Consider the following 56,338-nt stretch of genomic DNA (forward strand, 5'->3'; position numbering starts at 1 on the left):
CGCCCCCGCGCTGGGAACATAAAGAGCAGTGCTACACCCTTTTTTCACTTGTGCCTTTCAGGCGAACGACAGCCACTGACCGACAAGAACAAAACCGACCCGGGAAATTTGGGCAAAAGCCTAGATCCTGTGTATCAATCAGTGAATCCGTGTATCGAAGGCGTGAAGCGACTGACCTTGGGTGCGCACTTTCAAACTTTCGGAGGCGGGTGCGGATGATGCAACTCAGACCTCTCGTAAAACTGGTAGATCGTAACGCGAATTTCGAGCCAGTTTTCCTCATTTTCAAATTTATGCAAATTTTTCTTCGTTCTCACTACTTCAGGCATTAGTTCGTGCACATTTTCCTTGTTACATATGTCTTTAGCTTATCCACCTAAATGAGATAACTCTTGCAGTACCATAGAATTTTCCCCGAATCCATACAGCGATCATCATCAGAAATATCGCCGCCGTGAAGTTTGAGGCCTAGAACGTTCTGGATCTCACGAAAAATAAAGTGCAGCTTAATGCTATGCTGCCCTATCCGACCCACTCAGTGGCTACCGGTGCATCGTTTTCTCCACGCGTGCACTCAAATCTTAATCAACCCCGACTTACCTTCATCGCACCAACAATATATTTTCGACACTTCACCACAAACCGGTGCAGTCAGATGCCAACCACTGGGTCCAGCTCATCCATTCCGAATAGATCGATCTATACACAGATCTGTGCAGCTGTCACACCCGCCGACCTAAGATATCGCTTCCCCGACATCCGCAATTTCGGAGAATCCCGGGGACTTCATAGCATTTGACTGTAAAGTTTACACCAGCTCAACATGATACCCCAATCAGGACCGAAAATATGGTGCGAGATCTTCCTCCCAGAATACCCAAAACAGGTATCATTGAATACCATCTTTTACGTTTCGGGATTTCACTCAAAACTTGGTGTCCAGAAGGCTTCCTCGTTCTCCAAGAGGGGCTTTTCTGCCGTCCTCATTTTACTCGTCTCGTGTGCCTGACCTCCCCCCCCGCACCAAGTAGACATACTCTGAAGTAGCCCTTAAAGAGGTCGCTGTCCATGTGATCGTCGAGCTGCCCTCTCCAATGCCACACCAACTTCACCAGATTCCAATTTCTTTAGTTCCAATGAGTCCCCAAACTCGATACTTATTAAAAGCATCCAGTCATGCTTTTCCTAAGCTCAAAACGTGTCCACCCCAAATCTGAAAGACTGCTTCAGCCTCAAACCCTGCGTCACAGCCCCGCCCATTTCACTCCCGAGTCCACCCTCGCTAAGAGGAATCCAGTGCCCACTTCAGCCACTCCAACTGTCAACGGAAAAGCGTAACCCTTATGCTCCTGGCCTAAATAATCCCCAGGCTCACATCCTGTGGTCCATAAATTGGCCTTGTCTTCAAACCAAACGCCTGTCCATCGTTACCGAGCACGAATCCTCCCAGGGCTTCAAGCAAACATCCAGCCGCATCTACATCTGTGTCCACCTGCTCTCCTCCTACGCTCATTTGGCACACAATTGCCTGTCCCAAGGTATGCCGCCGAACCACCCATCGAGTCTGTCCTACTCGTCGTACCGTCCCAACACCCCTGACCTGTTCTATATCCGTAACCGCGAACCCACTTCCATCCCACTATCCCCAAAGCAATTGAACACCCCAGCCATCAGCTGGCGACCCTCATCAGACCCATACTCTCCAACTGATTCCGTCCTTCCAAACACCCTGTCCAGCTTCGGATGACACCAACGCTGTTGCAACCCAACTAGGTTTCACTGCGGCCAACAACCCTTAATTCTTGAACTAATGTCTACTAATGGGCGACCCATGTTCGATGAGGTCACAGTTCACAAGGTCGAGCTGACCACTCTGGTAATGGGAGACGCATCATCATCATCATCATCGATGGCATGACATCAGTGTTCAATACTGATGATTCGCTGCCGTACAGCCATGGTATACTTGAAAGCCTTATTGTGAAGAAAAGAATAAGGGTGGGCGGGAAAGGCACTCTACACCTCCAAACACTCACTCAGGCCATCTGGATAGAATCTGACAAGAACGCCACTGACAATGGTAGCCATATCTTAGAGCACTTTAGATCAAGAGGACCCCATCTTATAAGGCCAGTCGCACCCAGAGCACCCAAACATTCCTTGATTCTTTCCGTACAACTTTGTCGTGACAAAGGTTGACACGAAAAAACAGCACTGGGCAGTTAAGCATCAGTATTAAACACTGGTGTCATGCTGTTGGCGATGATGATTACTTTCTTCGGCAAACACTGGCTTTGTATACCTAGTACATGGTCTAACCAATGCTGATTCTAGTGTTGAACGCACTCTTCAATGAAAGCCCTTAATTTGCAGCCGGAAACTCGCTTTCTAAATGCCTTGTTTCGGATTCGTCGACACCAACCCACGCGAGCTGTAGTCATGAGACAACGGCTACCGAACATTTCAAGGCGCCTCAGTTCGGCTGCTCGAACAGGATGAGTCTCACAGCCATAGAACAAACTAGCCTTCACTGTTGCCTGATACACACGTCCCTTGAGATTCAGGAATATACCGCTTTAGCTCCATAGGTGTATCAGATGAGCAAACACGATCCGAGCCTTGCAGATTTGTGCGTTGACCTTATCTGTCACACTACGGTCGGAGCTAATGCAACTTCCAAGATGCGTAAAAGGCTCCACAACTTGTAAGTGACGTGTTGGATGACTGCATGTCCATGAGCATGACTTTACATTTTGTGAGTTGAAAACGCATGCCAAATACGGGATGACTGGTCAGTTTGTCCAAAAACACCTGCTCCTGCTCTTCAAAGACGAGAACGATATCGTCTGCATAATCCAGATTGGCAAAGTTTTCGTCAGCAGCTACGTGAAAGACGTGAAGACTACGTCTTGAAGACCTTCCAGCGTTCGCCTCATTTTCTCACCGAGCACAAAAATTCGAATGCTTCTCCCTGGTTTGTAAGTTACGTGTCAATTGACTGCACTTCCAGGAGCGTGACCTTTCACTTTGTATGGGGCGTGATCTGAGTCAAGCTGCGTACCACAGAAGGAACGAAAATCCTCACCTGAGGCTCTATATCGGTAATTGATAGCCAAATCGATAGTCCAAATGAATCCACGGCTGTCTTGCGCTAGATGGCCCCCAAGCAACTCAATGTGAGCGTTTGTTTTGGAAGTGCCCACTGACCAGGAATGGACGGTCTACACACAACTGAAGCAGTCGCTCTCCATCATCCGTACACTGAGCATTGACTGTGAATTCATCACCGGATTGCGCTTCTTTCGTCCAAATTTGGCATTCACGTCAGCTACAAGGATTACTGCATTCGTCTTTCATGCTGATCGAAGCAGTCGCGACAAATCTTTCTCAGTCTCAGAAATACAGTCTATTGGGGCGTATGCTGATGTGACAACTAAACCATTCACCGCATCGACCTGCATTGATCTCAAATGAGCCAGACAGCAGCACAGCTGGAATCCACTCCAGTAAGGCGCTTTCAGCCTTGGGGCTGAGTGCAACTCCCACACCATAGATACCACAAGCCATTGCGTCAGGATCACTGGATACCCAAAAAATGGAATGTGAAACATCTCGGCTCGTCCTAAGCGGCTTGAGGTGCACGACTGAAGCGGGGTCCTCTATGTGTGTTTCGGAGGCACAATATCAACAGAGAGGGGAAGCAATATTTCGGCAAGGGATGCCTGCTGCTTACTATGACATAGAGTACGGAAATCAAAGGCTGAAACGTGGATCAGATTTTTGAGATTAGTAAGTTTGGTTTGAAGTTTGAAGTTTGAAACACAGAATAGTGCCTAGGGGATTCGTAGATGGGTTGCTAAAGAGTTTGGTTGAGGTATCCTACCATAAACCTTTGACTCCAGTCTAACCCACAAGCATTTGGAGGATGTAGGGTTTGTTTGGGACACTGTTCCTAGCCTCTGACTCAAAAGTCTAAACTGCGAGACAGCGGTTGTTAGGGTTTTCTTGGGCGACCCTTCCCGGAGCCAATGGCTCAATAGTCTGGCCCACTCGGCTGTAAAGGGTTGATCTGTCCCGAAGACAAAGGAAGTGATACATTACTGTCTCACCTTGTGCAGTTGCTCACAGCATGTGCCTTGTGCGCAACACCAGACTCTGGTTTTAAAAGCATTTCGACCGTATTGAATAATGCATCGGCGGTCATGGCCAACCGTTGGGCGATCGGAGTGTGTGGTTATTAGGGCCGATCTTTTCTAACCCGTACCCCTTCGGGGGACCCGGAATCACCACTTCCATAAATATGGACATGCCGGAAGCACCTTTGTCTTCACATTCTTATCGCAGAGGACAGTGCCAAACCGCCGCGCAATACGATCACTCGCAGTATAAGGACTCGCTGTTCTTCGCCGGGCTGCTTCTAATTAACCTTCCTGGCATGGTTGAACCTTAGGAAACTACTTTGCAGTCAATACTGTCTGCAGGATCACTGCAGCACAGTATCCTGACGACCTCGACTGGGTGACGCCTTTCGGTCGGGCAGTTCGCCCGGATCCACTGAAATAATCTCCTCTGCTTTCTTGGCCTCCTACATTTCCTTAGCCTTTCGTGTCCATGAGGTCTCACCGTCAGAGTGCACGTTCACTTTCGTTTGACATCAGAAAATTCGTCGAATCAAATGATGTTCGGGACTGGTGGGGACATTTTTTCCGACACTCAAAGATTGCCGCCGTTCCGTCGGGTATGCGGTACTTAAGTGGACCTGATAGTGGACCTGCCACAGACAAAACTCCCCGCACTGTGGAAAGATGTGGTGATACTGTTCCAACACGAATTCGCATCCCATGGTGGAGCAGTTGGAAGAGATTCCAGAAGACGATTCTGATAAATTCATATGACTTCAAGATCAGTTGGTAAGCGATGTGTCCGCACCTTACGTTGCCCTGGAAAACGAGGAGTGAAGCTACTCCGGGCGACTGCGTTGTCGGAACCCACAAATGTGTTCCAGAATGGGCGGCACTCAATTATTTATCTGTGCCATCGGTAACTGGTGGCAATGTGATCAATTTGGGTCTATCGCTGGCATCCTGTTGTAGGACATCAATAGGTTATTTCGGAAATTAGTACCTCAGTCAACACACAGCCGAAGCAGTCGTTCGCCTGTTCGCCGAAGCAACCACCTAATTTGGTCTCCGAGGCACGAATTTTGCTTACTTGTACATTCAGACTTCGCGCAACTACAACGATGTCTGCGCTCACTCCACCTTTACATGGCGCTCAAGATTTCGTAATACTTGTCTTTGATAGTTAGTGCAGTAGTCATTTGTGGGGTTCTGCAAGGCCGACGTCTGGTATGCGGAGTACATGTTGTGAGCGGATCAACCCGTAAAGCCTGAGTACTTCGCCTGTTGTTGGGGAATTCTTTCCTAAAATCATCAGGCGTACAGTTCGGTGTTCTCATTAGACCAGATCAATGCTTCGGGGACACCGGTGGTCAAACACTGACAGCTTTCGTATGTCCTCTGCGCGTAGAGGCCCCGTTTTTGACCTGTAAAGCAGTATGGATCACACTGGCGCAGTGTATATTCTACCCCTGATAGGCAAACTGACGTCACGTCGGCCCCAAATGTGTCGGAGATTGGCAAAAGCTGCTCTGGCCTTCCTAACTCGAAAAGTAGTGTCATCTTCAACCGGTCCACCGGAACTCGTACAAATGCCCTGGTAAACAAATTTATCTAGTGCATCGATAGGCTCTTCTGCGATCGTTAGGTTCGGGTGCGATCCAGTTTTGTAGCAGTGCTTTACACTTTGCTGTTGTAAAGCACCTGCCAAACAGTGAGGCAGGATTATGTAAAAATGGTTTATTTTATTGGAAACGGTTTGCATGTACCAGTGATCTGAACCAAGGAGGACAATAACGTTCTTAAACTCAGTGTCGTTGAACGAACGTCCTTGAGCATTTCGACCCACAAGGTTTCGCAGGCAGGCAGAGAAAAATCAAACAGCATATCAATAACCACTGGACGTGATAAGCTCAGGCGAAAACTTGCTGTATACCCGTACCTGTCCACAGGAATTCGCATACAGTGCGGTCATATTTAATGTAAATTTGTAAGGGACACGTTTGATCGCCAGACATCGCCAAAGTTTCTGACGATCGGCAGTTTAGATCAGCTTGAAGATAAAATCGACGACTAGCGTGGGTCGTTCGAAAGAGTGACGCTGTTCGAGAACCAGAAAAAGTCGGTGGATCCTCGGCAAGGGAGGAACCTAACTTAATTCTCGCGAATCTGTTTCTTCTGATGATCGATCAACCTGTGCACAATAATGCCAGTGAGCGCCTTGGATGTGACGAATACAAGGCTGATGCCGCGATGGTATTCGCATGACGTTCTTGTGCCCATTTTGAAGACTGGGATGACGGCGGGGAAACTCCAGTCCACTGGTATCCTGCTGTCATTCCAAATCATCTGAATTGTGGTTACTAGATTGTTCACCATGATCCCTTCACTTTCTTTGAAGGGTGAGGGGTGTGGAATCTCCGGGCGAGGCGCCTTGTCATGCTGAAGGTTTGATAGCTCACACTGCACTTCCGCTGTTGACGGAGGGCTGGTGTCGATGTTCATTTCAGGCCTGCTGGATTATTCCAGCGGTTATGTTGGAGGAGGACGGCTAAGCTGTTTGCAATGTTCAGTCCATCGCTCAAGATGACAATTTTGTGAGTGAATTGCTGTTTCGTATTTTTCGCATGTCCTTCCGCTTTTCGTCAGTTGATGACGAAAGAGCTGTTGCTTGCAGCCCTCTCCTGGGCATTCAAAATCGCCAGTGTTCTCTGTCATTCTTAAAGCTCTTGAGTATCTATGGATTGAGGGATCTACGTGCGCCACCACAGTTGCTAGTTGCTGTTATGGCCTTTCTGATAGCAATAAGGTCTTTTGATCTCGACGACATCCAGTGTTCATTTAATCGAGTCGGACGGCTGGTATAAACAGTTTTGAAATCAAATCGCTTCCATCCTAACTCCGAGCAATCTTCCTCGTCCGCATGTATGTGTGTTTCCAGCCAGATCAGATTGATACTCTTCAACTACCGAATTTTGTCGAATTTGACGAATAGGGCTGCTCCGCTTTGACACGCGTAATGCTGACGAAACGCAAATTGTCAACTGGGTCCGTATAATGACATGATCCGGGTCGAGTGGTGTAGCCCAGAACAGAAGCAATCTTTGAGGGTCTCCTTAGCCACGGCCGTGTGGTTGGGAACCTCCGAGTAAGTGTTTGTGCTGGGAGGTCGCGCTGTCCATGAACAGACTATGACCAGCAAACAATTGAATCGGTCGCTGCCCATTGTCCGTGCGCTGAGCATCGACTTCGCCTGATTGTGCTTCTTTTGAACTTAGTCCTCCAACTTGGGCGTTCATATCACCCACTGGGTTTACCATACCCATCCTGCTTGCTGACTGAAGCGGTCACGAATTTTCTTGACGAAATCCGTCCTTCTGAGTCTGATACGACAAACACCGTTTACCTTATCAACTCGCATTGATCTCAGTTGAACCAGACAACCGCACAGCGCAAAGACGACTATTTACTGGGATCCAATCCAATAAGACACTTTCAGCTTTTGGGCTGTGTCAACATCACTAGATACCAGAAAAGTGACTATTCCGACAACCGTCTGCCGTACTTCATCACTATTGATCTATTGTTCCCACCACGCTCGTGCAATTTTTCGGAGGCACCTATGGTCAAATGCAGAGAGGCTTCGAATATTTCCCACACAGCGGCCATGTCTCTGATTCGTAAAGTTGGACGCATCGGACGGTGTCATTGTGCACTCTATCCTTGACAGTGAAGCTGATTTCACGTCGCGCCAAAAAATTTCGCAGATCAGTGAACGCTGCTCTGACGTTCCCAATCTGGGAAGTGAATTTGTCTTTCTGAAGACTACTTCGATCGTGCTCATTGCTGGACGAGTTGCGTCAATAATCGGCAGTGACTAGTCTGAAATGCGGTGCCCATTAGACAAGCCCATGTTGCTACGCCGTGTTGAATTTTCCCGCCATATGCATATAGCCTGTATCCCTTCCCAGGAATAGTGCACGTCTTTGGGGAATGCCGCTTTTATTTCTCCAAGTAAGCTGTTCAAGTAAGCTTGTTTAACCTGTGGATCAGCAAGTTCTTCAATGGCCTAATGTTGAATGTCGTTCCTACTTTTTCCTAGAAATTTACTGGGGTTCTGTACTAGATATCGACGTGTGGTTTTCAGGAAGAGCCTGGTCAATGTCAGTTAGTGTTTTTAATCCATGGGGCCCCGTGGCTATTCCGAAGTGGGGAGATGTCACAGCACGATGCCTGTCGCGTCTGAATCCGATGCAACTGAGAAACCACCGGTGATCAGCACGTTACCATCGTCAATAATAATTTTCATCTTCAAGCTAAAAAAAAAGGCCACCAGGTCACCCCTCGGATGAACAGTCTTTTGCTTGTGTACTGGGACCTCTGAAGGGGTAAAACAACGACTAAAATCTTGGCGCTGGACGGGAGGTTGGTTGATTTTTGATGGAATGAATCTTTCGCCGAATCAAGCAGGAACGGATACGGACGATGTAAACTCAGAGCTTGAGGCAGCCCAGTGTTTAAAGCGTGAACGTACTGATTGGAAGTTCCATAGTTCGAACCGAATCTTGGTAGCTCGATCGCTGTTGTCTGGGCTTGGGCAACCTGGCCTTACCTCATCCCTCTTGATTCCTTCGGGCGTTATGGCTGAGCAATTGTTATTATATTGATAGTATAGACCCACAGGGAAGTCGCCAAAAGAAGCTGTTTACTTGGTTCACACCAAAGAAACACATCGTCAACTCCGAGAACAAAATCGATACCAATACTGGCGCAGCCCTTCGCAGCAGCTCCAGAATCCCCTGACTTTCGTGACCTGTGATATCTACTGTGTCAGGTAGGTAAAGCCCTATGTCAAAAGCGTAGTACCGCCCGCATTCAGGCGCTACAACCAACATTTGCACTTGATGGCCAGAAGATTACGTCGCTGACTGTTCCAACATCAGGGTGATCTATGATTTGTCGAAAGTGGTGACTCACAGTCAATTTGTTCCACAATCTGCTGAATGCCGGTTATCATTGACGCGTTCAAATTTCCAGGATGTCGTTGCGTGGTTACTGGGTTTGGATGTATACCTTTGGTGGTTCTGCTGAAAACGTTACATTAGAAGAATTGGAATGAGAATTGATTTGAGGCATAACCGTTGTTTCAGTTAGCAAGTAGGAACCTATGGTGTCCATCGAGTTCAAGCAGCTTCGAGAACTATTTCAACAACAGCAAAAGCATGACTGAGGCTCACCGAGTGACTGACTCATCTCAGTGATGGAGAACCAGCTCAAGTTTATCATTTTTCGATCCGCTCCCCAGTCGCCCCAAAACTGCACAGGTCAGAATATGAATGCCTAATAGGATTGAACAAGATGCTGAGATGGCGTTACAGAAACTGTACCGGATCTCAATGCCTCGTCAACCTGAAGCATAACTTGACAATGATAGGCCAGTCACCTGGCACGTTCAGCAGTTGTGCATTTCCACCATCCCAAGGAAATCTGAGAACAAGCCCAGTCGATAACAAAACACCCCCACAAGTTGCTAGTGTTACAGTATCATTGTGTTAGGTACTGTCGGTTCCCATGTTATAAATTCACCGGCGTGAAAGGATATTTGTGTCAATCTCAAAAGCCGTAGCCGCTACCAAACCCCTGTACGGCTGAAGAAACCACGGTCCGAAAGTTGACAGTGATATTCAAAGTTGATTTCGATTACCGAAAGAAATTCGCGATAGCTCTCAACGACGCTGCCAAATGAACAACGTGGGAGAGAATTTGCCAACCTAGTGCGAACCCGACTGAATAACAGACCTACAATGCTTCTGATGGTGATTTGAAATTGGCTGGTGAGGTCGATTTCATAAGCTTCAGTGGCTCGACGACCCAAGCCGCATGCTACCTGACGTCTCATAATGGTTGGATTGGATTGGTAGGGCGATTCTATTGAAAAAGCATATTGACGCCATTGACACCATTCGCCTCATGCGTGCTGCATTCTTACAAACCTGCACTCGCTCAAGGATCTCTTGCAACGTTACACACTTATATTTTCCGATGAACTTGGGTGATACACATGAATCAAAGCTAGAATATGCCTCCTCCCCAACGGTAGACCAGTTTCCTACTGAAACGCCCAACAATCTGTGCAGCCTTGCCCGGTGTTGACCAGGAACTCTACCGACTACAAGGGTCTATGTTATTGGACCAGCCAACTAATTGACATGGGCAGCACCGATTCTGATAGTAAATTAGGCTGGCGGAACCATCCGCTTGTGTGTGGACCTTTTCAGTGGTCTCACTGTAGAACTGGGTACGCTTCAGCACCATTTAGCTCTTTCAGACGACTTATTTGTCCAACTAACTGGAGGCAAATGTTTTGCGAAGGGCGGTTTGGCTCAGTCGCACCTGCAGATCGACGTCTTCGATGAATCCTAAGGAATTTCAACCACCAATACGCACCACAGTCTTTCAGTATTCTAAACTGCCGTTCTGTTTCCAGATAGCTTTATTCATATTCCAGCAAGTCATAGAACCGATGCATAAGGATGCCTCTGGTATTACCCCTTATTTGGACGGTCTCATCGTTATGAGTCCCAACCTCCATGGATTGTCAGCACCTTGACGGTCGTAGTAAAAAATGGCTTCAGGGAAATATGCACCTCCTGCATACAGCCGATCAGGTGTTGATGAACATTTGATGAACAGTTGATGAACATGGCCGCCGGAAAATATTGATGCAATCAGATGCTTGCCAGCACTTGCAGAGTCAGCACTCCTTAAACCGTTCCTCGGTGTTGTCAGCCACTACAGTTCGTTCCTGACAGCTTTCGAGGACCACAAGTAGACATGATCAGAGGAATACCAACTCGCCTTCGCCACTTTCAAATCATCCCTGATCTCCAAATGGCTTATACCCCGCTACGATCCCTCGGTGGAACCGGTTGATTCAAAATGGGGTTGGCGCGGTAGTATCGCATGTATTCCCTGACAGCAGCCCGGCCGTTACCCCCACTTTATCCTAAATTCCCTAACCAGTTTCCGCGGAACAGCTCGATTTCGAATGCAACGCTGTCCTGAATGACCATCTGTAAGGGTTCAGGCCCCACCTTTATAGGTGATACGCTATCTTGTTTGTCCTACGTTTGGTCTTCCTTTGACTCTTTCGGTGGGATGAACTTGGCTGCTTCGGGCATCGATGACATTTTGATCGGGCCCGGCATTCGCAGCATGCATCCAGGCTTCATTAATTGGATTGGAACCTCTTACATGGCCAGATTGGTGGCGTTGTCTTCAAGGCACAACGACAACAACAACATCGACAGCATGACATCAGTGTTCAACACCGATACTTCACTGTCGTACAACCATGATTTTTGATTTGAAAGCCTTACTGTAAAGAAAATTGTAAATGTGGACAGGGGAGGGACTTGATGATAGCTTACCACAATCATTCTGAGGTGCTTACACCTCCAGACATTCACTCAGGCAATCTGGATAGAAACTGACAACAAGAACCCCACTGACATCGGTTGGCAGCCATATCTTGTAGTGTCTCCGACCAGGCACAGTGAGGATCACGCGGTCCCCATTCTGAAAGGCGAGTAGCACCGACAGCACCCAAGCGTTTCGTGATCTCATTCATACTCTGCTTGCGCCACTCTGAATTAGGCATAGAAAACAGCACTCTCTTCGGCAAGCGATGGTTCGGCATACGCAACACATGTCCCAACCAACGCAGCTTCTGGTGCTGAACACATTCTTCAAGGCACTTCTTCAAGGACACCTCGCTCTGAAGTTCTGACGTCTGCGTACTCCCCTTACACATATACTGCCTAGTCCTTAGGTGAACAGCCTGTTATGAGCGGTTACTTCTCCTATCCATGACTCTTCAGACGATACCGCGCTGCACCAGCGCTCCGCCTTATTTCGTCGAAATACCATTGTTGCCCTGAATACCAACCTTGCCGCCTCCCCAGACCTGGGGTTCGACCAGCACAGCTGCATTCAGTCATCGCATGTATATCCCCTTGTCATTGTCCTTTCATCTGTCCACTCTAGACCTATACCCATCCACAGAATTCATTGCCACTCATCTTGATTTACCCTGGTACTCAGACAAATTATTCGTACACATCAAAGGTCTCATAAGCCCCCAGGAAAGTTGGTTCCTGTTTCGGGCATGTGAGTATATTAACCCGTTTTAAATTCTCTGCTTTCCTGTGGAGGATTGCTTGTTATTGTCTCGAATGACACTCGCTGACATTCACTCAGGCAATCTGGATAGAAACTGACAACAAGAACCCCACTGACATCGGTTGGCAGCCATATCTTGTAGTGTCTCCGACCAGGCACAGTGAGGATCACGCGGTCCCCATTCTGAAAGGCGAGTAGCACCGACAGCACCCAAGCGTTTCGTGATCTCATTCATACTCTGCTTGCGCCACTCTGAATTAGGCATAGAAAACAGCACTCTCTTCGGCAAGCGATGGTTCGGCATACGCAACACATGTCCCAACCAACGCAGCTTCTGGTGCTGAACACATTCTTCAAGGCACTTCTTCAAGGACACCTCGCTCTGAAGTTCTGACGTCTGCGTACTCCCCTTACACATATACTGCCTAGTCCTTAAGTGAACAGCCTGTTATGAGCAGTTACTTCTCCTATCCATGACTCTTCAGACGATACCGCGCTGCACCAGCGCTCCGCCTTATTTCGTCGAAATACCATTGTTGCCCTGAATACCAACCTTGCCGCCTCCCCAGACCTGGGGTTCGACCAGCACAGCTGCATTCAGTCATCGCATGTATATCCCCTTGTCATTGTCCTTTCATCTGTCCACTCTAGACCTATACCCATCCACAGAATTCATTGCCACTCATCTTGATTTACCCTGGTACTCAGACAAATTATTCGTACACATCAAAGGTCTCATAAGCCCCCAGGAAAGTTGGTTCCTGTTTCGGGCATGTGAGTATACTAACCCGTTTTAAATTCTCTGCGTTCCTGTGGAGTATTGCTTGTTATGCACTCGAATGACACTCGCTGACACTGGCAGCATGCTATTGATCTCCCTACCGTTGTATTTTTTTCGCAATTGGCTTATCAAAATCGTTATAAATTCATCATAAAGACGAAAGCAATTCGGTGACCGACCTGAAAATAATTATTAGCTCGTATCACATCATGGGTCTACATAATCCATTTGCAACCAAATTTCATAGAACGGATCATAATTACGTGGTACTGTACAGCTTTGGCTGACATTTGGGAGCATAATAGTCCACTTCATCTCTGCCAGTCGAGATGTGCTCCATCTATTCAAAATGTGTATTATTTCACAGTTGAGTTCCGTGGCGTCATTAAGCGGCAGCATTTTTTTTAAATGGCTATCCAAGTATTTCCCGATGATAGACTGGTGCGCTTACCTGTCCTGAGCTAGCTTCTGGAACAACCAGTCCCTGATCCCTCGTGAACATTCACACCATTTGAATGTTCAGTTCTAAGGAGAAAGCCTTGGCTTTGGTCGTACTTCGAATGCATTTTGAAACGACCGCATTTGCACGCTCATTGATCGTTTCTTCTGCAGGCGGTACTAGCGTCAGGCTTGTTGTGTCCAACTTCTGGGTGGCCTACAGTGGCCATCTGCCATCTAGTAAACATGTGCTTTGAAGAAAACTATCAAGCATCTTCATGTTATTCTGACTACAATCATACTCTTGCATCGGTTTCCTTTTTTCGGTTTTAGTCATTTGGCCAACGTCCGTGTTGACTTTTTGGCCCGGATAAAATATCTGCACTTTGTTTTTACGGTGATGTCACTTCTCGTGTCCTAATCATCTGAGGATATAGGTCAGGACAACCGAATTAACAGCCATATGTTTAAGCTGTGATCGAACGATTGGGCTCATCAATACTTTACAGCGACCTCGAACAAAACAGCTGGAACAGCTCCACTTTAGTCCACATTTCAAGATACCTCTCATCATTCGCCGTGATATGCAAATGAGTCATGCTATGATTTCAGTCGCCAATTTCACTAATCAACACCGGAAATGCGTGCTAGATGTAGACAATTAAGTTCAACTTGGAGTTTTGACATCCTGTACTGTCGTAGCTAAACAGAAGTCAATTGCCGCTCCAAGCGGTTTTTACATTCGCAAGTTTCAGGAAAAGGCAATCTCCTAGTAATAGTAAGATCAGAGTTACCGAGTTTTTCGAGAGCTCTTGACAAGGAGGAGTATTTTGCCTATCGAATCAGGTCTAAGGTTTAAGGAACAGGCCAGAATTTCTCCTTTCTGGAAGCCTTTTTTCGAGAGGAACTAACTGGGCAACCATAAGAAGAATGGCTAGGGGTGCAGCTAAAGCGGGATGACTGTCTTTTGCTCCACCTCAGACGTGCCATCCTACTAATGATTGTCTCGGGAGTGCACACGGGCGTCGCCCTCTGAGACCCCGTCAAAGTCTTACCAAGAAACCCGAGGAAACCAAGTAATCTTGTTCAAATCGTAGGTGCCGTGACTGTCTCCATCCTTTTACAACCAAGACACCGTTACGCTTGCAGGCGATCAACGAACGTGGCTTGTTACCATCTACAGCATCTGACCTGGGCAATCGCTCTGTTTACCAGCGCTATTTAGGTAACAATGGAGTCCCTGAGTTCTCATCTCTCTTCTCCATTTCCTACCTTAGGCAACTTGACAATGTCTCGACCCTCGTGCTTCCTTCGGGTGGCATGGCAGCCAATCACCGAAAGGGTGCTACAGATAAACCGGAAAATTCCCGTAAAGACGTAAAAGTCTACAGAAAATCTCACCCTCAGGTTTGTGCCTAAATGGTGTTCAACAAGAAAGCTCTTTCCTATTCTTTCTGTTCAACTGGGCATTGACCACGATTATGGAGGGATTACCCAAGTAATATGCCGTCAACAAAATCAAACTATTTCCTTGAGAAGAAATAGGCTATGCAGACGAAGTTATACGGCTAGGCTCTTGTCCTGTCAGGTTTTGATTCACCAATCCACCGATTTCGGAATGAACCCTACTCGTTTACAATGCCAATTTCTATTTCAAGATTGGACAGGTACAGGCCCCCATTTTTAGCGAAGCTCAAACGTTTTCTACAGACCTCATCCACTCCTTACGTCTCTACTAATTCATTTTTTTTCACTAACAGCTCTAGAAAACGCCGTCGTTACCAGTCCCCACTATGACCTTTTTGACGAAGGAGCGGCGGGTGCAGTTTTCGGAAGAACTCCCACAAGAAATCCATTCTGGTCATTTCATGGTTAGCAATTTGAACGATTCCGAAAGTGAATCAGAGGATGCAACTACATTCGGACTCGATGACACAGGCAAGGATGTTGCAATACACCCCGACAATTCACTCTGCCGCGAAAAAAACCGTCTTGATTTTGAGGAGTTGGAATCTCTGTTCAAATTTTTGGATATTGCGTACACTGGAAAGCTAACAAGCCCAAAGTGGAACCAATTCCATGGCATGCGGTGCGCCGTCAAGTACAAGATACGGTTGAACAATGTCATTTGGCGGGAATACCATATGCAGTGTTAGTTTTGTACACAGCATTTCCATTCATTCTACTCTTCTTTCAGTTTTGAAGAACATCAAGCCGTTTGTGGTGCATTTCCAGCCACCTCCTCTTGATAACCATGTAAAATCAGAAGTATGTGTTGGTTGTGTTTTCCCCTTAATGCTTTCTGTAGGTCACCATTTTGGAGGGCCAATACTGGAAGCGTAGGCCGGAAACAATCTGTGCCGAATACAACCGCTGGCGTAAATTCACGAGGAACAAGATCTTAGGATTTACCAAACGCAGTATCAGTGATCATGTGGATGAACTATTTCGCCCACCTTCGCAATATTCGTTTCCAAGGAGTTTGGCAGATGACTTTCAGAGCCCCGCTCCTCCAGTTGATGCTTTGGATCCCACTTTCGGTTCCTTGATAGACGATATCATGATGGACTTCGATGAAAATTTGGACTTATTTTTCGGAAAACCGCTTGCTTTTCCTACTCCTAAAGACTTGGCGCTTCTTGGTATAGGCGATATAATGCAACCGGGTTTGTTACAATTTCAACCGGATAATGCTACCACAATGGATGATCCTATGGCGCCCGCTTCGATAAGCGGCCAATTCAGGCGGCCTTCCACGGAACAGCGACCTGTTTATTCCGATATCTTGTCGACAGGCCAGGTCAAAAGTGCTCAGTTGGGTGGGATTGTAGAAAGTTCAGTTCAGCCGCTTCCACAGTTTGTCTTTCAGTCAGTTGCAGAACCATTTGCAATTGTCCCATCTATGCAGGTACGCGAATATGGTCAGCATTCTCAGCAAATCTCAAACAGTGAATCAGAGTTTGAACGGTTGGCGTCAGTTAGTCCGTCCATTCTGCCTACTACGTTCAGTGTTACTGAGGGGACAAATAAGCCAAGTAACGATCAAACTGTCCCCCGTGTTCGTCCAGTATTAACTCAAGATAGAAGACATCGAGACCATACTAACTCAAGGCCATTTACAAAACACAGTCATCAGCAAAATGCCACAATTACTTCTCGAACCCATCCTTTCAAGCGTCATCGAGGTACTGTATCAGGGCGAATCAAAGGCCACTCGTCATCCGCGGTGCTTCAGTCTGATAAAGCTTTGAAGAGTGCATTTCGCAATACATGCTTTGAAGTTTCCACAACAGTGTCTGAACGTGGACAAACGACCTCGGGAACACCCGCTTTACTGAATGCTTTGCTCCGTGGTACTAGGTCCAATGACCCTGAACCCACGGTTCCGGCTAAATCCCAGACAGCACCCGGTGCCCAGAATTTTCCAAACCGCTCTGTACCCCTGCTTTCTTCAGTTCTGACGTCCTCAGCCTGTCGTCCTGGTCTACTGCGCACTCCTGCCGGTCAGTTCGCGGGGCAGACGCAATGTGAACCAATCGCGAAGTCACGTTACTGCTTTTCAGAACCTCATCGATTTCAAGGAACGCCATCTCTGGTTACCGACTGTGTTCAATCCGCGATCGAACCAAGTGCACGTGCGGATAGATATTCAGCTAACGGATCTAACGTGAGTCACGTGTTTTTTACTTGATCTTGAAGATTGTTGATTTTACATTTTTCACGGCTGCTTCCATTCATTGCCTTCTGCATATGGTGGTGGATGCACAAATTAGCTGATCATCAGTCAAAGCATTTGGTTTTTTACTCGGGTGCACGTACTTATTTTGGCACGCTATTGAGCTTATGATGGGTTTGCAGATGGTAATAGGCATAATCTGAGAGCTGTGGTGTGTTTCCTGAGAGAAAGGGAAACCGTTGATGAGATGAGTCCGAAGGAAACGGCAGTTTTTAACCCGACTAAGCCCACTGGTTAGTGCCCTTGTACTTTGTCGCTGGGTCGTAGACTGTCCACCCCTTGGTCTGTTCCACTCACCAAAAGGCTGGGCGAAAAGGGCTTTTCTGGGTATATGGTCTTCTGGAATGTGAAGTACGTGTTCTTACCAGCGTAACCGTGAGAGATCCTTAACCGTCTGGCGTACCTCGTCATTGCTTACCCGATGTACCCACCAGAGCCGGCAAACGCTTCGGAAACACTGTTTGCGAAATACTGACAGCTTTCACACACCCTCTGCGCGTAGAGGCCACGATCCTGATCCATAAAGCAATATGAATTGCACCGTCGCAATGTGTACTCTGCCCTTGTCAGACAAACTGACGTCACGCCAGTGCCATAGGTGTCGCGGTTTGACAAAAGTTACTCTAACCTTCCGGATTCGTTTAGTGGTCTCGTCTCCAGATGATCCACAGGAATCTATATTTCTATCCAGGTAAGTAATTTTATCTACCATATCGTTTGGCTGGCGTGCAAGCATAGGGTTTGGATTTGATCTCACCCACTCTGGTAGCAGAATTTGACACTGTTTAGATCCGAAGCGCATACGAAACCGCCAGGCGGAATAATTTAGGTTAACTAAAATGACTTGCATATCTGAAGAATCTGAACCAAAGGTAAGAACATCGCACCTGTATCCAACGTCTGTGAGCGAACGCTTCGGGAGCATTTCGATCTCCGAGGTTTCAGAGGCAGACAGAAAAGCTTCAAGCAGCATATCAGTGGCAAGGATGATGAGGAATGGTTAGAGAGGACCGCTACACTACTGGACTTCGGGAACTCAGGAGACAGTTTGTTGCATGCCCCTAGGTACTGTTCCCATACAGTGCCCTAATGGATGATGAAAATCGCCATGCACCGCTATCTACTTCACTTCACTTCTCGATCCCACAAACCGTGCAGTGGTTCCAGCCGTTACAGCTTCGTTCACGGAAGATAAGGACAATAAGGCAACGAGAGCCACACGTTGGAGGCAGTGGTCCGATCTGGATGTACGATGCATCTATTTGTCAGGTATGGCAGGGGGTGAAGGCAATAACTTTGGAGTAAGGTCGCCATTGCCTCCGTGACTGGCTGCCAGGGTCACTACTTATTGGTTTATCTAGTCCTATCCTTATCCGGTGAGATGAGAATACCCTTATCCTCACGGTCTTTATCCGAGGAGACGGTGTTTGTCAACGCGACTGAGTTGACTGGCAAGGACCTTCATGTTTTTTTGCTAAGTCGTTGACTGACGGCCACGTGATGGTCCCTATCCGATACAAGGCTGAGCGAGGAGAGTTCTACGGTGCACACGGGATAACGTATTTGGTTGTACAGCAGGTACTTCAGTTGCGAAAAACATCCAGTACGATCAACTGTTGTGGCCCGACCATGTGCTACGCATGCCGAAAAACATCTACGGGGACGATTATTGTTGGTGCAGTACGCTTTCCGAGATGAGATCCCCTGTGATTCATCCTGCGCTTGAGTGGAGACTGCAAGAAATAGGGTTTGGTTGATTTCGGTGGCGCTCATGCTGTCGGTTTCTTTCCATTTTATCTGATCGAGCACTTAGACGTGTAAGCACCTCAGAATGCTTGAGATGGGCCAGCACCAGGTCCCCTCCGTCACCCATCTTTTTCCTTTCTTTTCAGTCCAAGGCCTTAAATATAACTAGATGAACCTTGTGGTTGTACTGTAGTGAGGTATCAGAATCAACATTGATGTTGTCTTTGATGGTTATGATCATGATCATGATAAGACAAACGGTCCTCCGCAACACGAAGTACATGGCTTAATCAGCGGAATCTGTGGGAGTCTGACCAGCTAATCTATCGAGCAAGAGTGGGCTTTCCTTGATCTGGTGTTCATACCGATCTGCGCAATAGTTCTGCAGTAGCTGCTTCGGCGTGTCCGAGATTTAGCGCGTGTGCGTGTCCGTTCGTCGTCCCACCATCGATCTGACGTGTGACTTGAGTGGCTGATTGGATGCGTGTCCTGTTGGTTGGCTCGCGTGAGTGCTGTGGGTTGACTGGATATGTGACTCAGTTGTTTTGCTTACCTGCCACGAAAGCGGAGCAGATTGGCCGGGTGTACTCAATACACCCGTGTCCATACTTACGTGTTCTTCTGACTTACTGTGAACTACAATAAGTTCGCAGGCGCCAATCGTCAAATACGGAGAGTCTCCAAAGTTCTACGTGCAGCGTTCAAGTCACCGATCCATAGAGCAGGAATGATCGTACCGCCGCATTGTATACCCTACCCTTGACAGTCAAGTTGATGTCACGTCGGCGCCTCCCATGTCGGAGGTTGGCAACTGGTGTGGTTTCTGACGATCAAGTGTGAAGACATTCAGATCAAGAACGGCCATTGTTTAACGTTTGAAATTACGGCGCTCTTCAGGAACTTTTCTCAAAGTGAAGATATGTTTGATGAATCCTTGGTTAGTGCAAAACCCAGCTCAATTTTCACGAACCTGCCTCTCCCGACAGTCGATCATTCTACACATAATAATGCCGTAGGCCACCTGGGGTGCTGTGATGGCTTTCGTATCGCCTTCTTGCGCTCTATTTGAAGACCACTGCTACTCTCTTTTTGCTCCAAATCTTCTGTAGTAGTGTCGTCTTACTGCTCACTAGGACTTCGTCACCTTTTCTGAAAGTTCAAAATGCAAACTGTCTGGTCCAGGTACCTTGTCGCGTTGGAGGAATGATATCTGCTGCTGGATTTCTTCTGCTGATGACGGGCTGGTGCGAATGGGTTGCTGTTCCGTCTTTCTCGCAAATTATTTCATTGACAGTCCTCTTTTGATCGGCTAGTCGAACCAGCTGAAATAAGCCACGACTGCTGCCTACTGCGAAAGGCTTCCTCATCTCCTGGGCCTACACAGTTCACCGGCGTTTTCACTTATTCTTCGGGTTCTCGATTAGCTGGCATTTGACGGATCTGAATGCGCCTTGTCGTCGCTAGTTTCTCTTTTGGCAAGATCTTTTGCTCCCATCGATATCCGATAGCCGAGTTGGATGGCTTGGACAGACACTCCTGAAAGTCGGGAGCATATTTCCTTTCCTTCCTTTCCATTTATCCTCTAACCAGTCTACTTCATCAGCATGATTGTGCATCTCTAGTCGTTTCCCGGTCACCTGAATTTCGTTGAGCTACTGAAAGTCGTTGAAGTTAATGAACGGAATCGCTCTGATTCGACATGTGTAGTGCTGACGGGAGGCGAAGTGATTGCCGAGTGGTATGATCGAAGTGGAGTCCATGAGGGTCACCACATACCAGAAGAGTGAAAGGTGAAATATCTGAGGTCATCATAATGAACTTTATGTGCCTGATCGAATTGGGGGTTCGTTTGCTCATCCAGAGACACAACATACGTCGACCGAAAGGTAAAGCAAAGTATCGGCAAGAGGTACCTGTTTCCCGATTTGACAGATACTGCGAATATTGAAAGGCGTATCAGATCTCAGTTTAGTAAGACATTGCTTTGGTTTATTTTACGGGGTGATGGCTAAGGGCCTGGTAGATGGACTGAAAATAGTGAACTAATTAATAAGTGGGGAGGGATGTGTTTTAAAACCGATGAACGAAGAGCTGCTACGGCGAATGATACTTCTCGGTTGCTTCGGCAGAAAAGGGGGTTAAGGTATCCTAACCATGGACTTTGACTCAAAGGTCCGGCCCATAAGGCAGTAAGATGCAGGATTTTCTTGGAGGATCCTCTCCTCAGCCAAAGATTCGATAGTCTGATCGGCTAGGGGGACTGGCTTAGCACAATGTTTAGCTTGGCTGTCTCACTCCTGACGTTGCTGCTCATAGCAGGTGCGTTTGGGGCCTTATCAGAATCTTGATAGGTCGTAATTGTATTTCCCTCTTCTCCGGTAGTTCGCAATCGGTCACGGCCAACCGTTGGGCGATCGACGTTTGCGGCATTTTGGGCCGACTTTCCCCGACTCGTCCATCGTACCGCAAAAAGATGTTTTAGCCCGTCCGTGGGCATGGAATTCCCATTCACATTTTGACACGATTCAGTAAGGATCCTTCTCATACATTATGGATGTGAGGACCCGCAACGAGGGCACCTGTGCGGCTCCTGTGAATTCCCACTGAGAATCTGAGAGTAGGCACTTTTCCTGACGTCACTCAGTTTGTTTGGAACTATACTGAAAATGTCTTTTCCTACGTCACGTTTTTGATATTTAAGCTTTAAGATGAAATATCTTCGAGCGCAAACACGATGCTGGGTTGTGGCGTTCTCCAGTGTCCTGAGCACCCCTTAGATCAAGGACAAGATGACCATCCATCCCTAAACGTTTGAGCTTTGTTTGAATGACTGCTAAAAGTCATGCTGTTAATTACTGTGCTCTGGACAAGCGTCCTCGGTCTGCGGTATATTTTCTACGTATGAACCTTTTAATCCTCTTCACCCAATACCAACACATTGTCCCTGGGTCCAGTTTTGAGTCATTGGTTTCAAGTCTGTTCTGCAGTATATGGCTGTTTTATGCTTTTCTGTGAAAATTCACTTTGGATCGCTTTCCGTTTGCCTTTCTATACCAGCTCATGTCCAACGAATCCTCGCCTTTGTCGAAACGGCCGACGCTCCCCGATGCTGATAACCATTCTGGTTCTCTGCATACCCCCTCTTTTACAACCGAATGTCGTTCCGCTGCAACTCCTTCTACTATGCTCACACCTCCATCAGTCATGATCAGACCGAGCGGGCTTCTTTCTGATCAATCTTCTGTTGTGCCCGGACAGTTTGTAACTCCCGCTCAGGTGAACTGTATTTCCAATGTCTTGAATGCTGCAGGATTCTCCAACACTCCAGATATTATTCAGTCAGCTCCGATCCTTGCCAAGGATGAAAAGCTACTCAATACGGAGTACACGCCAATGGTCAGTCGTCGGTTTAGTGACTTTGACGGCGTTCCTCATTCATCGGGGCATACTTTGAGTAGTCTGACATCCAATACGTCATCAATGCCTTTTGCTCTGTCCAGTGGCCTTCCTCTAAACCCACCCTCTTCCGCAAAACCAGCTTTTCCTGTATATACTCCTTACAACAGAACAAGCAGGCAACGGACGAATTCCGGCACCCAAACTTCAAAAGCCCATCCTCTCGGTAACGTATCCATCGACGAGCTTCGGTGGCCGGACAACAATCGTATGCGTGCAGAATGCGCTCCGGAAACCGTCGGGTTGCAGCGGACTTCGACTGCTTCGTCGAGAAGGCATGATTTCTTCCTTCCATCTGGCTCTTTGGATTCCTGTGGTGATGAGGATCTCATGGCTACAGACTGTAAGTCACATCAGAGACCGGTCGCTACAGTTAGTACTACTACCACTGCCAAAAATAATATTAACAATACGGATTTTCGTCTTTCGCGTATAGTTTTACTGTCATCAGATTTGCATAAACTGGTTCGGCAAGTACAAATTCCGCGGTATTGTATAACTAGTTGTGCGGTTGAGTGTTTGGAAACAGATTACCTCGATGAACTTGCGTGAAGGAGTTTTAAATAACAATGTGGCCACACATATGTGCGTACCGTAGTATGTATTGTTTCTTGTAAGTCTACAAATTGTTGATACATTCTTATCAAGGGACCGACAAATGTCCAATTGGCTTATGCCCCGATTTCTTTCGTGTGCTCTTGCGAACTAGTTACGAAGCAGTCCACGTCGGTGCAAGCTGTCGTGAATTGAAGCGAAACGGGAGGAGCCGTTGGGGATACTGTTTTTACGAACAATGCCTCTATACGGTCGGTTGAATTGGCTAGAAATATATCGCTTGAAAAGGTCGGCCGAGTACTGGAATTTGCGATGATGGTTCAGTTAAGCTGTTTCATTCTTGATGCGGTCTACATAATGAACCTGTACACAATAGCGCTAAAGTATTGGTACTTCTTTGCCAGTATGGACCGCCTTGCTATGGTTGTGAGGAAAATCAGGCATGCGATTCCGGAATGTAAACAAATCTCCGAATCGCGCTGTGCCGTAGACTTGTTTGAAATTAGTTTAGTTTAGTTTTAGTTAATGCCGGTGCAAGACGAATGGATTCGCCCACGTGGAGTGAGTTAGTAGTGGAGTGGGGCGAAGAAAAAGTGGGCGAAAGAGGACGAAGTTGCCTTTTTCTTTTACCCGCCCTGCTGTGTGCAGAAAGTAAGGTGACCCGACTGATATGGGAGTATTGTTAGTTTTTTTATGGGCTGAGATATTGCTAGGACGCTCAGACCTGGAAATGAGGACGATCAGCGTCCTCACCCAAGGCCCCTGACTCAGAAGCATGACATCAAGGCAACGGCGTTTGACGGGAAATGCCGGTACATTGCCTTGTTTCAAAGAGTAGGTCGCTACACTTGTTCCAACCCCTAACCTGCAGACCGTGTTGGTCAACTCCATAACCATTGACCAACCTTATAAAGGTGACTGTGCGAGTATTGCACGGACACCCCAAGTGTAGCTCAGTGGGCCATGGAGTCACGCGAACCGTCACTCCATTGTTAAAGTTTATCCAGTGGTGGTGTATAGTTCGCGAATATTCTTTCAGTGTAAAAAACGGTCGATGTATTTGTCGTCCCTTGTTCAATCTTGTTATTTGGGTCATCACGTGTGGAATGAACGGAAATGTCAGTTTCTATGTGGTGTCGACGGTCAACTAGCCGCCTTGTTTCAAACGATCATGTGACCTGAAGGCAATTTACTTTCGTGGATTCTCAGGTCAAACTTCTCTTTGATTTAGGCTTTTACTAAGCTAGCCAATTATCTCCCATGTGCGTCTATGACGCCACTGATATACATCCTACGGCCACAATGAAGTCGTTCGAGGCCAAACGTTTTCTAAGCATAGGGACCTATTGTGTCAGAGGTTTAAGTTGACGCAAGCATGCCAGTTGTATGGCCGTAGCGGAGCTTAGATACTAAGGTACTTGCCAGCTCCAAAAGCTACAAGGTTTTTGGCATTTTTGGGGTTTGGGGCAACTGTGGACAAAATACAGGACAGTTAACTGTGTTGCTACTGATTGATTGGGATCACCCGGGTTGTTGACCGAGTGAAAACTCTACGCTTGTCCGGTCCGGAGTGTTGTGACAGTCCGTGGGAATCTAGGAGGTCATATGTACATTCTTCGTTGACTAAACACAATCATATACGATATCCTCCTTTAAGAAGTTTCCACGAAACCGGACAAGCTGGTTAAATTATGACAGGAAAATGCCAGTTTTCTGATCGGCATAAGCTCATATTCTTCAAAAGTTACTTTGCTTCCACTCCCATTCGCTCATTTCACATTCCCTATTTATCTAAAGCCCTGTTCACGCTGTTGCGCCGGATTTCACCAGGCGCCTGAAAGGCCTGACTTCCACGTGCCTGATTTTCCAACTCCATACGATTGTCTCAACATTCTTGACTTTTTCATTGTCAGTATGTATCCACTTAGTTTTTTTACCGCCTTTTGGCACATAGCAACTCATGCTTTTGCACAAACATGCTCCATTGGATCAATACGTCGGTGGTTTACATGACTCACTAGTACTCAGCCTCGTCACCTCGCCCACGGGTGCGACAACTGTTTCCATCCGTCAGAGACCCAGAATGAATGCGTTGTATGCCGAGGTAGTTGTGTTCGGGACTTCGACGGACATTTTACTGCCTTGTTTTCCGGACAAACCGGTTGTTTACTGCTTTTTAGCAAGAAAAGCTGTGCTTACCCTTGCCACTCTTTTTGCATACTTCGTTCCTTAAATTCGGGCTCGTCCTCGATGTTTGTTTGATGCAACCAAGTATTATTAGCGGTTTATGTTAGCTGCAACATTCATTAGTTTGTTACCATGGCAATTATCAGATGCTCGTTGTTGTTGTCTGTGTGCCGTATCTGCGTTACGCTGTTACCGGAATTTTTCTTTTTGACGCATCTTTCGCCGTGTTTTCGACGCGGTACACAAGTTCATATCCAACTCACTTACTGTGGTTTTTTGTTGTTATTTGTTGGTTCGTGCATTGTCTGTCTGTGTGATTCAGATCTAGTTTACGAGAGAGAAAACACAAAGTGGATACAGTCACCGCACTTACTACATAAACTCTGTTGATTTCCGCAAGGCCAATTTGTTGTTTTTGTTTGTTACCGCAGCCAATCAGCTCTAAGGAAGTTAGGCTGCTCTTGAGGGTTTTATCCTTTTTGAGTCACCGTCTCGATTCGCATTGTTTTCTAAAAAAGAAACTCGCCAGAGTAGTTGTCTGAAACGACCATATCATCATCACCATCATTGTCAGCTGTACTAACCGCGTACTTGTCGTACAGTGATTGTAGTTGCCACAGTTTCGTTCACCGATGATTCGGGGAGGTGGGGTAGGTAGCTGCATATTGGAGGTGGGAGCTGGTAAGCTAGTACATAAACGACCATAAGGCTTCTTCATGTGCGAAAACTGAATCTGTTTGTAAACTGCTAACCTTTTCTCGTGAATACATCGCGTGGGTTGTAAGTTGGATATGGGGTTACCGAACCGAATGGCACCGAATTTCGGTGTTCTACACGATCCTCGGGTGTCAAATATTCCGGTTGAAACGCGACTGAGATAAAGTTGGTGGATTATGGTGACTCTGTCATTGGTTTACACCTGGTTCCCACATTTTGTTTCCACAATCAGTAAAAACCCCACGACAACTGCTGGCGAGGTCGCCCGAAAACCGCTGCTCCGAAGAGAGGGGGACACTGTAAAGTGTGCTTGTCGATGAGTTAAAGTGCTTCCTAATTTAATACCAGGTTCATCCACTTTAGCCTAGGAGCGAATTCTCTCCAGCTGTGCTTATCAGAAATGTGAGTTCATCATCCATGGATAATCGAAGGAACTCGACAAGACTTACCAAAAGTAGTCGCTGTGTAGACCTGTGTCACTGGTTTCAGACATTGTATTTCACGTCTTTGAGACGGAGCAAGTGTTTGTATGCTTATCGCTCACATCGTATGGTGTTCCTCTCCTTTGATGGTATTAAACATTCATTTATGTGAGCCCCATCCCGCTTGTTTGGACGGAGCGACTGTGTTGATTTTGTTCGCTGCAACGATAAGCTATTTCACGCCAACTGTGTAAGCCAGCAAAACATGCTTCCTCGTCTGGCTATCTTTGGAGAAGGCGGCTTTGAACGTACCAGTACCAGTGGCGACGATCAAGACAGCACAATCAGCCTGGTTATTTTTTTGTATCGTGTTGGCGGAACTCTGCGTCGGTGGCCGGATGTGATGTGGGCGCTAGAAAGATTATCCCTATACTTTACCACTCACTCGACGCTCCTAAACTTCTTCAGGATCGGTTGGTGTGCTTGTAGGGTTGTCGTCGTAAAATTCGTGATTAGTACAGAGGCATCCTTCATCACATCGGAACGTAGTAAAGCCCATAAAGTTGGCTTCAGAATCAGGCGAATCACCGTTTGACCAGGTCTTTGTTCATTCCGCCACTTGTATCGAAATTTGAGATCGTGCAATTTCTGGTTCGTTAACTTTGTTCATGATGCTTTTGCTATTCGTTCATATTGTCACGACTGGTCATACCTACAACTTCTCAACGAAGAGAGATTTACCCAGAAGCTGTCCACAGGTCAGTGGCGGTTGTGATTATAATACTTATTTTTTATTATATACTACATAATAGCTGGCATCGGTCAACAGTACTCAAACCATTGGTCATCTGCAAATAGTAGGAGAGCCTTTTATTTCCAGTAGTACCGGGCAGTTGTGGAACGCACAGACTTCCAACGGACCTATTACGATGCACTTGATCTAGCTATTCTCAGAACAGTATTCACACGGGCCAAAGGTCAAATCACAACCCGCTGTTCTAGTCTGGTTGACATCTCTTGAGGCCATATCGCCTAACTGATCCTTTAGATGGTTTTGCACGTCAAAAAGTTTGAATTTTCAATTATTTTGAAAATTCCACCGGTCGAGCGCACGAAACTGTGGAGTCACTCAAATGCCGAGCAAACCACCGTCAAGAATCCGCCAATAAATGTCTTCTCAGTATTGTCCACTCTACTGTATATCTCATTTCTAACGGAATGAAGAGAAAGGACGGTCCCTGTATCGCAGCATGAAGCTTGTATTGGTTCGATTGAGAAGCCACTGTGTCTTAGGCTGTATCATGTTTTACTCTGTATCAGTCCTTTTTTCGAGGGGCATACTTCATCCGGAGATGTTCGGTTTATTGGGTTACCTAAAGGCTCTTACGTGGATTTCGAGGCTTCACATTTACTTCTGGTTCCTCTTCAGTGCCCCCACCGCTTCCTACAGAATCGCTTCCCACTGTCGAAACTTCCTTATCAGCGCGAGGACGTTCCAGCTCCGCCGGGAACCTGTTTCCCTTACAACATCCTGTGATGTCCAAGCCAGACTTAGCCAACAAAATATCTAGTTTGGGCAGCACGGAAATTCTCTCATCTACGATGTGTGGCCAACAACCACTGGTTTACACTTCCCCCTCTTGTTCTCCTCAACCACTGACATTTCCGGAACCTGGCTCGTCTCCCAAGACTTCTCACAATAACACCACCGAAGACCGTCGTCGTCATTTAATGCAAGTCAAGTTGGAGACTTTGAGGCAATACATAAAATACTACGGAGGACACCGTCTGTCTTCCCGCAGATCGGAAAACCGTGAACTCACGAGAACCCACAACTCTCCATCACAGGCCTCCAATTGTGCAATGGCGGATGCAGTGCTAATGATGCCAAAGTTGCAAGATGACTCGACTGGTGAACTTCTTCCGCTTCTTAAACGCCCATCCTGCATAGTACCACATGCTGAGGATCCAAGTCGAACGTTGTCTTCAGAGCAGAACAATCGGACTTCATATGCTGCAACGCTTTTTGAAGCGACCGCCTTGATTCGCATGTTGCGTGAGGCTAGCGACAAGCGAGATGCACAGATGAAATCTCTAATGAGTCAAATTAACTCCATACAGGCAGCTACCACGTAAGTTTGTTTTATCGGTATTCGGTGCTGTTCGTCGTTCCGCGGTCTGTTTCAACTGCGTGCTAGGTTATCTGAAACCGGCTCTCTCCATTAAGAGGGAGAATTGTGCTCCGTCACATTGCTTACGTTTGACCTGATGGTGCTCTCCTGCGACAGTAATTTTTCAGCTGCTCGATCGACTCATGTCCTGGCAAAGTCTTACGCGTGTGCCCGTTGCGCAGTAGGTGATTTATAAGAACACGGTAGTCAGCGAATAAACAAAACTACAATAAAGGCGGCATCTGTACCAAAGCTTATGGTATCACGAAAATGGGGATGACAGAAAGTAACAAAGTATCACCGTTCTCTCCGAGGAATATCGTTTCAGCCCTTATGTACGATAACCAGATGGAAAAAAGATGAGAATCATGCGGGGCCGTTGGATGTTGATGCAAGCTGCGTAGAATCTTGAAATAACGTGTACTTGATGTTAATTGTGAAGAAATGACATCTACTAATGGTCGAGGGAGCCTTCAGAGCATCGAAACAAGTGATCTTTCACTGAACACGGTCTGTAGAATCCATGGAAATTTGGAATTATTCCTACGGGCGTTGTGAGGCATTCGAAACTTGTAGTGGATGGTAATCTGGAACGAGTGTCCTCGGGAGCAGAGACGGTAGTTCACTATTGCGAAAACAAGCAGTTTTTGTCACCGGGCGAACAGTCGCTTCAAGAGAGCCTCCAGCGGAAGACAGTGATGAACGGAGGTTAGAAAATAGAGTTTGAACAGGTGATGACCTGTTACGGTGTATAATTACCGAATAAAAAGTTTGGTGAGTCAACGTTCAGAGCACACTATCCTTGAGAGTCCATAGAGGCAGCGCTGTTGGACGGGAGTTCGATTGCCTGCGGTTAGTCTTGTCAATGTGTGTATGATCGTTTCAGGTATCCCAATTAAACAATTTACGCATAACAAAAATAGCATTCTAGCTATTCCGACGTGGGGGCATAGTCGCACGGCTCTGTTCCACATGATTGTTCCGCTGCGCAGTAGGCTGATGCGTAGCCGTATTACCCTTATAGACGATCTGCTGAGGCGCAAACAGATTGGTCGATTACTCAATAACCCTGCGATCCGGCTGATGTTTCTCGTCATTTGGAGAGATCTGCGTGACTCAGTTTCCTCACAGCATGATTCCGTTTCACCAGATATCCGTGGCATGGAGCGGTCACCGGTGGGTTGTTTCCGTATTGATGACCTCTTGACAGAAATTAATATGATGAATACGAGACTGCTCTCTATCCATGGAGTATCGAAACAAATGCCGTCTCAATTGAAAAACCAGGCCAAAGCACATTCAGTCGAAAAAGGCATTGTGAACAAGAGATTCAGGTGCAGTTCAGCCGAGTCTCCTGTCAGCACCAAATGAGTGTCTATGGTACCATACGCACAATGTGGTGTCATCGTCATCAACAGCATAAAATGTGTTCAGCACTGATGCTTCGCTGCCCTACAATCATGATTTATTTGTAAACCTTATTTTGAAAAACGGAATAAAAGTGGAAGGAGAGGGAACTAAATGCTAGCCTACCACAATTATCCCGTGGTACCTACACCTCCAGACACTCATTCAGGCACTCTGGTTAGAAACTGACAACACGAACGCCACTGGCATCGATTAGCAGCCGTATCTTGCAGCGTCTCCAATCAGGCGCAGTGGGGATCTCGTGGTCCCCAATCCTGGTAGGCGATAGCACTCACAGCACGGTTGATGGCAATTCGGGCACCAAGCTTACTTGGTGAGTCTGAGGAGGGGCAAAAACATCAATGGGCTGTCCAGTATTTTAGTCGACCTAACTAACAGAATTGAAAATATACGGTGTTTTTCGGTAAGATGAGAAAAGACTCATGAAAACAACAGGACCAGTTAGGAGCTAGACCGCATATACTTTCTAGGACAAAATACGAAGAATATTATCAAGAGTGTGCTTTGAAAAGTTCCAAGGAAGAAATTTGTGTAGAAAATCATGACATAGTGGAGTGTCGTACCGAGAAATTTGGGGATTCTGGACGAAGTTCAGTTCATTCGATCAGCGATGTTCTATTCTATTATGTGTAGAGTCAGCGTTTCGGATCCTTAAAGCGACCGCACTACCTCGGTGTACAGCCTACTGTTGACAGACAGATTGACGTCACGCTGACACCTTGGGCGCCGAAGGCTGGTAAAAGTTGCACCGGCCTTCCAGGCTCACCAGTGATCACGTTTGGAGCCAATCCACTGACGAGCTAAATTAATTTAACTACCAAGCCGATTGACTGGTCCGCGGGTTGTAGACGAGGACCGTTGTCATTTAATTCATCCAGCAACAATAACAGACGCCTATCTTTTGTTAATTCTTGCTCTACTTTATTTCTGCTGAATTCGCCCAAACGGTATGCTCTTTTGCACACCTTGAAGATTTTTATCAAAATGTTCAACTGGAGCCTGCTTAGCTTTCGATTTCAGGATCAGTTTAAAATACAAGTTAGTGATTTTCCAATACCGGTTTCAGTTTCTCTTCTTTAGGTTCAGGTTTTTCGTCACTGGCAGTTGCTTGGTGCATCTTCCATGTTCTTCTGCTGTCCTCCTGTAGAGCTTGCTGGGAGAAAGTGGACCCAATGGGAGCCGTGCCAAGTCGACAACTCACAGAACCTTTTCTGACCGATCCTGCGAAAGAATTCTTTCGACGCTACACTGAGCAACGTACTAGTCATTGTTGGAAATTTTACGTGTTCAGCTTATTCCTTTGGGAACTGTTTCAATCCTATTGGTCGTCCGTTAATTCCACCTCCATGGATCAGTTTGTGAGATCACTTTATGGCTGGTTGGACCAGCACTGTTCCCGAGCGCAGTTACGACCAGGTAAGTGAATCGCGTTTTGTCCATTTTCCATCTAGATCTCTTAGTGTTTGATTTCTTTATTGTGATATCTTCACTTTAGACTACATTCAAGCTTAGTCACACATTTTCGATAGCCGGTGGCTACTTATCAACCGTCTTGACCGGATTTCTTCCTCCTAAGTGCATGGAATCCGTCACATGACCTCATACTTAGGAGTTTCAGTTTCGCCTTAATATAGAAGACCAGGGCTCTCTCAAAAATATGCTGCACCGCTCTCCCACGTACACGGAAGTACTCTTGGTCGCGTTCGTATAATCATCCGTTTCCTATATACTATGTAATGATCGTTCTTTCACTGTTTCAAGCTCGGTGGGAGTTCTCCGAAATTGTCTCGAGCAGTTCCGGTTGCGTCTCCGCTGCTTTTCATTATGAACTAGCACTTTAGAACGCGCCAGTAGATGAGGGTGTGCTGTCACTCATTTGGGTATTTAAACAGATCGATTGAGCAATGCTCATAAGCACAAACTAATCGTTGTTCACAACTGAGCCAACCCTATCTGATGGAAATTAGCCCCTCGGCGCGCACAAATCCATCTTCGACATCACCTTTGCATGTGTTGTTCATATGAGCGCCATTTTTGATCCTCCTGCTAATGCGTCGACCCATCTTTTAGAGCCACAAAGGACACCTCATTTATATGTGGTAAGAATTCGCCTTCTTGAGTGAAATACCTCCGAAAACCGCACAAAAAGCATTGCTTTGTAGAAAAGTCATGCACGGTATGTTCATGAATCACGGCAGAAAAACAACCAGGTGTATATCGGTGCGGTTTCGAAAAAAGCTACTTCGGTGCGACCCAATAAACACAGGCGAACATACCGACCACAACGGTTCGCAGATCAGATAACACACCCAGAAAGTCGTCTTTCAGTTCCTGGTTTAATCCAGATGCTACGCAATCCCTCGGGGAAAATTTACAGAAGCTTCGTCATCCTTATGTGTTTTCACCCAGTTCGTTTTGCAAAACTGAACAGTTTGGTTCAGTCAGCTGACTATCGACAGCAGCATCGATGCTGCACCGCGTGACTGAACTACACAGAGGAATTATTAGAAGTTTTTCGTTACCAACATTTACCACAAACCATTCCGACTTAACCATGTACGTGACATTCGCAGCAGAGCCATACTCACAGCCTTTAAGGCCCTCTGCTGATTGTTCAAATATGATCGAATGGAAACGAGATAGCCCACGCGTCTGGTCAATGAACTGAATACTATAGCGCATAAGTTCTTCAGTAATGAATAAGGTAGAGCTCAAAGATAAACTACGAGCTCTAGGAGGCACCTGGTATACTGGAGGTTAGTAAAAATCCCGTGGCAGGCGAATCGTACGTTTCATCGCCTGATCTGATTGACCGGTCACAGAAGGTGGGACATTCGTCAGACAGTCAACGAAAGGGGTCACTCAACAATCCGTCCTAACAAACAATTTGAAAAGATGGGCTGAACACTTGCAAGAACAAACCTTCTGCTCTGTACGACCTGAATTTTAAAAGCAATTTACTGCCTAAACGCAAACTATATGAAATCTGCCTCCTGGATCGTGGCACAATCTGCGATTGTGGACTTAATTGGAGCAGTTTTCAACGCAGTCAGCGAAACCCTGTTAGTCTGTATGGCGAAACTAGTTGAAATGAAGAAGCTTGATGGCGGCGAATCATTTCTGTAATCAAGAAGGATGCATAAACAATCTAAATGAGAATTGTCAAGGCATTATTCTGGTAGCCGCCGCCTCTAAAGTGCTTCCTGTTCCTATCCTGCTTGGGTTCACAGAAAGCGTTCAGCTGTAGCACCCTTCCGGTGCCTAGCTGCCATGCCACCCGAAGGAAGCACGAGGGCTGGGATACTGCCAGGTTGCCCAAGCCTAGACAGTGGAAGTCGAGTGGCGGAGGTCGGATTCGAACCACGGACCTTCCGGTCAGTAAATTCGCGCTCTAACCACTTGGGCCATCTCGTTCACAAAAGGTCAAAAGAAACGTATGTTTTCAATTTCTTTGACGGTGCATAGTCCACGTCTTCACCCTCCAGTAAGTTCTGAAACAGGGCGCGATTTCGGACAGCCAACAGTAGCTATATGTTATTGTTTGAAGGCTCCTTTCGATCTCCTGGTTGTCTGTTGAGCCAAGGCGTTTTGGCTAACAGGGTGAACCCTCTAGTAGCATTGAACGCCAATTCGGGGCTATCAGTATGGCGTACCATTGAACCATACATCCTATTCATCTTCATTCTATTATCACTGTGCTCATAGAACGCTTCCTTCCTGCCTCCGACACCCGCTCATTGATAATGATCCCATACTCCGAGCACACAGACCATCTGACTCACATAAGGTAAGATCTTACAGTAATGCAGAAACTATTAGAGAATCTCAGTAATTCTCGTTAGCTCCTGTCCCCAGCAGAAGAGCTCTTTTAACCTAGGATCTAACGACCTACGCTTTGGAATGGAAAAGGTCATCCCGACAAAACATGAAAGTCACGGAGGATGGAGGACAACAAAGCACCAGTTTCTGTTTGACTTTCCCAATAACTGAGAGGTAAAAAGCCGAGACAACAAACGTAGTTTTCGTGATCCCGGCGAACATGAAACGTCTAGAGGGAAAGGTGTCGGTCGCGGAACAGAACCTCGTTTTTTTCGGGATACCTAAGGCGTAGCCATTTTATCAGTGTACTTCCAAACCAACGAGATGATAACCAGTTGTTGATTGTGATTTTCGACTGTGGTCACCAGAACGAGAAAGAGAGGGATGTTGAGCGTGAACTTGTGGAGATGGCGGCGAATATGCAGAAATTCGCAAGGAATGAAAGTGGCTACGTTCGACTGGATGTAATGGAGAATCCTCATAGGGTGTTCTTGGTTTGTTGACTGTCTGCACGGGATCGTCATGAAGTGGTGGTGAAGGGCAAGATGCGCGATCAAGTCGTTCATAGCTGTGCTGTTCAACATTAAACGATTGAATAGTCCCTCAGATTTACTGCAGAAGAATCACTTATACGTCGGTTGGTCGCTCAACAGGAGAACTGTACAGCTACGGTGGTGAGGTGCGACTCAAACGAATTGTGAAGCGTAGTTCCGGAGCAAAGTGGGCGGGAGGCGGTCCGCTTAGAGAGATTTCAATACGTCAAGGGAAAAGGGGACTTGCGTTTTGATGAGGCCCACCCAATAAAGCAAAGTGGGTAGCGGCTTGGGAGTAAACAGGATGTCCATCGGGTGCTGAAATTTTTAAAAAGAAAACTTCTTAGAAGTGAATCAGAAAATTTTCTGATGATGATAAGTGTGCTGCCTGATTCTAATGTCACATTGGACCGCCTTTTATCTGTTCCGTAAAGTCACAGTCGCTTTTTCCGGACACGGTAGGCGACTACCGACCGTTTTGTCTTCATATATATCACCACGCCACACCCACTAGGTGGACTGCAGTGCGTTTAGGCGTAAACAGCTGACGTGTATGTGAAATGCTGTGCACCTCTTGTCCACATGGCTAGAATATTAGACCGCTCGGTTGTTTATTCTTTGATACGCATCCGTGAACTGGCTGTCTGACTGTGGCTGCTGGGTACCGGAAGTCCGTACATCCTCTGACATTCGCGGTCCTCCTCCATTCTGGTTTCTCTATATCTCGCTCCACTTCTCTGTGCACATTCGGTCGGCCACACCTTAACTTGATTACTGTTACGCGGAACCGTAGCTTCGATCTGCCAGCTACTGTAGGGACGTGTCTGTACTTGTATCTTACGATTTCGAACGGTTTTCGTTGCTGCTCCAGCGCATATGCTTGCTTTACACTGATTGTCAGTCGGTAGCAGTGTTCATGCACAGCTCAAACTGAATGCATACCGTACCAGACACGTGAGATTTCAGCAATGTCACATAACCACTTCAAGTGGGTGCACAGACATATCGCACAGAGAGAAGCGTGATGAATTTTTTCTCTGTGCTTAACCGCACCCTCTCGGCCTGTTCTGACCTGCTTAATCGGCTGATATGCAGTTACGGGGTTACCTGTCACCACTAACGAACCGCTGAGACGATTGTGTGCATTTGGGATGATTTGAGTGGTTAGCGCTGAACCTGAATCTGAAAACGGATCCTAAATCAGACGATCGACCAGCAGCACACTGACGTTGTCTGAAGACTATTCGTCCATCATAAACGAGAGATTCAGCTGGTTTCAGCGGAGTCTCCAGTCAAGACTGAATTCGTGTGTAAATGAGTGTTTGAGAAACATAGACAGCTTCATGGGGTTTTCAACCGGTCTAAGCACAAGAACGTCGCAGTGATCATTCGTCTTCAGTATTGCTTTTGTGTAGACTCAGGTAACCTGATAGCATCTCAGCTGCTGCGTTTCTTTCCAGTTGAACGGTATCTAGGCACCGACGGGGTGCCGTAGCTGATTGTCATTATTTTCTTTTCTGGCATCTTGAACGTTCACTTGTCCTCGTCATTAAACTGTTCCGTTCAGGTTCGCATTCCACTGTATCTCACACTATCACAAGAGCAGTTCACAGTCCTTTTAGGGATTTTTCCAATGTTTATAATTGTAAGAAAGCACTGGGCTACCGGTGCACTGAAGCTGTGACAGACATCTTATACCTTTTGCTCTAGAATGCCTGAGTTATACTGGCAGTAATTCCAGACAGAAGATTTTTGGGTCTCATGTTTGTTGTCCTTGCACAGTTTCGCTTGTGACAGAGCCCATCAATTTGTTTGAAAGAGCCTTTCGTCAAGAGCCTTCTCAAGTCATCATATCGGTGACTTTTGAGTCAGTTTCTCAATTGATTGTATATACTGTGTTCCAGCGCGCTGTTTTTCGACAAACAATCCTGTTATATTGCCCAGAGCTTTACATTTGGTTAGGCTGTTTTCCCCTTTGGTAATTTAAGTAACCTGATTAGTCATGTCTTGATTTACTCCCCAGATTTGGGGGATCTTGCGGAAACAATTTAGCTGAAATAGGTTTATTGAAGCATCTCATGCTCCAGTTGGAATGCTTCAGCAGCCATTCGTTCTGTGATATTGATATCCGCGCGCATCTGGTGGTCTTCTAAAATTAAGTAAATAGTTGCCGATCCAGTTGGTCCAACTGCATTTTCTGGAGTCCACTTTTAAGCCTTCGTGCTTTGACAGGCCGTGACTGTCAGCAGACTCGTGTGATTTTCTGTGGCACAACCTCTTGGTCCTCATTGCCAGTTCGATCGACTGTCAGCTTGATGAATGTTTGGAGGAGATTCTATTAGATGAGTAACTCATTGACTTGATGTCACAAGATTTTCCAATAAACCAAAAATCGGGAAGACCATATCCAGGTACATCCTAGCTGTTAGATTGCACAGAAAATGTCTGAAATACATCATTCCGTCTATTCTGTATTTCGAACTTCGTGAGCTTTACGATTTATAAAGACAGTTCCCAATCACTCGTGCTTTTTCTGCACTTGTATTTTCATTCTGTTTTTATTGTCATGATTGCGACATCCGGCCCCGTGCATTTTCTATCAGGCAACTGATTTTCTCTTTTTACAGCCATCGTAGAAGCTTTGTGCAAGTTAGCCATCACAACCAGCGTACTTCACAATCCCAGCGAACTACCAGACGAGTCTCTCAAAGCTGTACATCAAGTCACTACGGGGCCTGCAATTGATCGTCGTGTGCCTGGCTTCAGTCAAGGCGAAGTCGAAATGACTACCATATGTGGCACTCATAGTTAGTATATGCGTGTGTGTGTGTGTGTGACATCATCAACCCCCAACCACCCCTCACTTATTTTCATCGTTTTTCACTGTGATGTCCTGATTTTGCTTCCTCCGAATCACTCTCAACTTTGGCCAGACAAACTCTCACCTAACCGACTTTTCGTCGAGCTTAAAGGACCAACGTATCAGCTCTCTGATGCTTTCATGCAACCAGACCGTCATTTAGTGTGATGCACTCATTAGTTCTGATCATCCTGCTAATCCAAGTAGCTGATTCATTTGTCCAAGTTTGGTTTCCCCGTCTGTCCATTTGTCCCGTATTTTAGGTCAGTCATCGGGCTACTATCCATTGCCTCACAGTGTTGCCAGATCATTTTGATGGTTGTATGTATATATGGATTTCGAGTAACTTTGTGATGAAGATGAAATTTCCCCTTCCTTGTCAGATTTGCTGTGTACAAAAGGAGAAAAAACATGTCTTTCACTCAGTACCTTATCTGATCCTTTGCACTATCTGCTGTTGTTGATTTTAATCTGAATTTCAAAAGAGAGAGAGAGAGATGATTTCGTTCGAAAGAAATCCTTTTTTCGCCTTTTTTGTTGGACGCAAGTGCAGGTGATTACGGCGGTCCTTACGAATTTCAGTAGTTGTTTTAGCTTCAACAGAAGTCGCTGCATGAATTTCCATAGCCAGTCATTTTGGATAATTTGCCCCATACATGTGTTTCAAGCTCACTGGATCGCGTTTTCCTGACTCGAGTATAGCCTATGTGATCCTATGTGATGTGGTTCATGGTCCCCGGCTTTGTGGTTCCTCTGAGTGTTTGGGATACTGCGATCGATCCACGCTGGATTTTGACGTGAACGGGTGGCCAAGCGCCGATCGAGTCTCTACGAACACATGTGGTCTACCAGCCAACAATAAGTTGATTGACCATGGTCTGCTCGCAGTGGAGATGGTCAATCATGACGTCAAGTCAGTCCACTGACCGGATTGCTACCAACACAGGCAGTGAGTCGGATAAGGACGAGGTAGAATAACTATAGTTTGGATGAAATAACGAAATAATCAACCATATATATTACGTCGTCATTCAGTTCATCGCTTGGATGAAGGTCTGTCGACACAGAGCTGGGTTGGCTTGCATGGTTGCACAGACGGAATAAATAACTATCGATGAAGTTCTAACATCTCTCCGATCGATGGTTGGTCAGAACGAATGATCTACCAGTGTGGTTTTTTTTACGAAAGGTGTTCGATTCATTTGCTCCAAACCTAATTTGGGGTACAATGGTGCAGTAGGAGGTTCGTTCTTGGATGCGATTGCACATGCTAATGATGGAGGAATAGAGTTGAAGTATTCCCACACCGTTGACATTCATCAGTGTACATAGAAATGGGGATGAGTTTTCCCCTCACTTCTGTTGTATTTTTACTTTCTCACCTGTTGATGCGTGAGCACACGTGTCGACTCGCTAAGGCTTATAGGTTTTTCCGACCAGCCAGTCCAGCTGCTAGACGTCTCACAATAAGCCATGAGTGCTTGAAAATTCATCCAGATCAAACACCGTCGCCTTACCTGTTCTCATAAGCCCCTTGCTGACTCACTGGGACAGACCATGAGAGCAAGTAAGCGAATCCTCCTGTGGGCACCGATACGTTTGTCTCTTCAGGACACGCTAGGCCACAGGAGCTGACACATCAATCAATCGTCCCTATTTCTGGCCACTTTCTGGTCCCATTCAGGGATTCTATGTTAGGTTATTACCTCACACTCACGTAACACGGTCCAACAAGTAGACTGAATCGGATGAATGGCTTGTCACCCTTGAAACGAAACAAACTGCGTGTAGTGAACTGATTAAAGACGACGCACATCTCAATTCTTTTCGGAAAATGAATAGGATTTGAACTTTGGCATTCTGAGCTACAAGTGCAAATGTTCCCCCGGAGTGGGCACTTGCCACCAACATCTTAAAAACTTCCTAAAGGGATCTTTAAGCAGCATAGGTGGAAAACTTAACAAGAACAACCCATGTTCTTTGGATGGCTTAAAACGAACCTCGGTGCACTAGAGTGAGGGGGTAGTGGATAGACTGCTAGTGTCTTACAGTTGGGGGGAGATGGCTCAGTGGTTAGAGAGCGAACTTACTGACCAGAAGGTCCGTGGTTCGTATCCGACCTCTAACTCTCGACTTCCCCTGTCTAGGCTTGGGCAACCCGGTTGTATCCCGGCCCTCGTGCCTCCTTCGGGTGGCATGGCGGTTAGGCACCGAAAGAGTGCTACAGCTGGATGGTTTTGGTCTTGTAGTTAGAACCTTGACAAGAAGAGTGAAACTCAATCCAAACTCTTCGCTGTGCATGGTGTGGCTGAAAAACGTGGAAACTCAAACTTCTGTATCTAGGGTTTGCAAACGGGTTGAAACAGCTCTCACTCGACCTAGCTTCCGAGAGATCGAAAATCAACTTCGGGTGGCCGACGATGTAATTGAGAGTAATCTCAGTCGGAATTCTGGTAGGCCAGTGACTCTTAAGTTGGTTGGAAAGCTTGAAAGGCCGATAGATCGACATTGGACAGTGCCTTCTACATTCTGGTATATCCGTTAATTCCAGACACGAAGAGATAGCAAAGCAACAGTTGGAAAACTCGAAAAGCTTTGATCTCATGAGGAAATGCATAGAAATTGCTCACCGTAGTCCGTGGCTAACTAATCATCCTGAATTTGTTTGATTTAGTGGTTACCACGCTTGCTCATCTGACTAACCACTGAAATCGCATGCACTCTCCGGGTTCACCTCGAGAGTCAAACCAAACACACGGATTATCGTCTTTGTCCATTAAAAAAACTTAACCTCACCTTTTCTGAGGTCACTGACGACAAATGACAGCCTACACGCCGATTCTGGCTTTATGCTCGATGTACAGATCTGCCAGAGACAGTGACTGTCCAGCAGAGATTATCCAACCATTGTTTATGTCTCTATCGACTGTCACCATTGTTCCAATGAACTGTCTTTGCTTCAGCTACCGGACACTTGACTGTTTCACTACAGCCCTTACGATAGCGTCAATGTCGCCGTTTACCAGACCATGTGTAACTTTAATCGGCTCCGGAGAAAATATTCGTGGCGAAGACGAAGAAAACAAACAAATAAAATGTCCGGATGCCACTAGTACTCTATGTTCGAATACATCAGCAGCTTCGACTTCCAGTTTGGATGAATCGCCGAGAAATTTCTGTTCCAGGATAATAAAATGCACTCTCATTGCAGCGTTCATCCACGAGGACCAATCGGATTGACAGCCACAAATTTCACGTGCATCCGTCCGTGTTTTTACATCAGTTGAACGTAGCCGGCGGCTAAGATAGCTGCACTTGGCGGAACCGATTTACCCGGGTTAACATGCGACACATGAACAATGGTTATATGTTGTTGCACCTCAAGACCAAAATCCCGGTATGAGAACTGAATTTTTCGTGTCGTCATGGTTGGAGTCGAAAAATACGGGGGATTTCAGAAACGATGAGGTTCGAATAACCAGTTTGGTCAAGTTGATTGAAACGGCGAATGTGATCGTCTGTGCGATCAGGGTCGTGCACACAGCAGGGTTCCGTATGACTCTTGAGGTAAACCCGGAGAGCGCACGAGATTTCAGTGGCTAGTCAAATGTTCGGTAATATGGAGGAGCAGTGTTGAAAAGCATCAAACAAATTCATGGGGATTACTTGGGTTTTGAATTTACAGCAAGCAAATCTGATGCACTTCTCCATAAGCTCAATACTTTTAGAGTATACTTTGCGTCCGAAATTTACAGGTATATTATCCTAAAATGACATTGGCTAAAGCCGGTTTATCGATCTAATCTTCCGCCCCGTTGACCTATCGGTATTGGGGTTGGGATTGTGCTCGCTTGTTCTGTTAGACTACGTAGACCCGTGTACCAATTTTAATCGAAACTAGTTGACTACTCAAAAAGGACCCGCTTGAGGCTGTTTTCAAATATCCTATGTTTGCGTATTTCCAGATGAAGGGATTCATCTTGTGGTGGTGGTAAGCATACCGTGTCACCAGATACTGTATTTCGGTGAAAGCGAGCACCTACCGGATTCGAAGTCGGCACTGGCTTGACCGATACAATTGAATATGAAGTTGACGATGCTGCGGAACGTAAGTAGCTCGGCTACTCAGCGTGGTTGTTGGCCAGTTCGCCGGGCTTGGCATTTGGATGAGAAAAGTCTCACCAGCCAGAGTGATAATCACCCAGTCAATCCCGCGCTGACCCTGTCACACCCAGATTGGTGAGAAAATCTTTCCAGTCCAGTTGCGAAGCCCGGTGAACAAACCAACAGCTGAGTATGATGTTAACTAAAAGCGACCGTCAGGAGCTGACCTTAGACTGGATTGTCCAAAGATATGTTCCCTCAGACAAGCGAGACTCGGCATGAGTTCCATTTGAGTCTAGTTAGTGCCAGTCAATGCCTCTCACAACGAATTCTCGCAAATTATTCCCATCCATGAATTTTGCCCAGTTCCATAGCTTGCATCTTTCTGCGCGCGGTTAGACCCGTTTCATAAGCCTACATAGGATACCTTTAAAATCACTTGCCCTATGCTCGAAAGTTGCTATTGTTCAAGTGTTCACGCAGCTGCACCCCACGTGGGTGCCCTGGGCATGCCACAGCAACGCTGCGATGCCGCTAACCGAGCGGCATCAAACAAGCAGCATGATGAAGCATTTCATGTAATCCGTTTAAAAAAAAATAAAAATATGTACAATAGGGATAAATGTATGGTCATACAGTCCGTCTCAGACAGGAAAACCGTTATTCGAGTAGAAAATGAGCAGCAGAATTACACACTGAGAAGTGGATGCAGTAGATCCCAGTAGATACCTCAAAACGAATGGAACAGCCTTCAGTGGCCTCCTTTTCTGGCAAGCCCAGCAGGAATTCCGTGTTACTGTACCGACGGAGCTGACGAAGTCCTTTAGAATCAAGGCTTTTATTCTAACTTGATGCAGTCAAGTTAAAGGCTTCGTCCCCATTTGGGCTATCCTTGTTCCCCGATCAAAGTTGGTGAGTTTCAGCGGATCGAGTAGTCACAAAACTCTGAAAAAATGCAACTGGCATGTGGGTGAGACAAAATACACAGTCAGATCGATGAGCGCGGCGTCCTGGGGTTGAACAGGAAACCCAAATTATTACCAAATTCAGAGCGAACTAAGGATAATTCAACCCGAAGAACATCCAGCACTACCGTAATTCCTGGCTGTTGATCAGATGACACTCAATCTGTTTGCCGAACTAGTCAACTGGCTTGCAAAAGCCCCGTCCATATACGACCGGACAATGTCGATACGTGGATGGTGATATATCTTTATATGGTGACGAAATTTACAAACCAACCACTAAACTGGGCAAACAAATCAACTGATCAGCAGCTAATATTTAAACACATGACCAATAATCTCACCTCTTGGTAACATGAAGAGCGCCCTGTCCGCACCAAAACTGTTTTGAAGACAAGCTAATTCTACTGCAACCGGTAGCGATAGTGTGGTCCGATGAACTTCACTTGAAAGAAGAGCTTCTGTTTGCATCTGAGTCCCACCAATATTCATGGACATTGGATTGTGTTCTCGTATTCTCACTGACAAACACCTCAATTTACGATCAACATACGATGCCCAGCGAGAGCCCAGGAATGAGCACACAATGATGATAAAACTTGACAGATTGTCTTTCAACTGGAACCGCACAGTCAGGCTGAGACTGAAGCTCAGGTACAGATTACAGATCATATACGTCCTATGGATGGAATGTGCTGGTCTTCTCGTAACTAGCCCAACAACTATATCTCAAGTAAATGGCAGGTAAATGTAGGCACGCTTTTTCTCGACCAGGCGTTGTTCCGTCCTTAGATTCGTGGAAGAGTATATATAGATCGTCCTCGACATCTATTCTTCGTAACTTCAGACAAACCTGATCTGATGCATAAACGTGAAATTCAGCTGGTGTCAAGTGAGTCTCCTATCAAAACCAGCCTCTTGTACAAATGAAATTATTTGTCGAAAACTCTCTAATTTACGTTCAAGTACAACATGAGGTTGACGGACATTGGGGGAATACTTCTGCCTAATGAGCCTCAGTAAGATCGAAACATATGGTGAGCTGTGGAGAGGCTTTCAGCAAACTTATGAATAGTGCGTTATGTCTGGATAAAAGAATCCCAGCTTCTGAACAGGAATGGCCACTTAAATAGCAGGAAAGCATATTACGCCACTGCTACACATTATTCGCTGGTGAACCGTTGCCGCGCAAAACAAGCCGAATTCGACCCACACAGAACACGCATGAGAGTATGGTAGATAGCGCAGCCAAAACCCAAGACATGGTGCTATCATCACACCGGTCGACCTGCACTGCCCCAAAGCCGCTTCGGTCATGATCGGAAACGATTACCAGGCAATTATCCTATGCAGAATAACACAGAAAAGCGCGCGATTACAGTCAGGTGATGACCCGTACATTGTGGAGGCAAAGGTAGATCATTTAACTGCCGGGTCGATATCCTGCTGATGTGTACCTACAAAAGCAGTGAATACATGTCGATATCGGTGGAAAGCGTGGTATGTATTCCGGCTGGACAAAGCGGAAAGCNTGTATTCCTGCTGGACAAAGCGGAAAGACAGTGTGAAGAGTGAACCTCAGTCGGATTGTTCGAATAGTGTGATGAACGCGGCAGAGATGATTGTTCGAGCACTCAGCTCAGTTATCCTAAAGATAGTCCCCTGACGATAAAATAGCCGCACTACCGAAACAGCTTACAGAATGATACCTGGAACAGTGAGACCGGTTTTTTGGTCAAGTATACGCAGATCATCTTGATACACAGAAATAAACTGTCATGGAATTCTGGATACATCTAAAGAGACTTGTTTGTGATTGTTATGATCATAAATGAATGTAGGAAGGACGCACTCGCATCCACATTATTACTGCCTTTCTGTCGTATAAGTGAATGCGAATGACGTCAGTGTGCCTGCTCTTGTGTCGTAGTTGACCTTTGATTTTGAGGTTATTAAGTGGAATCACGACCGAGTAGAAAAATCGTCGTGAAGAGCCGACTAGCGTTAGAAAAACAAGATGTTTTTGTGGGAAGTTACCGTTTTGATCGCCCTTGTCAACCACAGTTCAGGCCACATATGTAGCGACCAGACGAATGTGTGACGATCATATGTTACAAAAAAGGTGAAATTGTTGGCCATAGTTAATAAAATGTTCGGCAACAGACGCATCCAAGCCGAACTTTGAGTGGCAGCTATTGGATTGGATAAGGCAGTTTAAGGTGTACCAAGAAACTCCTCAAGTCACATTCCAGTTCATCTTATATAGACGTCGTTACTTGTACGGAGCTGCTACCCAGTCAGTCTGAGGGATAAAGCTTTTTTTTTCTGGCTAGGTGTAGCCCCGCAGACATGCTATATAGCACAACATGATTACAAAAACAGCAGTTACTGTGGTCGTTGGCTTGTTCGCTGAGCTGGGCAATTTGATTGCAAACGTTTCATCACCAGTCGAGGTGACATCATCAGTGCGTTTTTGTGGAGCGTAGTAGTGCGTAGCGGTGGGTTGGTGGTGGGCACAACCACCTCGATTGGTGATGAAACGTTTGCAATCAAATTGCCCAGCTCAGCGAACAAGCCAACGACCACCATCTACGCTACCTGAGCTACCAACATTTTTCTCTATAGAAAAGCAGTTACTGTGGCGGAATGCAGGCGATTGGAAGCCGTGAATAATGCAGAAGACAGCGGCCTGGGTTGACTAGCCGCATGGACACCGCTCAACACCCTTCCCCTTAAAGAATTCCCTCAGAACGTTCTAGATATTCAGTGTATGATTTTAACGAGGAGTGATAATATGCCTCTTAATCAGTGGCCTGGATCTCAAGGAATTTCGCATCTGCGTGTGACAGGTGGCTTGAGCGTGGAGAAGGAACTGCTGAATTGCAGGTCTTGGTATTTGACGAACAGTATTCGCACTAAAAACACACATAGATGGCTTTATCGGATGCGTGTTGGATTGGCATGGTGTACTAAGTTGGATTTTTGGAATACACAATAGATCTGCTATGCGTCGTACAGATACTCCGGGTATTTATCCAACCAAAATTACACTCCCCAATAACGCACTGATGATGTCACCTCGATTGGTGATGAAACGTTTGCAATCAAACTACCCAGCTGGGCGAACAAGCCAACGACCATCTACCCTACCTGAACTACCAACATTTTCCTCCACAGACAACACAGCATTCAACTTGACTCTTGGATGGTGGGATAGGCTACGTAAATTTTGGCTCCTTGACAAACGAAACAGCTGAGCAAACTCTTTATCTATAAACTAGGCTCCATTATTTGCCAACAAAAGCTCTGCAAACTATGGAGAGTCCTGTAAAGATGAATATCGTTCCTGTGACCGAAGCCCAACTTATCATAAAGGCCCACGGCTGCTTTGGGAAAGTACCAACAGCAATCGGAATTTCGTATCCTCTCAATAAAACAGCAAAGTCCAATGGTGTTTCAAGTTGCGCCAAGGAAGCCAATTGGGAATCTGTAATGGACAAGATTAACAGCGCACATCATTCCTAGTTGCGGACACGTCCTTCATTGTTAGCCCAAATGGAAGGCCACCATGCAAAAATTCGTGAGACTGCTTTAGTACTTGATACCGAAATTGTATGACATAACAGCGCTCTCGCCAAGTATCAGGCCATCAGTATTTTTACGAATTGATGTTATGTTCTACTTCTGCAGCCCACCGATTTTGGGAATATTGGATAACTATCCGCACTGGAAGGTCATGCACAATTTTAGCAACTTCTTGAGCAGAGGTAGGAAGATGCCAAACGGAATTAGAAAGGCCTGTTGGATTTGGCTTCGACTGAAGCGGGTGTGGCCACTGTATTCTTCCTCTGGTAAGTGTGTTCTTAATGTGCGATAGTTCATCTGGATGTCGTTGGTTTGTAAGTTATGCTGTAAGGTTAACCCGTCAGCACAGTAGACCAGGACTGAAGGCGAGTGGTACCACGGGACGGAATGGCTTTTGGAGATCGGAGATTCCAAATAGTGGTTTGTGTGGAAGTTGTACTCTCGGCCGTCCAGATTTCTATAAAATTTCTCCACGGAAACAATAGGAACTAAGGCCTCGTCTTTCAATTTGGCCATAATTTTCCCCGTTAACGAGGGTGGACTAGACAAATGACCCTATTTTGGACCTTCAAAAACCGATGGAAAAGAACCACGAAGATTCCGTAACCTGAAGCATTGGCTGCAAAGATGATCAGAGTTGGTTGACAACAAATCAGACATGAGTATGAGAAAAGCTTGCTAAATACGTGCGTGACGTGCTCCACTCAGACAAAAGGGAGTCCATTTAGAACAGCGAGTAGGAGAGCCTAGGTCCCGGTGGACGGTTAAATGAGCGTCGTTACCTACCACTATTGGAATTTTTCATAAGATTCCAGTTCATGTGAGGATTTGCGATAATGAAAGAGGTTAATCCCGTTGGGAACGCATGGGATCTGTTGCAGCTAATCCACAAAACAAGACCTAAAATCCGCACCGTAAATGAGTTATTCAATCCTATATTGGAAATCGAATGTGCAATAAATTCGAGCGTTGTGATCACCAGAGAAAATAGTCTTAACAACAGTTTAGTTGGCCTTCTGCCCCTGTGCCCATGTTTTTTTTTTCTATTCGAATCACTCATCTTGGAACGTGGACAATGAATTTACATTCTTCCTTAGTTGATGAAATACAAAATATACCCTTTTGGACCAGGTGACCTTCTCTCAAATTTGTTTAAATATGGATGCAGTTAGGCCGTTAGTACGTGAGTGTGTGTTCTGGAGAATTGGAACGAATCCTTGGTCGAACCGGTTTCCGACAGAGAGGTACCTGAACCACCAACCATCAGAGTATGAGTTCCACAGTTGTCGTAACACGGCTACTGGCTGCCCTTATATTGCGATGCCTACCTTGGCCACGTTAGAAACAAGCGTGGAAACACCGAAGAGAATTTCGAACTGGTAGGGGATACATTAATCATGGTTAATGTTACGTCATGTACTTTGGCTAAGCCACGGTTTTCCTCAGTGAATTTTCTTCGCTCTGTTGAGAACTTGGTCTCCTTAAGTATCCTCGACCTGGAACTATTTAACTCCATGTGATACTCAGTAAACATTACGCATATTCTTGCGTCCCTTTGTGTATATACGTTCACCCTATGGCCCTTGTAAAGTTACTCGCTTTTTAGACCATTAAACCTTGAATTAACCTTGAATTAAGATGTCCTTGCTTTTTGTACACATTCCTTCTGTCCCCTATTCTCGTACTTCCGATCGATCCAGAAGATTGATAATAGCCAGCGGATTGTGTCAGAGACGCACTTCTTTTCCTTTTTTGTTCAGTCTCGTCATTTATGTTACCACGTGGCAGTTAAGCCAACGGATAATTGATCTAGGTACCGAAATCAAGTCTGGAGATAGATTAGTGGATTCGAATTATGAGGATGAAATTCTTTTTTAATTTTTTGTCCAGGCAAATGGATTCAAACGGAAAATCAAAGGTTGATTCATACTTCAATGTGTTTTTTAACCTCCAAAGTACAGCGTTCTATTTTTGGATGTCCCATGTTCTTGCGCTTCTCTAAAACTTTAGGAAGAACTCGGGTTTGTTGGTCGATTCACGTATCTTGCCAGCCACAACAGCCGTGACTGTACTGTGACAGACGAAATTATTGAGCAAACCATCAAGTTATCGACAGCGTTCACCGAATACCGTCATTTGTGGCCTCAGAACGGAATTTCGTTGAAGCAAAAGGACCGTGTGTACAAAGCAAACGTAAGATGCATCTTACTATTTGGTTGCGAGTATTGACCCCCCGGATCTGTGGATCTCTTTGACCACCGGTGTTTCCAGAGAAAGAGATGGCTGTCAGCAGCGAGTATGTAATGAAGTGATGCGTGAGATGGTATTGGCTAACAGATCCGCATCGCTACTGAAGCAGATTTAAATTACCAGGTTGATGTGGTTAGAGCATGTAATGCGTATGCTCAAACACCGTCTACTCAAGACAGTGTTGTTTTCCTTTCTAGAGGATCGTGGGCGACAGCCTCACGGGAGACACGATGACATAGCCGCATGAAATGAAGATGGCTGCAGTAAAAGTGAATGCTGCAGGATCCTCGCGCCATCCTGGTTGGGGTCTGCGTTATCTAGCTCAAAGCCCGTTGGAAACCCCGCAGAAAGTTGGACACAACCGACCTCAGTGACGGGCATGCATTCATTTCCTAGTTGGGCTGCCTAGTGAAATTTCGCCAATCGTTGTGCAGTAGGCTTATTTTGTGAGGTTCTCAAACAACGTCAGGCAAGTCCCACTGATGGCACATGTCTTCGACAATTTTGTCAGAAGCGTTTATTTTAATGCCGTTCAAAATTATGGACAACTAACTTTTGACAGTGTTTCTTGAGACTCAAGGTTGCTTCGCAAAAATACCCCTCCCCTTTTCTTTCCACTGTTTACTAGGGCTTCGTGATAGTGATGATGAAAAACTGAGCATCATGATCACCGTTACGAACTGTAATTCACGACTGTTAATCGTGCGAACCTTGACAATTGGCGTATCTAAAAAACTACCACTAATGTGAGGAGATTTGGCAATCACCAACTGATTTTTCATCCTCCAAGTTGAACTAGTTTATGCTGGAAAACCGAGAAGCGTTGCACAGCTGTTTCATCCCTAAAGGGAAGCATCAGCAGTGCGCATCCAACGAAATAGCAGGGAGTTTCGGATCCATGGCCAAACAACCTGTTCCGGTTGTTCTCGAAGTCATGGTGATCGTGAGACTACTTTATTTCCACACCAAGGATTAGCGGAACTGCAGTAATAGTAACAATGTTGACTATCCATTTAATGTGTCCTCTAGAGCGCCATGTCTGTAGCTTACATTCATGGAAGCTTATGCACATTAGTTTGTTTGATTGCGTTCCCACGATTACCCTCTGAGACGCACTCTTGCGCTCGAGCAACCTCAGGACGGCCTCCGAATTGGCACAACATGAGACAGCTTTTAGAGATCTACTGCATTCCTCAAGGTAACAGAACACAAGCTAGCAAAAAGGTTCACCCCTTTTACACAATGCTTCCCTAACCACGCTACTTCGACAATCTGACCACTCTTCATAATCTCAGTGTTCTCGTTTTGTCTAGCAGGAATACATGCCACGATTTCCATCGACAGACATGCATTCATTACTGTTGTGAGCACACATCAGCAGGATATCGACCCGGCAGTTAAACTATCTATCTTTGCTTCCGCAGTGTACGGGTCATCACCTGACTGTGAGCATATGATTTCTTGTCTTTTTCCGCCTAGGATAGTTGTCTGGTAATTGGTTCCGACCCATGACCGAAGCTTGAATACCATTTAGCGGCATTGGGATAATACAGATTGACGGGTGTAATCGTACGCAGTGTCTTGGCTATCTTCCCCGCTGTCACGCTAAGTTCGTCTTGAGTAAAGTCTACCAGTGAATCGTATACAACAGTGACGCGATTGGTCGTCCTGCTCATGAAGTTATTATTCCTTGAACTTTTAATGATCTTCGAAAAGACGGAAATGGCGAAGGTGTTCTGCTTATCTCTTATTCACTACTTCATCTAATGAAAACCAATCAACATACTAACTTGTAACATATGGGTTAACACTCAAAGGCAACTATTTTGTAAGTTTTGATAGATACCTAGTTTGGAAACGGACGCAACCCTCAGGAATGTCAAATTTGGCAACTTTGATCGTGGTTAAACCCATCCCTATTGTCCAAGTTAGCATAACATACACATAAATAGTCCATTTGTAAACAACTGTGGAAAGTCTACTTCGATATGGATCTGATTCATTTGGAACAAAACCCATCAACCAACACTACGGTTCCGGTGGCATCTGTAGATGGTGAATATTTCGGCGTTTCGGTAAGTATTGTCTCACTTTACCGTAGTCTTCAGCAACAGGCTCAACAGATCAATTCTCATTTACTGAATGCATTTCTGTAACCTACGAAATAAACTTCCAAGCCACCGCTTGGACATTGTGACAATTTCTCTGCAATCACGCCAGTCCAACAGCACCGTTCAGGAGCGTCTGTCACGCGATAAAAATTGAAAGCTCTTTGTCGCGTTCAAGTAGTTTTGGTCCCCGTAAACTTACTTTATTGAGATGGTATCTATTCTTATTGATCGCCAGAATCCACCAATCTTGATTTAAACTGACACGTAACATACTGAGATTTCGGCACGTTGGATCCGTCGGTCTACGTCTTTAAACCGAAACCTGACGTTTATTGGATGTGCATTACAACCCACCAGATGAACCCTTTTGGCGTCCTCGCGAGCCTCTTCTTGAAGAAGTTAGCCATATACTGACCTAGGTTTGTGGCGAATTGGGATGAAGCTTCTTTGGTGAACAGGAACAATGAAATAGAATTAAGATTCACATCTGGAAACAATTTCAGGAGCTTGGATTTCAAGACTCAAACTCTGGCACAGCCAAGTAGATTATGTATTGACTATGTTATTAACCAGATGACTGCGGAGCGGCTTCAGCACACCAAAAGCGGCTTAGTTACTAGACATGCCAGGCAATACGTGAACAAGTGATTTGGTTTTCCCTTTACTGGAGGATGAGTGGCACTGTCGTGCCTAATTTAGAGCTAATCATACTGCTGATCAGACACTGGAAGCCAGAGGCTCAAGTGTTCAACCACCGGCCAGAAGTTTGTGGGTTCGAAACTCTGAATATCGTGTAAGGTGCAATGCTGGTGACTTCCGAGGATGCACCAGCTTTATGTAGTGGTTCTCAACTTTTAAACATGGATTGGCTCCACCGACAGGATGAAAACCTCTATTAAAAAAGAACATTCTGTTTGTTTTAGTCATGCAATTCGAATAATTTGCTTTGTTATTGCATAAATCTTCCAATTCGTTACGTTCACCATGACCACCTTAATCCTATTTCTAATCGTTTCTCAGTCGCATACCTTTGATTTCTATGCACACTTGAGTGGAACGACGTACTAAACCTCTGCGTGTCCATCCTATCATCGCTGGTGCAACCACTGAGCCACAAGCTGCTGCGCGGGACATCCTACGTATTGACACGGTCTCATTACGGAGTGCAGATAAACAGTCGTTCTTTCGTAAAGAACATACGTAGAGAGGACGATTCAAGATAAAGCTACAAGTTATTTCCGTCAGTATCGATATACCAAAAGCAGCCAGTCCTGAAGTTGTACTTTTGTTTATAGTCATCAACTGTATGCGTCCGGCCCAGCTCGATTCTACCCTCGGTTATTCCGTTGAACATCATCGTGTGGCGCGCACACCCGTCAACGTCAATTCGCGGTGTGCTTGTCTCTTGACCCGATCGATACTGTGTTCGTAGTCTTAGAATTGTTGTTTTGATCGAACGTGACGTTTTGACTTCCATTAGCAACGACTGGAAAACCCCTTGACCAAGCGCCGATACTTGAGAGGTACTCATCCAAGACCTGAACGAAGCGGATGTTTATTCAATCCGTACTTTGGCACTAAGTTTAAGTAGCAAGTTTCCCTCGGGCTGCTACCTCTAAATTTCACAGAACCAAATGCATTCGGAAGACAGATGAGCAACTAAACCATAGTTAACAACTGTGTGGACACCACTCAACCTTTGGACCGCACTGTACGTACCGATGAACACCGGCGATTTCTGATGACGCCTTGTCAATGAGGGTACATATTAATAACTAATATAATTGTTCAGCTGAAGTACCCTTTCAGTGCCTAGCTGACATGCTACCCGAAAGAAGAACGAATGTGGAGATACTGCCAGGTTGCCCAAGCCTAGACAGGAGCAGTCGAGATGAAAAGGTCGGATTCGAACCGCAAGTTCTCCGGCCAGTAAGTTGGCACCTTAACACTTGAGCCAAGTTGTGTACGGGTAATTCACAGTTATTCATCCGACCAGACTGAATTAGCCTTGCACATTAATGGTTATCGAAGCAGTCCTCGTAGCTATAAACTATGGGCATCTCAAGTGATGTTAGGACCGGATCCAGAACACAGGAATGACACCCAGCTCTCTGTCCAAATGCTACTAGAGAAAAAGCCGTATTTCTGCTGGAATACATGGCTTGAATTCGCACAAGACACCGAAGAGAGGATCACGAACCCAGTCTAATAAGAACCGGATTCACCCGATTTTGGCTTGTCACCAAAATAGTTTCCCCAAGCGTACTGAGCAGAAAAACCGAAGGCGGCGAAACATTCACTCTACAGGCACCCACAATAGGGAGTGAAAGACTTAATAGTGCCACTTTGTGTGAGGGCTAGAAATCTATTTGTGAACAGGATACCCATTCTCACGGACATTCTAATCACACGGAATGAGTCAGCAAACGATGGTTGATTGGCTCCAGGTCCATCACCAGACCGCTATAATTCCATAGGTTCAGTACTACTGGCCTTATGTGAGGTTTACGATAAAGTGGAGAGACCCACAGGTTCAGCAAATATATACATTTCTTCGGAAGATAGAAAATGTGTACAAGAATGCGTCATAGAAAATCAACCAACATCAATCTGGTCTTTGAACAGCTGGATAATCTTCTTTCCCATGCTTTCATTCTAGAAAGGAAAGAATGTTTAAAAGGGATGTTCAGATACGAAGTAGAGTAACAAAATAAATAAAGGAAAACATATCGAAGTCTGAGTGGAGAGTAGTATCCAGTTGATCGCTGCGTGACACAGAGAGAGTGTGGAATCCCTGGAAAAGTTCACTTACCTCCAATGTATAGGTGACAGTAAGATATAAATCTTTTGGTTTCGGACGCGCGGTTTTTGTGTGTGCGTGGTCACCATCGCCTCGGGAAACGCGCTGGTGCTCACTGACCAGTGGATCCTCTAAAGTAAGCCAAACAGAATCGTTGAAAATTACTCGATTCTGGTCTATTCGGGGTGATGGGAAATTGCTAAAATGGAAAATAGGATAACAACAGTGAGTTGGAAGGGGGATGGAAAAGTGGCGTGGAATACAAGTTATACGTGGATCACATCATTGTTTATTGTGGGAATTCATTGGGTGCCAATAGTCGCTTTTAGCTAGTGAGTCAATCATCGTCCAAATACCAGCAGTCTGTTTTGATATGCTCAGGCTTCAAAAAGACTATGTCTGATGCATTCTAACGATTGTCAATAACACGGACTGGGTAGGTCCTGTGTATGCAATCTACTGTCGAGATGTCAAGGTCCAGATAGGAGTACGTGGCTAGGCTTGGTGACAAATGGTAGACCTACTTTCAAAATCGACATGCAATACGATATATGATACTTAGTCGATTAGATTTGATCTGCGTATGTTGAAACATTGGATTCTGGCAAATCGGAGGCTGACCTGAGCTCGAAAACAAATAGGACATGATTTTGTGGCACTTATTGCTGAGCTTAAGCGCAGCTGGTTGGTCGAAACTTGGGAAGAACGCTAAGATTTTAGCAATATGACGATTTCCTCTGAACCACGGAACATCATTCAGAATGAAGGCTCACACAACAAATGAGTTAGGTTTGCTGCCACGGTTGACTGATTGCCGACTGTGCAGGCTACTGTTATATTTGCTTCACAGGAAAGACATTGTACGATGGTACAACTAACAGCTTAGCGCAAACACATGGTGGTAATCGCCAAGCTGATGCACCGGCTTAAACAAGGAACTAGTACAACTGAGGCAAGAAACCGAACAAATTTCACTGGTCACTGGATGAGCCTACACTGAGCTAGTTGCACGTACGACGCGATGACCTTAGCTCCATTAGATGCTTAATAATCAACTATTCCGGTGCTACCGCGCGTTGCATACTGTATTGCCGAACACAGTTAACAAAGTAGTGCATCCAGTTAAGCCGAAGGGACTTTGAACTGAGTAGAGCTGAGAAAACCAAGTGAAATAGTTCCCAAGTGATTGGTGATGTCCAAAATTAAGGTTGACATTTAGAACAAAAATGCGGTCAGAACAACATAACGTGCAACAACTGAAGCTTCTCATTTCAAGAAGTTATTGAGGATTTACAAGGAGAACCGACTACGAGGGTTAGATTCTTGAAGTCTCGTTGGGACGCGGTGCGAATTGAGGCAAAGTCCGATCTTTCTTCACAGGGACCCCTCTATCATTGGGGGAACGCACCGAGGACGTAAGGGAGGGATAATGCGTGGAGTCTGAACGTTTTAGAGACAGTCAACCGGCGATCCAGTACGTAGACCCGAAGTACGGCCCTATCCTGAAGAGGCGGATTTCTAGGCTTCGGAACGGGGAAGAACACTAAAACTTCTGCAGTGTTGATTGTGCATCACTGCTGCTTTTGTCTCAAATACCACCCGATTTTCTATTTTCGGGACAATAGAGTGAGTGACAGTATTTGGAGTTTTGGAGTGTGCATGCTAGAAGCATCAATTTTGAGCATCCCAGTGACTGGTGAACAGTTTCCTTCAAGTGTAGACGTGTTTCAATGACACACTGAATCGGTCTTACGAACTGATCTCACAGTTTTAGAAACGCGATACAAGTGTCCATACAATAGGCTTTAAAAGATGACTAGACCTACGACCGAGGATCTTTTCTGCCAAGGTCTGCGGAACCTCACACTGTCCTAAGAATCTCACCAGTCAAACCTCACACGAACAGGTGGTTCATGACAGTTCGCGGTCTGAGTACACTTGTATTTCTGGAGTCCCCAGAACCTGTGCAGTACTCCACATGTCTGAACGCTTCTGTCCTTAGCTAGGTAGAACAATATTTCACATTTCATCTGCGGCTGCTGTCCCGGAAACCTGTAGTCAATATCTAACGCCAGAACGTACGACATACGGCACACATAAACAAAAGTGGATGAAGCGAAAACAGGAAAACAAACAGGAAGCTAACAGCTGACGTTTATAAACTCGTGGCTATACACTGTTCAGTTCATTGTTCTAGAAAACCTAAGTCCGGCCTCGGGTCACATGACGTTGTGAACAAACTCATTGGATGTGCATTATTATATTGAGTCGAGTATTTGCATGAATCGTCGTTACCACATCCTAAGGTCAATGAGTAGGTTCCACAGAACCATGGAGAACCTAATACGAAAAAAAATAGATTAACTGGAAGATAGCATATTGGAAGAAGAAGAACAAGCATATTGTACCACTGTTCCAGCCAAAGGTCGATGTGACAAAGACCTAAAAGGGCTGTTTTTCAGAGTCGATAATTGCTTTATTCGGTACAACAGCAATACATCGAGTAACAAACAGTACAAAAAGAATACTAAAAGAAGAATGATCTCCTGGAGAATCGAAGGGGCTGGTTGGAGTCATATAATCTGCCAGGGACTACATTTGATATACCTCTTCGCCACGGTTTGAGATTGCCGTTTCTTCTGGGGTACACAATTTGATTCCGATCATGCCACGATGCATGCATATCTGACACTTCGTTTCCCCTCACGCCCTCACAAGTCAACAAGAAGCGTGCCAATCCACCATCTTCGAAATCTACCATAGCTCAAAAATATCGATGTGAGTCCAATCAACTACCCTCTACAGTAAACCAACAAGCTGATTGCGAGTATGTTGATGAGGCATGCCCACGTGTAAGGAGCTACGCCAGCGGATTTCAGTGCAGTCTGACAGACTTCTCCGACTCCGCGAAAAGACCACTGCAAATCGTCGAGACCGTTGGTCATGATTAATGCTAGGAAGTCCATACCAGAAGATAACGAGTATGAAGGCGCGCTCAAATGCCTCAAACGCCAAATAGTGAAAAACCTAAGGAAATATCGACAGCTCCGGCAGACATCAAAAGCTCGGGTGTTGGCGAAAACTTTTGCTACCGGAAACAGCAGTGCCCTACATCAAGTGATACGAGTGACTGGATCCAGAAAATCAACGGTCAGTGAAACGATAAGAGTAAAAAGCGGCTCATTAATTCACTCGCAAAAACGTCCAATAGAGAGATGGATCGAACACTTCGAAGAGCAGTCTAGCTGGCTGGGGCGAGATGGCTCAAGTGGTTTGAGCGCGAATTTACTGACCGGAAGGTCCGTGGTTCGAACCCGACCTCTGCCTCTCGACTTCCCTTGTCTAGGCCTGGGCAACCTGGCAGTATCCCGGCCC

General features: G+C 45.9%; 2 protein-coding genes across 2 annotated transcripts in view; one reads left to right on the plus strand and one right to left on the minus strand.

Moving 5' to 3' along the window:
• Positions 1–15,311: 15,311 nt before the first annotated feature.
• On the plus strand, positions 15,312–37,889 carry T265_02042 (hypothetical protein; the record flags this gene model as incomplete). The annotated part of the gene is made up of 7 exons (XM_009166190.1): positions 15,312–15,669; positions 15,716–15,786; positions 15,827–17,185; positions 22,058–22,799; positions 27,788–28,469; positions 31,084–31,352; positions 36,916–37,889. Coding segments are annotated over 5 exons (2,532 nt in total).
• Positions 37,890–52,687: 14,798 nt separating this feature from the next.
• The window catches only part of T265_12913 (hypothetical protein), a gene marked incomplete at both ends in the record, with an annotated part of 36,786 nt that continues 33,135 nt past the window's right edge, over positions 52,688–56,338 (minus strand). The window contains 2 exon segments of the mRNA XM_009166221.1: positions 52,688–52,818; positions 52,976–53,162. Of these exon segments, the coding sequence (XP_009164485.1) occupies positions 52,759–52,818; positions 52,976–53,162 (247 nt within the window).

The sequence above is a fragment of the Opisthorchis viverrini genome (genome assembly GCF_000715545.1).
Source record: "Opisthorchis viverrini unplaced genomic scaffold opera_v5_23, whole genome shotgun sequence".
NCBI classification, from domain to species: Eukaryota; Metazoa; Platyhelminthes; class Trematoda; order Opisthorchiida; family Opisthorchiidae; genus Opisthorchis; species Opisthorchis viverrini.